This window comes from Ixodes scapularis, unplaced genomic scaffold, assembly GCF_016920785.2.
Source record: "Ixodes scapularis isolate PalLabHiFi unplaced genomic scaffold, ASM1692078v2 ptg001158l_1___fragment_1__unscaffolded, whole genome shotgun sequence".
In the NCBI taxonomy this organism is placed as follows: domain Eukaryota; kingdom Metazoa; phylum Arthropoda; class Arachnida; order Ixodida; family Ixodidae; genus Ixodes; species Ixodes scapularis.
This window is the reverse complement of record NW_024610106.1, coordinates 1,022,069-1,094,157: the sequence shown is the minus strand read 5'-3', so window position 1 is coordinate 1,094,157 and position 72,089 is coordinate 1,022,069. Positions and strand designations below refer to the sequence as shown.

At 46.6% G+C, this 72,089-nt stretch overlaps 1 protein-coding gene across 4 annotated transcripts; it reads left to right on the top strand.

Annotated features, from left to right (window-relative positions):
- Window positions 1-35,681: 35,681 nt before the first annotated feature.
- LOC120848304 lies at window positions 35,682-57,076 on the top strand. 4 transcript variants are annotated; one of them, XM_042288103.1, is made up of 5 exons: window positions 35,682-35,738; window positions 44,319-44,590; window positions 45,403-45,454; window positions 47,750-47,855; window positions 56,659-57,076. In XM_042288103.1, exons 2-5 carry the CDS (start codon window positions 44,381-44,383, stop codon window positions 56,735-56,737), a joined length of 447 nt encoding a protein of 148 aa, XP_042144037.1. In that variant the 5' UTR covers window positions 35,682-35,738; window positions 44,319-44,380; the 3' UTR covers window positions 56,738-57,076. The 4 variants fall into 4 exon arrangements, 3 of the variants coding, with proteins under 3 accessions (XP_042144037.1, XP_042144036.1, XP_042144035.1); XM_042288102.1 differs by lacking the exon at window positions 35,682-35,738 and adding an exon at window positions 36,011-36,209; XM_042288101.1 differs by lacking the exon at window positions 35,682-35,738 and adding an exon at window positions 43,497-43,644.
- The last annotated feature ends 15,013 nt before the right edge of the window (window positions 57,077-72,089 follow it).

Here is a 72,089-nt window from a genome sequence, read left to right as displayed (position 1 = left end):
ACGGTATCGCCAGAACCTAGACAGGCCGATCGCACGCTATTTAAAATAGTGAACGTCTTATTTTCTTCCGCTGTGCCCAAAATGACGACAGTGGATGCGATTGAAAGACCAGCGGATAGGCGGGCTACCACTCTTGCCTTCGAATCGTTCGGGAGTCGGGCACCTGCATTTGCACCATGATTGAAGAAACAAAAAGAAGCGACGTCAAATCACATCGACACAGAATCACTCCAAGCTTCCTTGCTTGTGCCCTTCAGCTTTGTGCGCCGTCAGCCGTATCAACGCTAATCAAAATTAACAACGCCTGCCGCGCGCGAGTTGGTCGTGGCTCATACAAACAACAAACAATCAGAGTACTTTGCCGCAGAAAGTTACTTCCGCCAGTTTTAGCGGAATGCGGAGCTCAACCCCTGCTGAACCGACGTTATTCAAGGTATTGAATTTGGCGTAAGGGCAGTGTGTTTGGGGTATGCGAAAAAGACTACGGTATTGACTATGGCGTACGCCGAAATGACTACGGTATTGATTTTGGCGTACGCCATAACCACTACCGTAGTCGAAGCGGAGGGGTAGTGAGATCGGCGTCCTACACCGGGCGAGTCCCGCAATCCGGAGACAGCCATGGACAGCCATCCCCCAGTGTACGTGGCGCTGCTGGCACTGCTCCGGAACTTCGCTGTTTCTAGCGGCTTCGTTTGCTCGTTTGATAAAATTAGTGATAAAAATGTCAATGCAACCGAAATGTTCTGCACGTTAAGACTAGAAGACGGAATTACAGGCGGCCCTCGCTGCCGCTGAAGCTCAATCAACTCAACGGCTCTTTATTAAACAACGTGCGCGGCCTGCTCGAAAAACGAAACCGAAAGAAGATGAGTCGGGAGGGCGAAAGCTTTCTCCCGTCTGCCTGGAGAAGGAGAAAAACGCTTCGTTCCTCTCTTTCTCGTGTCCGCTTGGGGGCGCGTCAGTAGAAGGGAGGAAGACGCTCCGTTGCTACTTTTTTCCTCCATTTTTTCTTAGAGTGTATAGACCTATTGCACTGACAAGCTGCATAGGAAAGTGCATGGAGCGAATAATCTTAGCACGGTTGGAATGGTTTCTAGAATCAAATTCAATATACCCAGATACAATGACCGGCTTTAGACAGGGCCGAGGTTCCATTGACAATGTTATGAATCTAACTAGCCACGTTGAGGATCACAAACTACGTGGCAAACTGACCACAACCGTTTTTCTTGATGTAAGGGGAGCCTTCGATAACGTGAGTCATTCAGCAGTTTTGCAAGGTCTTCGATCAATTGGCGTAAAAGGACGTCTCTATAACTGGATTGCTAATTACCTACATAACAGAACGATTTTCATGCACACGAACGAAGGAGATACAAGCCAACGTTTTATAAAGAAGGGAGTACCGCAAGGTGGGGTCTGTAGTCCCGTTTTATTTAACATTTCCCTCATTGGTATTACTGAGGTTGTATCAATATCTATCCACATTACTTTATACGCCGATGATATATGCCTATGGACATCCGCAATTTCCCTTAAGTGTATACCGACTCGTCTGCTTTGTGCGCTCACAAGCGTGTCTGAGTTTCTAACAAAGAGTGGGCTTGAGCTGTCACCTGAAAAATCTGCCGCTCTTGCCTTTACGCGGATGAAGACAGACCGATACCCGTTAAAAATTAACGGTACTGCAATTCCCTATGTATCCTCCCACAAATTTCTTGGGATTTTTATCGATCGTGGGCTGACTTGGAACGCCCAGTTGGCTCATATTCACGTCAAATTGTCATCATTTGTTAACCTTGGACGGTTTTAAGAGGCACGACCTGGGAAGCTACAACAAGTGCACTTCTCTGCCTCTATAGCAGCTTGTTTTTTGTCATTCTTCGTTACTGCCTTCCCGTACTACATGGCCTCAGTCCGACTAACATAAAAAAGCTCCAGTCACTTCAAGCACAGGCACTTAGAGTATGTATCGGCGTTCCAAAATGCACATCCATCAAAAAAAAAAAAAAAATAGCAGAATCCCACAGTTTTTCCATAATATCTCTTCGCACCCAGGAGACGCTCCGGAATCATATGCGACATCTGGCACGGCATAAGACCCACCATCTAGCGAACATCTCCGAAAGATGCTTCTACAACCGTATTGCCCAAGTGATCGTTGATCACAAGCACGTTCTCCCAACATCTTTTCAATGTCATAAGTTACTCGACATTCCCCCATGGACACTACCTCAAATCAAAATCTACGGTACTATTCCGGGAATCGACAAGAAATCTGTGCTCCCCGCTGTCGTCCTGCGGCAACTGTCCTTATCATACATACATTATGAGCACCGCTCTACGTGTCACATATACACCGACGCGTCCACAACATTTAACCAGTCCTCCATTGGTATTGTAATCCCCGCATTTTCACTTAAAATTGGTCGTAAACTTTCTCATAGGATGCCCTCGACAGCTGCTGAGCTAGTAGCTATTCGCGAGGCGTTAAGATACATTCAGGAAATTCCCCCTTGTTCCTCGACAATAGTCACTGACTCTAGATCATCCCTTCAATCCCTCAAGTTCCAAGGCGTGAAGAGCCCAAATAGGCAACTCTTATTGGACATCCTCAAATTGCACTGGGACGCAATACGCAACGGTCATTCAGTATGCCTCCAGTGCCAGATGTCGCATATGCCTTGGAGGCATTCAGTATGCCTCCAAGTCATTGCGGCGTCCCAGTAAAGAATCAGCCGACGCTGTAGCAGCAGATGCCCGTAACTCCGTCAATGAAGTACAAGCCCGATATACAAGATCAGATATAAAAGCAACAGTGAACATACTGGGGAAGAGCATAAACAAACGTCTGTGGGACGATCCCACCGATCAAGGAACACGGCTACGCACTATCGACCCGCGCCTAATGTTTGATGTACCTCGAGGTCTCACCCAACGGCGTCTAGCTGTGATACATCGAATACGCCTAAACGTTGCATACACAAATAAGTACTTGTTTATCACAGGACGACTTAATTCGCCAAACTGCGCGAACTGCAAAACTCCGGAAGATTTGATACACATTATGCTGGATTGTCCCGACTATGAAACTGAACGGACACAACTAAGAACATATATTAAGTTATCTCCTCAAGAAGACCTTACCCTCGACAAGATACTGGGACCGTGGAGAAACGAAGCCACCGCCACACTTGCGAGAAAGTCCCTTTTGCGATTCCTGAACACGACTGGCCTCATCAAGAAACTTTAATGTAAAATAAGTTTATGCTGCTTTTTTTTTTGCTTTTTGTGTGTATGTGTGCTTTTAGCTTTCTTCACATCTTTTTACCTCTCATCCCCACCCTTACCAGAGCCAGTCAGGAGATACCTCCCGGCTAATTTCTCAGGCTTCCTTTTACCCCATCAATGAAAAACCTACTGGCATGAATGAAAACTGCACCACCAGCACTACCTATGACCAAAATCAGTATCATCAGCACCACCCGAGCTTCGCCCCAAACCCCAATCAACATCATTCACCACGTGGAGATGCGCTAATTTCTTTTATTTCGTGTGTGTTTCTTCGCCCCGCTGAACTTTGTTTCTCGGGTGCGGTTTCGCTGAAAGTCTTCTTTTTTTTTAATGTTTCTTACTAACTGTTTGTTAGCATTGTTTACTTGTTGGGTTTACTTCGTCATGGCGTAGCGCCCGGACGGTGCTGTAGGGACCGTGTTCGCACGCCTTTGGTTGTGTCCCGTTTAGGGAATGCCCAGAGGAGTTGTTCTTTGTTCTTGCCATGTGCGGCTGAGTTTTTGCGTCTTGATTTTTTATTTTTTTTTACCTTTACGTGTCGTTGACTTCTTTGTCTGACTCTCCACCAGGCGTTGACCATAGGCGTGGACCTACCGCCTTGCCACCGCTGGAACCTAAATCTTTTATATTTTTTTAACGCAATTTTCGTTAAAATCGGAGTTGGGCAATTTTATTCTTATTTATTTATTCTTATTTCCTACCCCTCTCCGTTACAATCTCTCCGTGTGTTCCGGACCGTTTCTGTGTCTTCACTTTTGTGTATTACGCAGGTGAAAGGTCTGGTGATCGATCTCATAGAGTTATTACAATAAATGCTAAAGGCTCAGCTGGCGCTAGTGTGCTGTTGCATTTTAAAGCAGACAGCAAGCAGTCAGAAATTGGCTTCCGGTAATGCATTTCTATGGGAAAAAGCGAGTGCATTTTCTCTCTGCGCTCGATTATGAGAGCAAATATCACGAATAATTTGTACGAGCTAGGCACGTGCACATTGTAACATTTCTCAGTCACGCAGACGAAATAATCGGTCAGTTACAGCATTTGTATTTGAAATTCGTGGCATGAAAAACGGTGTTAAAACCGCTTCGTACGTGTATGTATGTGCACTGTCGGACACTCTTAGCGCGAACATTTGGAAAACAAAGGGAGACGGCAAGAACTACGCAGTAACACTGGATAAGTAACTCCTTGTGCACGCAGACGATGAAAATAAATTTAAAGCCACGTAATATAGTCAGATTTGCAATAAATAAGTCCTGCTTTATTCTTTCTGCGAAGATGCTTGTTCTGGGTTCAAATCATCACCCGCACGCTCCAAATCTTTGCAAATAGGGGGAGCCAGAGAGCAGGTGCCCGATAAAAACTGCCCGACATAGGAAATAATAAAAAGACACACCTTTCGTAACTCACATGTTTTATTTTTTTTTTTTTTTTTGCGTTGGAATGTTTTTTTATCCTATCGTAATAGTGCACGACGGAGTCACTTTCATGCAATGACAGGACGGGCATATTAGCAATCTATAAGCACCACCGAAATGCTAGCAAACCTTGTACACACACTACATTCCTTTCGATCGTTAGTTTGCTTAGAATCGTCGCTCGTTTTCACATACCTTCCTTGAAACAGAGGTTTGGGCCTGAAATAGAGCGAAGTTTAACATCGTTCAGTGGTAAAGAAAAATGCGGTAACTAAAACAATTACACTTTCACAATACCAATAAAGGTACATACTATCCGGTACAACCGAAATGACAAAAGTCATTCATGTTATTTTCCGCCGAAGAGAGAAAATTCACGCCCGTTTTCCCATAGGAATACACAGGGAGGCTGGAAATGTCGACTGCATGCTGTTTGCTTCAAGTCCCGTAGACACTAGCGCCAGCTGAGCCTCTAGCGTTTCTATGATCGATCTGTGCGGTGAACGAACCCTAGCGTTTGGCTTCGAAAATAATTGTATACAATAGATCAATGATGTGGTGACTTTGTATGTCTTGGTAATAGGACAGCTAATAGCTAGTCATGATAGTTTACAGTGAAAGTTTTATAAATGACTTGTTCCAAAACCGACGCGCCCCATCGCGGCGAAATAGCACGCAGTGCACTCTGGGAACTAGTTGGCCACTCAGTTTCGGTTTCGAGTGAGCAGCAGTTTCATCTCATGCTATCACGCCGCGACCGAACGCGCTGATTGCGTTTTCGATTATCTGACTTTTTACAAATGTACAATACACTCATTCTCGAGCGATATAAAACGAAGACCAGGGGCACTTTCCTTGGTTCCCGAAACACCCGATAATGTGCGTGCGTATGCAAACGTAGTATAACGTGTTTAGTCACTTCACCCCACGAGTGCATCTCTGAGCTCAATGTCAGTAATCTCGTCTACTACCAGTGAACTACAACTGAAATTTGGTCACTTGAGCCCTACACGTATTTTGTTTGCCAAACTTCCGCTTCTTGTTACTTCATTGGGCGAAAAGCAAGCCGCATCTTCACAGTATTACCAAAGTTGAGCCCAGCGTTGGCGCATGAACTTTTAATAAATTCGACCTCACTACTGCACAAAAGTTACTATGATGTCTTCCTCGTGTCATCACATATCTCACACTCAAATTTTATGCTGATAGAAGATTGACTTTTCGCAAACACTGAGATCGGCTTGCTACGACGGAGGCCCTAACAAGCGTCCCCCACTCCTCGGTAAGCCTTTTTCGACGAGCTTTTCCTGACGCCCAAGATCTGTGCCTGAACGGTGTGTCTGAAATTATCTCGGCATACTCAGTCAGAAAGAAAGCAAACACATAACAAATATTATAGCCATTAGCAACCGTCAAATGCGCTTTGAATAATTTCGTTCGTTTGGCGCACCACATAGGGGTTCATGCCCGTCCGGCGCACTTCCGGCGAACGGTGCGAGCGACATCCTTTTCACAAGTGCTCGACTTTTGCTTTCTTAAAGGGCAACTCCGCTTCACTTTTGATATTTAGGAAACTATGTAGCCCTCTTCAGTATCATATAGGAAGACCCCATGTCAAACATTACGATATAATTCCGTTTATATATTTATTAACCTGGCCAGCAAACCCTCAAGCGAGCCAAGTCGCCGAAATCTAATGAGGAAATTAGCGCAAATACAAGGAAGGAAGAACGTTGGGACAGGAAAGAGCGCTACTTACAACTGGCTTTAATTGTGAAAAAAGAAAAAGAAAAAGAAAACAAACCCGGAGAGGGGAACAAAGTACTGACAAAAAAGAAGTGATACAGAGAGCGAAAATAATTAAGGTGAAAATACAAATTAAAATAATAAAATAATAAAATAGAATAAAATAAAATAAAGGCAGATCTGCAGAATCGCATCGGCAAATGCGCAGGCAGCAGCACTAGCAGCACACACACGAGACACCGGCAAACCCTTTGCGAGCATGAAGAGGCGAACTGTTGCCGGTGACCATCCCGCAGATCTATTGGTCACACATGAGTCCCTTGCAGTAGCCGCACACACACACACACGCGGGACACCGGCAAATTCTTCCAGCATGAAGTGGCGACACTGTTGCCGGTACCCAAGCAGCAGGACGCAATTATCAGGGGCACGTGTCGAGGTATCTCAGCTCTTTCTCTGAAAGGAAGACTGACGGGGCACTAACACATTTGCTTTCTTCTTTCTTGATCTTGTACGCTTCATAGATTTCTCTAGCTCTTTTGTCATTGAGATGTTTTAACACCTTCGTCTGATTAAACAAAGGGGTACAATGACAGTCACGAACATGCACCGTAAGATGTCCAGATGGAGAGGCTTTCAGTGAGAGGTCATGCTCTCTCAATCTAACATTGATGCGGCGACCCGACTGCCCCACATAGGCCTTTCCACAGGAAAAAGGTACTTCATAAACGACATGACTCTTACAGTCCACGTACTTATGTTGGTGTCTTGTTTGGCATTGAACATTTTCTTCTTTTTTGTTGTTTATTCTTGGGCAAAGTTTTTTGAGCTTGTCCGGTGCTGAAAGTGCTACCTGTACATCATACTTGGAGGCTACTCTCTTGAGATTGTGTGCCAAGCAATGGATATAGGGAACAATAGCAGGACGCCGTGTCTTTTCTGATTTTCGTTGTCTTTTCTGTGACGTGAGCAGACGTTCTGCAACATCAAATAAGATTGAGTCAGGAAAACCTGAACACCTCAGTCGGTGAAGTTGAGCGTCAAAGCTCTCCCCCGCTGAATACGGGGGAGAGCTTTGACGCTATTATATTTGCGCTAATTTCCTCATTATGTTTAGCCAACTAGCCCACCAGATGATTTTAATCGCCGAAATCTGCCGACTCTAGCGTGCGGCGCGAGGCGCAATCATCAGCGCAGTCAATAGGGAGTTTTCGTAGATCGTTTTCGCCGTCCCGCAAGGCCCTCCGCAACCCGCTACGATAGCGGGAACTCCACAGTCAAGGCTATCGGCGCGCAGGCGCAGTAGCAACTTCTTCGCTGCGTAACGCTTAGCGGAGGGGGCAACGCGGTCTACGAAAACTCCCTAATGCCACGGAGTTGGAGCGGCCAACGTTGAACCACTACGACAGAGGCATGTCTACGTCATTCTCACGTTTTGTTTGTTTTTAGTTCTCAGAGCGAAAATGAATGATGACGTCATGAGTTTCTCTTCCCGGTGTTGGCTTACCGGGCGTTCACGTGATCACCATAACACGGATGCGCTAGTTTGCGCTGCCCTGCGCGCTTATCGGTCTGTTTCTCCGCTCCCCTTCTCCTCTTTCGTCTTCTGCGTTGCTTCTGCCCTTCCTCCTCTCCCCCGGGCCATCACCGTCCACGCCATGCAAAGCGACCTGCCCGCGTCAAAAGAAAAAAGAAGACCTGCCCGCGTCGCGTGTTCTGTTTCTCGCTCCCTCCCGAACGTCACAAGACCACGTGGTTCGACGTGACGTGGCCATGACCAGGGTTGCCAGGTGTTTGAACTCCAACCCGCCAAACGTCTACGAGATATAGCCCAAAAATAGCCAAATGTCGATCCAGAAAAATAGCCCAAAAATAGCCAAAAAAAATCTTATCATTTAAAACGTTTATTTTGAGCAGAAAAGACACATAATACATTTTTATCCATCAAATGCCCCAGAAATGGCGTCCCTTGCACGTTCGGCGAACTTCCTGAAACGCTTGTACAAGAGCATGACAACATACCTTCCACTGTATTGGGACGACGTCACGGACGACGTCAGAAAGACAACCTAAAGAATGCGCAGAACAGGTGCTGTCACTTGTTGAGATGGAGGAATAACAGCACATGCTTCCATTCGGAGGTAAACAATTGCACAAGGCGCGCAAAAAGAAGACGAATTTGTTTGCTGTCGCAAACTTATCAGGGTTAAGGGTCTGAAGCGCCAAATGTTCACGTAAATTACTGTAAAAACACATTCGAACCTATAAACCCAAGTGCTTTCAGACATTTTGGTTCCAGCACAGGTCAGAAATTGCCCAATGCACAGCTCAGAAATAGCCCAATGCACAGGTAAGAAATAGCCCAATACTAGCCAAATCGCCAACTACCATTTTTTCCCGCCAACTGCAAATGAAACTAGCCCAATTTGGCTATTTATAGCCCAACCTGGCAACACTGGCCATGACTCTGACGACCCGAGACCAATGTTGCCTGACGCAACTGAAGTTTCGGTTTCGGTATCTGCTGATGTTTTAATTAGGATTATACAAATAATATTCCACATTTCGCAAATCCGAAGACGTAGAGTTATTTAGTAGTGCCTTGTGAATGTGAATCACATGGAAGCCTAAAATTTTCGGAATTGAGCGGAGTTGCCCTTTAAAACGGCTTGTATGTGCGAATATGCGCATACGCGATGTTGAGTGGACTTCCTGCAGTGTTGAGCACTGCAGGAAGTTGAACTTCAACTTCCTGCAGTGCTGCGGGGTTCGAGTAATAACGGTGACAGTGTGCAGCTCTGGAGGTCATGGGTGGCTCGCCGTCGACTAGTGCACTGTCACACAAGGGCAACGTGTGGAAATGTCAGCACGAATCGCTAGAAAACGTGCATGTCTGTGAAAGAAAGACACCTCGATATCCTACAGCGCTTTGTCTTGTGCTCTTTTTGTCTCTTTGTGTCCTCGTCTTAGTCGCGCTGTTTTTCAACATGAACTCTCACCAACTCGCCCAGTTATCTATCCTTATCCTACTGACTTTTTATCCTGTTTTCAAAGGTTAGCAAATGCTTCAAAGGCGATTTCAGGCACCGCGTTGTTGCGCATGCACTTTTAGGCAGACATTATCAAGTTTTGCTAACTTTTTCCTCTTCGCGCAAGTTCATACAGTTTTCAGTTAAGGCCCGTTCACACTCTTGCAACCGAGTGCGACCGAGAGAGACCAAACCGGTTTTTAAGCCTTTTGCGATCTCTTAGGACCAGCTCCGCTCAGTGCATCCGGTCCCAAGAAGTCTTTCTCGGTCGTACTCGGTTGCAAGAGTGTGAACGCGCCTTTAGGCTTTCGTTGCCTAGAGAGTAAACCACTCTCCCCCTCCCCCTCATACAGCATTTTGTCATGCCCCCCCCCCCCCCCCCCCTCCGAAACAAAATCCTGGCTACGTGCCTGGCCTTTACTACTGGCACTTCTATGTTTTCGAAAACAAACGGACGTTCCAAACTTCGTAAATGATATGAAGTGAAACTGTCACCTGCGCGTGATTTCACTTTTATGCAATGTTCGCGTCTTCCTTAAGAAGGAGCGCTCCTCGATTTTCATCTCCGATAGGAACTTTTCAAGAATCCAGATGGCGCGCGCGTCGAAGGCGTGAAAAGGCGCTCTCCCTCCGAGGCGAATGAGTGCGTAACGTATCTGGGTCTAGCAGCGAAATGAGAGCTCATGTCCCTTAAGACTCCTCGGGAAAGAACGTAAACCACATTTTTGTTCGTTACAGTTGCATTTCCTTCAGTGTAGTCGAAACGCAACCAAAACGCCGCTAGTGACAGCCTTCACAGTGCTTCCGTGCCCCGAGAAACTTGCGGACGGCGCTTCACGTCTCCTTCGGTAGGGTGACGTAAATGACACGTGATGACGTCGCATTCGATGCTCGCAGCGGATTCGCGGGTTTGTGAGGCTCGTGCCGAGTCGCCCACGGCAGCGGCGGCGGCGGGCCGCGGCCGGCAGTTGCCCCGAGGGGCTAGAGGGGTGCGGAGTGGCGCGTGCGGTAGGTAAATGTTCGCGGGGAGTGACTTCTCCGGAGGATTCGGAGAACTCTGAACGCCGATATGTTGTCCGTCCGGCGGTGACGGCTGTTCGCGCACGACCGCTCTGTTGTGGTCGTTATTGGTTTAGAAGGCCTAGACTTTTCAGTCGCGATATGTCAGTCGGCTGGCCTTCCCTAAGAAAACCGAAATCAAGAGGTCAGAACTTTTTTTATGACGTCCCCATTCAGTTATGATTTCTGTCGCAAGTGATGTACATTTTCCCTTTATCAGAATGGTGCGATTGCCACGATCGATTGAGAATCACTTTGTGTACTTCAGGCTGGTGCGAACCACACACTGAATAAACGTATAGCTTCTATTGTAAACAGATTGCTTCCAGATTCGGATGTGTTCGAGGGACGAAGTACGTCGCTATCATTACCTAGTTTGAAATTTTCATGAAAGCTCGCAATTGTTACTTGGTGTCCTGCATTGAACATAATTATTGACTCTGCTTTTAACCAATCTGCTATTTATACGTTCTAGCGCAAGACTTGGTCGGCTCGGCAAACAGTCTTATCGACTCCAGTTTGGGACCGCCTCCAGTCCTTCAACTTGGGCGGACCCGTGCCTGAAGACTGCGCTAATCTGCAATCAAGGGACATGATGTTATCATTCTATGAGCAGGCCTTTGAAACATTAACTCGTCATCGTCTTCACTGTATTGGGGTTGTGGAGGAAGAACGAAGTCCCGCTACAGTATTCTGAGTGAGGAAAGGAACAAAATGCGTTCTTTCAATTGAGAACGTTTCCACTTGCGTCTGTTTTCCAAATTTAGACGAATTTCATAATTGCAATATTAAAATGCGACCACGCAATGTGAATAAAATCTCCTGGGTGCTTGTTTTGCACTTGACTGACCACCAGTTTTCGTTTCTACATTTCTTGTCGTGTCTCTATAGTCGTTCCTAAGTTTGGTTACTTCTCCTCCACTACTACCTCTTTTGTACTCGAAAAAGTAAATCTACAAAAATATGTTACGTGAAGGGTCCGATTTTCCTCTACCCACTAAAAGAAAGCATTAAAATGTGATGTTGCAAGCGTATTCTACATAAATAAAACGTAAAGAGGCCACCTAGCTTACTGATATTTGTGCGTCAAATATACATGCAGTTCTGTTATGTTATGCCGCGGCAGTTTTCTCTAGGACGACTCTGTCTTCAGATAAGAACGGCCGACCGTGTCCGGTGACAGTTTTTAATTTTGACCAGAAAAATGCATCTTGCTGCCTCAATGCCCAGAAAAACGGAACCGGTCTTTGTTTTAGGGAAAAAAAAAAAAAAAAAGTTACCTTCAAGAAAACAAGTCAGAAACACCTGCTCAATCTGAAGCGTTATCTGTGGATTTAGCAAAATTGGCATTTCAGGCAGCTCTCCCCGAAAATGTGTTGTGGCTGCTGGCCCGTATCGGAATGGTTGACCCAAATTATTTATCACTACGTATCGACGTCGTTATTTTGAAATAAAAAAATCGCACAGACGACGGCACATTGAGCAAAACTGCCAAAGTTTTAACTTCTTTTTTTGTCCGCATTTATTCAAGCCCGTTTTCAAACTTTGCCAGCGTGTTGTCCTCTATTTTGCTATAAATATTGTCGTCCTGATTAGCAGGAAAAGTTGACGAGAAACGCTCAAATCGAGGCATTTTACTAAATATGCATACTTTTGCAAATCAATTAAAAAAAATGCTATCTTCGATATTTTAACTCTTCCAAAATAACGCCAATAGTGTCTATGAGCATGATGTGCAAAAATATTATTGCATTGTTTCTGTGTCTTATACATACCCGTAGTTGACAAGTTCATAATTTTTACAGCCCGTAAGAGTGCTCCGGGGTGGTCAGATTGGCAACGCAGGGGTGGGCGATAGTTTCTAAGTGATAATGTTTAGCAAGTTATTTTTTCTTCGTACGAGATTTAAAAAAAAAAGTACGCATGAGCCGGAGCAATCGAGAGACGCTAGCCTGTCGCACGCTTCGCAGGGTACGTTTTCGGTAGTCGGCGTGTAGCGTCTCTGTGTACGCCAAGCAAAGGAATCAACAGAAGTGGTTCCGATAGCAGATGTTTATTTCAGCGTGTAAGAGAATGGGGGCTGCCGAGAACAATGATCTTCGGCACGTAATCACAAAAGAAATATTATTGTGCTACAATAAATAGGACGTGAACGGGAAGGAATACACGAAGTTTCGGGCGGACGCCCATCTTCGTGTAAGAAACAAAAAATCGGTGAGTATAGCCCCCTTTTCTTGTGACGTATACGACCCTTTCTTTGTTTCTCGCCGTGTTTCGTATCTATCACTTGAAGAAGGACGTTCGCCCGAAACGTCGTATTTTCCTTCCCGTTCACGTTTTAGGCAGTGTAGCTGCATCTTTCGTGTTTTTGATTAATTGGTCACCCGGAGGATTACGTCACAAGAAAGGGTGCGTTGATTGAAGGAAAAGGAGGGGAGGCGAAACCATTAGAGGGCACAACCTCTTCGGTTGCCATATATTATTAGAGAAGATATTCACATGCGACGTCATGCATAGTGACAACCAAAAAAAGGGACTTGTAGCTGCGCTCCAATCAGTGATGACACCAGCCACGATTCCGCCCGCGCATACTATGGCCTTGGGAACATTCACGAGTGGCTTGGGGAGGTTGCTCCTTTCTACGCACATTTTATGTGGGTCAGTGACGGCGGAGCAAGCTACTTCAGGAATAGGCACCAACTTCATGAGCTCGCTAAGACCGAGTACCTGTCGGCCAAGTGGCTAGTTTCCGCTACTGGGCATACCAAGAACGCCTGCGATGGGATTGGAGGCCTCGTCAAGCACCATGATGCAACTGTTTACAACCTTCGAGGGCCGGCTACATCAGATATGAAATGTGCGTCAGATATGGTGGACGTCCTCAGCACCAAATTACCCAACGTGGCATTGATTAGCAAGGGCTGACTTTTAGGAGTTCAGTTGAAATGAAAACAACAGCCTGGGATTCCCTCCATCCCGTGCCTGGAATTCAATCCTGGCACTGCTGACAGTGTATAGATGCGTCAACTCACTGCGACACGAATTGCTCGTAGCACGAACGATAGCGTCTACAAGCAAGCCACTCGGACAATAAAGGCTCGATTCCACCCAGGCCTGCTGGCAGGCTAGTGCGAAGCGGCTACAATGCGTCTAAGACAAAAATGTGATGAAAAGGGAGCATAAAAAGTCTCAAACAAACGAACTGTCCAGCTCGCTTGCACCTTTGCATTTAATTGCATTATAAACAAACGAAAATCTTTCTTCCTCTTTTTTTTTTTTTTTTGCGGTGTGCGGTTCACCACGGCCGAGGCTCTATTGCCGCGCGAAGGTGCCCCCGTTGTGCGGCGCCCTATCCTCAATATCGTGTTAGAGCCCTATATCCTGTTACCTAAACGCCTGTTATCGGAGCCGCACCGATCGTTTCCCCTACGTGGCGTGCGCAGAGACGCTACACGCCCGCCATAGAAAGCGGGCCCTGCGAAGCGTGCGACAGGCTAGCGTCTCGCGATTGCTCCAGCTTCTGCGCATTTTTTTGACTCTTGTACTAATAGTAAGGACAAAAAAAATGAAGGCCGCTTACAACTCCCTGTAACGCCGAATTAGAGCGCAGCTCTTGAGGAGGAGGAGGGAAGGGCACTGGGGGGGGGGGTTAAACTAACCAGGGGGGGGGTCACGTTACCTTGGGGGTCACGTGACCCCCAATGCCGATGATGTCATCACTGACGTCACTGATGACGTCATCAGTGACGATGACGATGCGGGTACCGATGACGTCATTAGTGACGTCACTGATGACTTCACCAGTGATGATGACGATGACGATGCGAATGTCGGTGACGTCATCAGTGACGTCGCTGATGACGTCATCAGTGATGATGACGATGACGATGCGGATGCCGGTGACGACATCAGTGACGTCACTGATGACGTCATCAGTGATGATGACGATGACAATGCGGATGTCGGTGACGTCATCAGTGATGATGACGATGACGATGTGGATGCCGGTGACGTCATCAGTGATGATGACGATGACGATGTGGATGCCGGTGACGTCATCAGTGATGATGACGATGACGATGTGGATGCCGGTGACGTCATCAGTGATGATGACGATGACGATGCGGATGCCGGTGACGTCATCAGTGATGATGACGATGACGATGTGGATGCCGGTGACGTCATCAGTGATGATGACGATGACGATGTGGATGCCGGTGACGTCATCAGTGATGATGACGATGACGATGCGGATGCCGGTGACGTCATCAGTGATGACGATGACGATGTGGATGCCGGTGACGTCATCAGTGATGATGACGATGACGATGTGGATGCCGGTGACGTCATCAGTGATGATGACGATGACGATGTGGATGCCGGTGACGTCATCAGTGACGATGACGTCATCGGGGGGTCACGCGACATCGGCGGGGGTCACGTGACCTCGAGGAGGGGGCCACGTGACCTCAGGGGAGTCACGTGACTTCGGGGGTCACGTGACCCCCCACGAGGTCACGTGACCTTGGTGGGGGGCTCGCGCGGTGCATTATGGGACATTTCCCATGATGCACCGCGCGGTTACGCCGACGCCGACGGCGACGGCGACGCCGACGCCGACGGCGACGCCGCTCAAGCCGGAAACGGGCCCCTGAGAGCTGCGCTCTAAAAAAGACGTATCAAGAATCATCACTTCAAAAGTACCCTCCACCTCTGTGCTGTCAATCTGACCACCCGGGAGAAGTTTTACGCTGTGTAAAAATAATGAAATTGTCAAATAGGCGTCCGCACAGGCCTCATTCATGGCAACCGCGGTAGCCTCCATTTGGCCAGATTTTCTTGCTTTGTAACTTTAAAGACACAAATAATGCAACATATTTTTGCACATCCTGTTAGTACATATCACTGGCGCTAATTTGAAAGAGTTTGAAAAAATCGAAGATGGCCTTTCTTTTTAAATTGATTTTCAAAATTATGCACATTTACGGAAATGCCTTTATTTGAGCGTTTTTCGTGAACTTTTCCCGCTAACAAGGACAACAATACTTGTCACGAAGATTAGCCAAATAGAGGATAACACGCTGACAAAGTTTGAAAATCCTGGCTGGAATAAATGCGGAGAAAAAAAGATAAAACTTGAGCTGTACGGCTTATTGTGCAGTCGTCTGTGCGATTTTTTATTTCAAAATAACGACGTCGATACTTCGTGATAAATAATTTGGGTCAATCATTCCCATACTTACTTTGTCGGTAAATATTTCTGGACCAGTAGTCACAACACATTTTGGGGGAAAGTTGCTTGAAATGCCAATGTTGCGAAATCCGCAAACAACGCTTCAGATTGACCAGGTGTTTCTGACTTATTTTTCTTGGAGGCAACCCCGCCCCCCCCCCCCCCCCCCCTAAAGAAAAAAAAAAAGAAAACAACAACAACAACGACCGGTTCCGTTTTCCTGGGCATTGTGGCAGCAAGATACATTTTTCTAGTCAGAATTAAAAATGGTCACCGGATATTGTCGACCGTTCTTATCTGAAACACCAGATGCACCTTCCGAATTGTGCAAAGTATATCAAAGCGCGTAGATTAAACAAAATAAATAATGTCTTCGTTGTTTGCTATAATTGTTCACGAGGCCTATTATTGCACTTTTTTTTTTTTAATGTGTAGCAATGCGTTCGAAGAAAGTGTGTTTTTGTTTTTGTTGGTGAATGTGATTTGTGCTGACATACATGATGATAAGCTACGATATTGAACTGCGGAAATGAAAAAATAATTCTTCTTATTGCACAAAAACTCCCTTCGCGAGATTATGAATTTCCCGAACAAATTACACATGGGGAATTAAATCCCCATGTATCGATTTAAGTTACCTGTGGACAAACGAGTTTTTTTTTTTTTTTTTTTTTTTTTTATTTAGCACGACATACTTCTATCTAATTTTCCGGCATTTATACGTTCGGCATTAGTCATTTGATTACTTGGTGTTTTGAAGTTCACGCCTCTGTATTGTTCCAAACTAACATCCGCAAGGTAGCTCGTAAAGTAAAAAAAATATAGCAAAACACACCTAAAATGCCTTCCGAAGTCATTATCTTGTGTAAGTACAAGGACGTTTTGTAAATTTTGGGGGTAAACCTAGGGAGATACTGGTTATCAGTTTGACATAATGTCAGTGTTAGTGTTATCCGATTACCTCATCTTGCGAGACGTTTACTTTTAGAATCTCAATAATTGGCATACTTTTCTAGCAACACACGCAGGACACGCACACCTCAAAAGAGCGAAAGCAAATGTAAAAAAAAAAAAAAAAAAAAAAAAAAAAAAAAAACGCGGCACGGGTTATCTGCACTGTGTCGCCCGTTGGCGAAGACAAAACGCCAACAGTCCAAATGGACTCAGATGTGCGTATTTCGATGCCGCTCTTACCTCCGCGGATTCCCGTTTTGTCCCGGAGGCATGCGGTTTAGAAAAGCTCCTTTTAGGGAACGCCGTTTTATCGATATCAGTTTATCCAATCGCAGTTTAGAGAAAATGACGGCAGCCGGGGTGCCGTTTCCGATACCCCCCTGGTTCATTAGCCTAGATTGCCGAACCCTTGGCGGTGAACTATTGGTAGTGCACGCTCAAGCTTGAGGTTATAATAAATTTTCCCCCAGCGACAGTGAGGGGCGACCGCGCCAAGCGCGGTCTGATTGGAAGCCTAGCTTGTAGTGGTCCAAAAATATCGATAGTACTATCGATAGTATCGATAGTCGCCAGAAATTTGACCATCGATAGTAAAAGAAACTATCGATAGTACTATCGATAGTCGTCTATCGAAAAACTATCGATAGTCGACTATCGAAAATCTATGGATAGTACTATCGATACTCGACGATCGGAAAATTGTTGTTAAGCGACTATCAGAAAACTATCGATAGTCGACTATCGTAAACCTATCGATAGTACTGTCGACAGTTTACTATCGATAGCTATGCGACATTAGTAGTGTGCGTCGCTCCCTCGTCTCTTTTTCTCGCTTTATTTTTTATTTTATTTTTTTTTTTTCAAATGGGACACCAACTAGCCCAAGCAATTACCGTCTCAACTTCGGTTCAGCTTTCAGTGATGACGAAGACGGGAGTTTGGCCGAAGAGAGGAGGAAGGGGAAGCGAGAAGCGGTGCGGCAACTGTGTTCGCTCTAGTAGTGCAAAACAATCGATAGTACTATCGATAGTCACCAGAAAACTGAGTATCGATAGTAAAAAAGGAATCGATAGTACTATCGAAAAACTCTCGATAGTTGACTGTCGAAAAACTATCGAGAGTACTATCGACAGTCGACTATCGAAAAACTGTCGATAGTACTACCGATAGTCTACTATCGATAGTTCTGCGACACTATCGATAGTTTTGGAAAAACTATCGATAGTATCGATAGTCAATTTATCGATAGTTTTGCATTACTACTAGCTTGCCGCCGCCTAGAAACAGCAGTTCTCATACGGAGGCCTCGATAAAACGTGCACCTCTCGCTAAACCGTGCTTCGATAAACCGTACCCCTTTCGCTAAGATGAGCCTCGATATAACGGCGTTCGATCCGCCGTAGCAAAGACGCTTTGTCGCTGTTAGTACAAAACCTACCGCTTTCGCGTAGCAGAATATTTTATTTCACTTTTTTTTTCTGTCAACTGGTTTACTTGATCGGTTCATTGAGTGTGAAGTCTTGCGAGTCTGTAAGTTGCCAAGCCCATTCATTTGCGGGTGCAAATGCCGCCGCCGCGATCGGCAGGTTACGCGAATTTGGTTTCGCCTGCCTCCCCTCCAACTTGGGGTGAACTCGTCCGTCCGGGGCCCGCTCTTCGACAGAGACGTCTGCGCTCAAGTTCAACCAGTTCAACTTCAAAGCCTGCTGCCTCCTTTTTCTCGGTTGGAGACGCGCGCGTCTGTCTCCTTTTCTTTCCCTTCACTTTCAGTGCCCGCAAAGTCCGTCTGGACGAAGCTGGCGGCACCGGGCAGCGTTGGGCCGCGTGCACAAAGTAAAAACGAAAGGAAAGACCTCGCTCGCAGTTTGCACGGGTTCTGGCTCTTTCGTTTGTTTTGGGTTAGTTTTCGTTTGGTGTTAGTTTTCACGGTGGCACTCTGCAGCATTGTTGAATGCTAGATATCAAAACAAGTAAAACACGTACAAATAAGCGCTCCGCCACAATTTTCTTCTCCGGTGAAGACCATCTGCACGTTCCGTAAAAATGACTTTAGGAGCTACTTTTCGGTAGTCTAGTTTCGGTAGCCTGCACTTCAAACACGGACTGCATGTTTGAGGCAAAAATAAGTCTAGCTAGCTGTTTCTCACTCAGCCGATCCTGGGTCTTTATTCAGTTCCTTGTGTGCGCTTGTGGTGTATTGCTTTCAAAAAACGTGCTCTAGCGTTCGACCTTGGTATACAAAGAAGTGAGATTTAGAAGATTTCACTGAGGTCCGGACGAAGTTGAAAGGCGCAATCTTCGGGAGCAGCCCAGTGAAATGGCTTTGCCGCGCTTTTTAGATGAGTGCATACAAGTGTGCAGCTTTAGCTTCTCGGGAGCGACGGTGCAGGCTCTCAAGGAGAACATTGACGGGTTGCCTCTCAAGAAGTTCAATTTTGCGGTAGTCTACGCAGGCGGAAACAACCTGCAAAATGGCGACAGGGGGCCAGCCTCGGTCAAAGAAGAAGAGCTTACAACACCCCAGCATGGTTGTAAGCTATGGAGAAAAATGTGCTGATTTTCGGAGAAGTGGGGTTTAGGGAAGCTCGTTTTAGCGAACACCGTTTTCGCGACAACAGCAGATCGGATCGCCGTTTAGAGAAAATGGCGACCGCCCGCATGCTAACCAACCTTTGGCGATCCACGCTCGAACTTATATTAAACTTTTCCCGAGCGACAGCGAGGGGTGCCCGCACAAAGCGCGGTCTGTTTGGAAGCCTAGCTTGCCGCCGCCTACAAACAGCATTTCTCAAACGGAGGCCTCGATAAAATGTATCCATTTTCGCTAAACCGTGCTTCGATATACCGCACCCCTTTCGTTGAAACGAACCTGGATAAAACCGCGTTCGATAACCGTAATAAACCCGTCTTTTTTTTCTTTTTTACACCTTCAATAGTCGTTTGAAGCAAACATCAAAGTTTGTTGTGCAACACGAAAATCATGCAACTATCTCAAGGTCTTGTTATTTTAGTTTTATACTAGATCCCAAAGAAAAACATGACGTATCTACATCTTTTGGCTAAATTTTATATTTTCGTGTTCTTTCTACCGAGAAATGCTATCACATATTTTCCGATGATTCAATAAGTGTGCGCGTTTTTGCAAAGCACAGCTAGCATCTGGACTTTGCTTTTCGGGACCTGCTCCTATGGCTCAGGCAAAGAGTACATTTTGTGTTCTGTTACAAGCTCATACCGCAACTCCGAAAGAAGGCAGTTGAGCCCGAAGTACGGTTATTCAACAAGGCACTGCCACGTGCAATAGAGTGCACAAAGGAGCGGATCTTGGTCGTCTTGAATGTGGACGTAAGTTTGTATCTTTCTGAGTTGCCCTTTCCCATAAAATCGCTCGTCTCTTGCAAACGCAAGGTCCTTAGATGTTCTAAGAAGCTAATTAGAAGAGGACAACTATCATATGGCATACTAACTCTATCATATGACCTACCATAACACTATTGAGAGGAGTTTACGCGTAATTTTGTTCAGTCTAACGAAATTACTCCTACTTTTTGACGCATTACATTCTAGAGCATAGCGGCATTGATTTTCGCAAATGGGAAAGTACATTTGCACGAGCCAGGAGAAGCAGGAAAAATATTTTGATAATCTTAGTGACTTATTTGGGTCCTCAACATTCGTATTATTACAGCGCTGAAAATAAAAGCCACGAACACAAGAACTTTCGTTCTGCCTCGGACAGCGCGCACCTCGATAGAAATTTAATGGGACCCGGAATAGGGGTAGTCACACATCGTTCTGCCTTTCTATTTTTCCTTTATTAGACCTAATACAGATGTTTTTTAACAACAGCAACAAACAAGTATGTTATGCCGGTCTACCTGCCGGCTACCATGAAAGTGTCCTCTCCTCACTCGCTTATCCCCCAATGTACTGCCTTTTATTTCGCCTATTGTAGGGACAAAGGCTGGCGCGTGCGCTAAAACCGGAAGCCGTGACTAATTTGCTTCCACGCGGTTTAAAGTTCCGTTGCAGCAATTTTAAGTTCGAATTTCGGGCACTTTGCACAACCATACTGACACAAGTGTCACGCAAGTATCTCATGCGCAACGCCATGAGCTACAAGTTTAATTGTCGCTGCGTAATTACGTGACCCCACGCAACAAGGTCACGTGATCATGCGACCACCATAGGCGCGCTATTCGCAGTTTGGTCACGTGGTGGGCGGGATCCAACTGACCATGTTCACATGACCCCCACGGGACATGGTCACGTGGTCATGTGACCACCAGAGGTGCGTTTTTTCCAGCGTGGTCACGTGGTGCACAGGACCCCACGGACAATTGCCCACCGATCACTTATTAGAGCACGACGAGCACGAATACGCAAGGTCTGTGGAGGGTTGCCACACGCTTTCCGCCCATAATGAACTTCAAGTATTCATTCAGAAAGTATTCGGTGAAAGTAGCAAAATCGTTGCATGGCCCCTCTAATGAAACAGCATTAACCATGATCATAATAAGCCGTTCAATCTTGCGGTACTCTGAGTTGAATAGGCCTGCTCTGTCCAAATACATCCACTACGTGTCTCTTCGTTTTCAGCACAAATTTCTCGACCCAGGGCCGGCCTTAGAGCAGCAAGCGCCCTGGGCAAACTGCAGGCGTGGCGCCCCCCCCCCCCCCCCTTACACACACGTATACTATTCTCGCACCAAACATCATGTTGTAAGCAAACATGCCACAGTGACCCAGCGCGAATGGTCGCGATTTTGTCGTTGTCAGTCGAAAACCGCGTCCTAAAAACGAACGACGTCCTCGAGCATTGTGAGCTTTGTCGGCACCGTGTTCAAAGTTCAAGAATCATTTATTTCTTAGATTAACCAAACTTCAGCTGTGGGTCTCCCATAGCAAGCTAACGTCTAAGGGACAGAGAAAACAAAAGCACAAGTTAACCATGTCAAATGCCGTAGAAGGCAACCTTCCGAACCTTCAACAACGCAAATTGGGCTACGTCTTGCGACATATCCAGGCTAGACGCTATCTTGTTTTCAATGGACGAAATTGCCAATGACGATATCCTGTCATCTGCCATGGTTGATCTTAGGTATGTCTTAATAAGCTTTAATTTTAGAAACTCCTCTCAGCGGTGGCCATTGACATTGGCAAAGGGAGGAGGATTCTCAATGACACCCACGTATGAGGGAATTTGTCACATAGATGGTTGTCCAGAATGAACTGGAGGACGTCCTGGCGAGCACTGCATCCAGTGGGCAGCAGGCTGCATAGTTAGATCAGCTCCTCGCAGAGATCTGTACCGTCGACGTCTGCACTTTCTAGGTGTCTCAGACTCTGAGTGCATGCATGGTCAAGGCATTGGCAAAGTTTAAGACATTCCGCTTTGTCGGGAAGTCCGGTGAGGCCGTAAAGGAACCCCCAGAAGCTCACGTGCTGCTCCATCCGCGTGAAGCGTTCTTCAATCGACATCTCACGGTGTGAATCATCTCGTAGAAGAACTCTCGCTTGAATTTTGTCTCGACATCATCAACCTCGTCCTGGCACTCATAACAGAACTGGCGCTTTTTCCGCCGCAGTCGAGGGGCCGGTTTCGTCGCACTGTCAATACCCATGCTCTCGGGAAGACCGTTCGCAGTTGCCAGTTGCAGTACCCGACATCGCGATAATTGTCGATGCAATCGCTGCATGCTTTCATCAGCTGGGTGGTTGCTACGATGTCCTTCGTTTTGCATTGCATGTTCTCGCTTACAACATTAACTTGTAAAAATAATGTCGTACCACACAACAATGTAAACGAGAAACTGAACTGCAAGAGTTTGAGCTTCATGTCGGACACCAGGTTTGCCTGCAGTGATGCGGCCATTCTTGCGCAACATTATAAATTTATATGTTTTTCGCAGTTTTCGGGATTTTTGTGGCGAGTTTCTGAATTTTGAAATGGCAACACTGATCGGCATTGGAAGTCCGTAGTCGTCGCTGGTCGCTTACACACAAAAAAAGAAAGAGCTGCGGATCCAAAGTTCTTTACACATATTATTTTCAGTTAGGTTGAAGCCTCTGGGCACAGAGACTCACCGGATGCTGAGGGGGCATTGGTTCGTTCAGCTTACTGCAAGAGACTCCACAGCAAGCATTGCCCAAAGCGCAGCTCGAATGTCGGGAGGATTCGGGTTCATTTTACCCCCGGTCAGACCTACTGAGCGAAGTCATTCTTCGGCTCAGAATAACTTGGCAAAGGGTGAAGCCTACGTTTTCTGCGAGTCAATCAGAGACTCTGAGCGAAGCACGTGATAACTAAGAGCAAAACTCCGTGACTCGCTCCGACACACTGATTTGCTCGCCGATGGGTTTGGCGCCACCGTTTAGTAAGTTGCGCTAAGAGTGCGGCATGCTGGCTCCATCGCTTTTTGCCAGTCAGGTTTTGCTCCGCTCGTAATTTGAGAGCTGTGCGGAGGTGACCGCTTGCCCAGTCGTTCATGACTCATTCAATGACGCTTTGATTCTCACCGGGGGGAGAGGTTCTCTATAGTAAAACAACATTCACAGGTGGCTGCGGGTTGATGGACGCCAATTATAACAAGAACTTAGTCGTTGGTTTTGCGGCCGAAATGCCAAACGGCGATGCGGTCGTTTTTTGTTTTTGATTTTATCCCCTCGAGGTTTGAGCCCTGCATGACCTGGCGGCCCTTTCGGCGCCCCTCTATGAATGGCGCCCGGTGCAACTGCATAGGTCGCCCACTCCAAATGCCGGCCCTGCCTCGACCGAGAGAAAAAAGACGAAAAAAGGCCTGCTGGCGGCGGACAAGTATCACGTATCGGGCGGCCCGGGTACAGCGACCTTGGCTGGTATCCCCTGGTGGGCGCCGTGAACGTCGCTTTTGGGCTATGGATGACGAAGCGGCCTGGCGTTGATTGACGCCCACGGATTCACAGTTGCAAAAGTTACGGGGCTAAAGCCACACAACTGGAGTTTGCCGAAATTTCCGAAAATGAAAATGCAGGCCTCAGTGAAGTCTGCTGGCTGGTCGAGATTTTTAATTTTTAAGTATTGTTCAGGTTCTTTTTATATTTTTCCGGCACACGCAATCACAAATATTCGCCACTCGCTACCTTTTTTCTTTCCTCGCACAACTTCCTGCGCGTCTACTTTTCCTAGAGTAGAGGATCAATCTCTGTAATCTGCGGGGGAAGCTCGGCGAATGGCGAATCCGAATTATTGTTTCGCTCTAAAAACGATGTCTTTATGACGGACAGACAACAGTCGTGTCATGCCTCTGAGTGTCCTCTCGGCGACTATTTTTCAGTCTAGACACATCAATGGCTTCGCCATTCGCCGAGCATCCTCCGTAGCTTACAGAACTGGCTCTCGAATTGCTTTGGGGAAACACAGACACACGGGAACTTTTTTTACCGAGGTATACATTTTGGACTGGTGTCGCCCACTGTTTATTTGTTTTACCTTTATCTTTAAAATATTGAAAAGTGTCGACCAGTGCGTTTCCTCAACAGTTGTGCACCAGCTTTCTGTATATGTACATACGCATGTCAGTAAAGATTTATGTAAATATTTCGTAATTATACTGCGTATTTTATGGTATGTTGAACAAGAGGGCGGGTAAACCACTTTTCTCCTGTGTCGCCAGCAATATGACGGCAGGAGGCTCGCTTGAAACAAGCAAATAGCAAGGCTTCTACGTATCTCAAATACTCTACTCAAGATACTGTAATTAAGATACTTTTGTCGGTATTTTGGTATCTTGAAGATACATTCGATTGAGAGTAAATAGCACTCTATCTTAACTACATTGCTTAGTATCTTCTACTCAGTATCTCAAATACCTTTTCCGGCGTACGAAGAAGTTTGTCCCCAAAGGGGAAGTACTAAGACTAAATGTTCTTTCTTTCTCCTTTGCACGTGTCTAGGGGGACAAATGAGGTGTACACTAGGAGGTCATCGAACGATATGCGTTTCAGCTAAGTTAATATAATCAAGATGCCCCCATTTTTTTATTTAGTTGTAATAACTTCAGCTCGTCGCGCGCTTATAAAGTATCTTCAAAAGTAATTCAATTATTTTTCAAAGTATTTGCACTTTACTCAAAATAGTTTGGCGCAAAAGTAACTTGAATACTACTCTAAATACTGTCTCACTTGGGTATTTAGTATCTTGTCTTAAATACTTTTGTCGAGTACCTTGAACAACACTGCAAATCGTTGACACCTGCACCATTTGAAGTATAGATAAAATAATCGGTTCAGATCGCCTAGACGCTGCAAACGAAAACCGCCTTGGTGTCGAAGCGCGAGGCAGTTGATCGGATTTGGTCGGACACAGTGGGTCTAACGAATACTGGCAAGTGGGTTCCTAGCGGGTTCCGGGAGGGTTGATGAGGTGATGATTTCAGCAATCCACCAGCCGGAGTTCGGTGCCACACGAATCATGACATGATAGTCAGCTCTATGTACGCGAAATCATTAAAGCATCCACCAAGCAAAACGTACAGTACATTTCATTCACATCCTTCAGTCTTATCAACGAGAAGAATTTAGCACTATGATTGCGTCTCGTCCTGCGATGGTCGTCAGCCGACGCCACGGCCCGTTAGGTTCAATCGGGAGCCAGTCACGTAATGCATTACTTCGACGCGCGTATAAGAAAAGCACGCTAATGCACACGTGCCTATAACTGGTCTGTGATTGGACCTGGTGGGCCCTAACCTAGGTTGTAGATAGGGACTTTAACTTTCGGACAAATGCTATAAACTCCGTGAAACACTCGCCGGTGAAACTATCGCGAATTCGGATTTATCCGAACAACTCCGAATTCGACGGCTGTCAGTTGTAAAATCTTGAGCGGTTTTGACCTTTTCCAGGGATCCGAGGACAAGTTTTGCAACCGTTTTTCTTTTTTTTTTTTCTTTTTTGTTTTTGTAAGCGTCAAAAAAAGCGTCTTTCTCTGCACATATTCCTTTGTTATCCTCGTGGGCAACAGGAATTCAATAATCAGTCAGACTTTCGAAGTATCCGCACGGAAAAGGCAGGACTCTGCCAAGGAATACAGATATTTTGAAGTAACTGACAGAGACACTGTATTGCCTTTGAGGCTTTATCATACAACTTGAAAGTTTAATGAAAGAAAGAAAAGAAAAAGAACAAAAAAGAACACCCGGTTTATAAATTAACTTCTGGAGGGAATTTGGTATCAAAAGGCTAGTTCGTTTCACCTTATGGGCGAGCGAAGCCAACGCTACAAGCGCGAGCATGCTGCTTGTAACAGCGCCTGTGGTGCACGTACGCACGTGCGAAGCCGGCACGCTCGGAGCCTTGGGCTCGCGCTTCTAGCTTTGACTTCGCTCGCACATGACGTGAAACGAAGTATATACACCGACACGCGGCTCCGACGCCGTCCCTCTGCGGTGGCGCTGCCTTGAGTACGGCGCACCACGCAGAGGCGGCTTCTCTTCAAAAACGAGACGCTGCGATTCCGCAGTGCCCACACCCGGTGTGGGCAAAGCAAAAACCGTGTTTGTAAACAGGGCGGTCTTCGCGCGCTCGTCTATAGACCTTTTCTGCAAGTGCGCCGCCATCTTGAATTGACATCACTTCCAATATGGGCGAAAACATTGTTTTGCCGTCGCCACGCCAATAGAAGGCATTTAGGATATAAGCGTAACCGTCACCCATTCTCGTTTTGCCTCCCCTTTATTTTTTTACTATTTGCAGGTTGAAACGTTGGATTATTTTTTCGTCGCCCATACCGGATACGCCTATTAGGTGGCTGGAGACGAGAGTACACAGAAAAAGTCTATAGCCAAAATTGCGGGCTCGCACCGAGAGATGCCAAAGCACGTATACTCTGCATAAACAAAAAAATAAAATAAATAAATAAAAAAAAAAGGTCGGGCAGTGAAATCGCCGAGATGTCGCCACTCCGCACAAGCGAATGTGTACGAAGGCACCCTATTCACGGTGGCGAGACAAAAAAAAAAAAGAAAAAACGCCTGCTCCCCGCAAAATCAACCCGCAAAAGCCTGCCGGGTAAACGCGGGCGCAGACACCTGCAGGTCTTCCACGCGCGCGGACGGGTCTCCCCCTCTTTTAAAAGAAAAACACGTTCCAGTTAAGGAAAAACAACACTGTATATTAGGTACTTTAAAAATAAATACATAATCGAATACATATATGACAAACTACCGGCATATACCTTCGTTACTTCATCACAACTAGCCACCAGCACTGCACAACAAAGTATTTTTATACAATTTTTCACGACACTGATTGTTTCTTATAGTATTTCATAGACAATTTGTAATGATTGGCGACCGGGCAGTTTTTCATGACTTGAGAACATATCTTCCAATAGTCCTGATCCCCACACGTTCTGCTCCTCGGAAGACTTCGTAGAAGGTTGAGCACTTTCGTGTAGTTCGTTCCACACTGCAGCAGAATCGTTCAATCTAAAAAATAAAAACAGAGAAAAACACCATGAACGGTTATAGGGTCTAGTCACGTGCTGAGTCATCGCCCACAAACATGACCACCAAACGATAAAGCAAAACTGATTCGGGAGAGTTGTGAAAATTGAAAGACAAAGCAAACTCGCCAATGGGATAACTGCTTTTGCCTTCGGTGGCCATACTTCTGTGTTGTGACTCGGCATCAAAAGGCAGTCTGACGTCATATAAATACTTGTAACCTCCTTGCCTACTAGCCCCGAGAACGAACGCAAGCGTCGCTGTTGTTCGAGGCGTTCGAGATCGTTTCATAGGTCACAAGGAAAGGGTACAGAGAGTTTAATCGCAAAAGATTACAATAGCACGAATAGAAATATAAAAAATGGCGCTAAACATAAAGCAAAAAGTTACGGTGAAGTTATCAGCGGCCAATCACCAACCGTCCGCAACGTGAGTACTAAAGGTGTCGCGAACCAGCCGACGTTCGAGTTCGACCAGGTTCGAGCTTCTCGAACCTTTCCCGCAAAGTCCGACAACGTGCGTACTTGGGCACACGTACGCCCAAGTATGCATGCGCCCACTCAAACACGCACGAATTAGGCACTCATACGCATGCGCGAACACAGATACGCGGATGCACGCGGAGGCACGGATGCAAATTCACGTACACACGCACAAGCACACCCGCGCACACGTACGCACGAATTACACACGCACGTGCACGCGAGCACTTGCACAGGCACGCGCACTTATGAGCAGGCAAACGCCCACGCGTGCAAACACGCACGCAGACGCACGTATAAAAAGGCTAGCCCACATGGCGCGTTTTTCAGTGCGTCTAGACGCGCGTCTCGGCTTGGCGCGCGCGCTAAGCAGGACGCGTGCACCCAGTCAAACCACACGCAGCGCTACCGTGCAGCGCTTCGCGTCTGCGTTATGGTGTACTAGAACTGGGCAGTGTGTCGTCCGCGCCGAGAAGCAACGGAGGGAGGAGGTCGGCGCAGCGATGACAGCGAGCAAGGACGCCAGGGGGCGCTGCGGGTAACAGGCGTGCTCCTCCCCGCTCGGATTGCCGTGTGGTCGTACTGCATGTGATCGCCTGGTTCGCGTCGTCGCCCTGTTTTGCTGCAGTTCCTTTTTTTTTTTTTTTTTATGGTTGAGTTAAATGGATTGTGATCGGTGCCGTTCAGTGGGATGTAGACAACGCGTACAATGACGGAAAAACGGCGGGACAAGAGAGACGGGCCGTGTTTTGTGTCGAGGCAGTGATTTCCCTACACCCCTCTACGGGGGTGCACTCCCCCCTTGTCTTTCGAAAAGCACCCGTATAATTCGCAACGACTCTTATATTCTCAATGCCCCCCGAAACCCCCCCTTTCTAACCTCAATTCCTGGGGCCCGTGCCGGGTTGCAACAGTGGCTACCGGTCCTCCAAAAAAGCCCGTTCCCTTTTTCGTGCCCCTCTCGAGTTCGAACGGCGTAAGTCGTGATCCCGCAACAATAAAAGGAGTGACAGGGAGACTCTGCTTCATGTGATGCACGCAGTCATGACAGTCTTCCTCTACATTTTTTTTGTGGACTTTTTGCACTTTAAAGTATCTGCTAAATCGGTCTAATAGACACTGGTTTCGACACACCGAAGGGTCCTGTGTACGCTGACTGCTTTAGAAAGGCTTGGAGAAGTGACTGTGAAAATGTGACGTTAACGGTTATGGCCTCACATGAGCAAATTATTATTATTTTTTTTTCTTAACGGCTTTAAAAAGATGAGGGTTGGCCCAGCACTCCGTCTCTTCAATGAAAAGGTGCTAAGAGGCCTCTTTTTACCGCAAGAAAATTGAAGGGTCTAATGGCCCAGCGGAAGATACTGAGTCATTTATCCTGAAGATGTCGAAGCTCATCAAGATCATGACCTCACGTCGGAGAATGCAGAGGTACAAAACGCCATAGGCGCCGACTACGGGGGAGCTCGGGAGCCTCCCTCTCCCGAGCTCTTGGGAAAAGCAAGTACCATCGCCTCCGGAATCCTTGGGTGCACCTCATTAATCTCATCTGTGCGCTGGCGCCCAGTGTATCATTAAAAATTTATCTGTCTGCCCTGTTACCCACATATCAATATAGCTGGTGCTCAGTGGATAAATAAGAATTTATCTACTGTGGTTACTACCAGAGCTGGTGAGTGGATACATTTTTCTAACTATTCGCACAGTCCTGTTTGTTGAGCCTACGAAGTAACAGCAACTACGATAAAGGCTAGTGATGGAAATTCCTTCGAAAGCCCGTGGAAGTAATTGCGAGAGTCGACAGTGGCACCTCCATGCAGCCTACGGAAGTAGACGATATAATCCGTTTTGTAAGCCCCATTTTGTTTTCCCAAACATTGAAACAATTCATTAGGGTAGTGCGCTTCAACCACGGAATTCATTTATCACAACTACAGTGACAGCGAAATTATAGGGGAGGCACTCACTTGATCGAATGACGTTTTAGCGAACGCCCACGTTTCACCGAATGACACTTTAGCGAATAGTCGGACGCCGCGAAGCGGCGTTTTCGGGTGGGCCAAATGGGTTCACATTTTTGTAATGAGCCGCCGCAGACTGTCGCCGCGAAGCCGCGTAAAGCGCAGCGCGGCGGATGGGTTAACGCGCGCCCCCGTTATTCGCTAAAACGTCCATTCGCTCAAATGTCGCTGTTCGCTAAAATGTCATTCGCTCATGTGATATGGACCAAATTATAGAGTCACAATTAAAAGCAGACATTTGTTTAGGTATCATGCCATCAGCATGCTTATCCTACGTTATTCAGGGGATGACACACGTTTGCGACGTCTCTTTCAAGATACTTCCCGAACGTTTTTCTGGGGGATGGATTTCCCGCCTATTCAGAACGCAACATTGTTAGCGCGAAAGAGCGATCGCCGTTTTTTTTGTTTTTTTTTTGTGAGAAACCAAAGAAACTCAGCAAAGTTCTACTTGCTGGGGAAAAAGCTCATTCGGGTCTATAACGCAGGTGATAAAAGTTCGCCCTCACTAATACTCTTTCGAAATAAATGCGAGAAAGCGCCAATGTCTTGTTCGCGCTAGCAGTGCCGCGATGTGTACTGTGGCGTCCTGTCCGAAGATGCACGTCTCGGGTAAAGCATTTGGCAACGAATTAGTGCGATAAATATTATGTGAAACAGCAGAAATAAAGAATACCGTAAAGAGTTAGCCAAACAATACGAAACAATCGAACCCGTGCGGAACGCCAAGCCAGCCAAGCGCTACCGCTGCCTGCGCTCCGCACTCCGGCAGCACGCCTACTACACGTTGCGCCCTCTCGCGGCCACCGATCCGGTCATCGCTGAAAGAGCCCCCCCTCCGCCGGCGCTCGCTACACTGCCCAGTCTTCTAGTACACCATATCTGCGTTTCCGAAGCGTCTGCCCAACGTAGCCAGACGCGCTTAAGAAACAAAAGCAAACATTAAATAGAAATCGCGCGGTAAATGATGGCTACATGCCGTAATATTTAATTTTAGTAATAGTAATCACTCATTTTTAATTACAACAATCGCAATGAAGCTCAATTTCACTAATTTTCATTCTTTTTAGTGCGTACGCCTCATCCACGTTTCGATACGCCATTGGCATCCCCATCGCCCGCGCCAAAACATTTACAGCTGGCCGCTGGCCGCTACAGTGGTTACGTTGTAGCGGTTGTTGCCGGTAGTATTAGTTTTGTACCTTTGTCTCTCGGTGTCCTTGTATTCTTTACATTTGGCCTGCCAGAGTGCAGGACGCTTTTGTACTTCGCTAGGTCCTCTCTGTTCCGCTGAAGCAGCGTCAGCCTCTCCCGCGGAGCAGAGAGGATTCCCTGGACTTGTGTAAAAGGTATGATAAACTGATATCCGCGGGGGGAAGGACGTAACTACCCATGTTCGCCCTGCTGCTAGCGTTGGCAGGGCCTAAAAGCCGTTTTTATTGAAGGCCGCGAGCGTGCAAATTTTGTAAACTCCGCGCGCGCGGGTATGTGTGTGTGCGTGCGCGCGTGCGCTTTGATGGCACAGGGCTGCTACCCGTATTTGTGTGTATCTTTCTGTTTTGAGTGTTTTTATTTATTTTCCTTTCCCGTATCCCTTTCCCTACTTGGCGGCGGGCTAGCAGGCCCACCTGCGTAAGGGTCTCGACCTTTTTGCCTAGCCACGCACGCTGCCGAGTGGGTATCGCAATATGTGCAAATAAAAAGTATTATTATTATAATTATTATCGCCTTCGTCGCGAGGTCTGTGGCGAAAACTACAATCCTACAGTGGAGAAAATTCAAACGCTCCTTGCAACTAGTGAACACGGCGGTTCATTGGTTGTTGCCTTCTGGACGCAGCGCGAGACGCGACGCGTGGACGCAAAATATCTGGCTCTTCCAGATACGCCGGGATGCGCCAAAAAACGCTGCGTTTCGTCCCGGCGCCGGAAGTGACGTCAAAGCGCAGGCGCAGACGCGACGCAGACGCGGAGAAAAGCGCACCATGTGGGCTAGCCTTAACACGCACACAGATACGCGGGTATATATACTCACGCGTAGGCATGAAAACACGCATGTGCACGGGGGGCACGCACATAAGCATCCTCGCTCATGCAGGCGCACACGCAAGCAGACACGGACGCGCAATTACGTTCGCAAGCGCGAGCACGCACATAATAGAAAAACTAGACGAAACGTCACAAGGTGTATCGATGAAACGAACGCCGGCTATTTCCGATGGAACGATTTATCCTTGAAAAGGTGCAGCTTCGAAGAAACGAGCTGTCTAAAACGTCGTCTGACGAACTGACTGCATGGCACCGCGTATATTCGGAATGTATAGTACATAAAACAGCGGTCACTAAAACAGGCACACAAAAAGCATAACTGTTTCCAGTGCTTCGTGAGAAATCGTCACCCCAGTTGCCGAAACAAATTTTGCATTCACAGAGATACACATACAACAGAGAGGGATTCTAACCACGGTCATCTCACCATAAAAATAAACTACGCATTGCCAAATGCTCAGCGTCCGCCCAAATGTAGCCTAGCGACAGAGACTAATGTATTTTCGTGGCGAGAAAAACATGCTTCGGATTTCTTTCGAACGCACTCTAAAGAAATGTATATTATATCTACGATCAAAATTGGCGCCCCTTTTAGAGGAAGAAATGTAGTACTTACCGTACCAGAAGGAGCGTCGTTCTACGATCGCTTTGATCACGCACAGTCTGCAACGACGGTAACAAGCGGATAGCCTTCGGCATCGATCTCGCCAGATTCCTTCGTGCGCCTCGCTTCTTCCACTCCGGCCTGTTGCATGGCTTCCCAAGCGGCATCTTCAACACCCCGAGTCAATTCGTTCTCGCAGCACTACGACACGATGACTCAACCTCACCATCCGTAGTTTCAGCAGAGGGTCGCTTACGTGCAAACTCTATTTGCGACTTCGAGACCTTTCGCTTGCCATATTTATACCTCTTTGGACCCATAGCTGCGAGGACGGCCTTTCTAGTTATGAAAACACGCACAGCTATCCACCCGACACCCCGCCCCGAGAAACAAAACCACTCTGTCTGGACGGGTCTTGCCGCCTCTGGACCACCACAAGCGCGTTACTGAAGAGCGCATGCGCGCGGAGTAATACAAAATCAGAGCAGCGTGCGTGGCGAAATGGTGGCGCCCTCACGCGGCGCTCGTCGAACTAGTCTTGACCGTCCAAACGAGGAAAACAAGCCACAACACCTTGGTTCAGTTTTTTCGATGTAGTTAAAGAACGGATGTACTTACAGCTATAATTTTATTATAATTGAATTCCGTGTTAAATTCCGCAGATATCCCACAAGACACATTTGTAGTTAAAAATTCACAGGTTTTTAAAAACGCGTTCTAACGTAAACATGTCAAAACAGCCAATTCCGACCGATTTCACGATTTAATATAAAATATAATAAATTTTTTTATGAAAAATATGCTCTGTGGGATAGTTGGACGAAGAATCAATCTTTTTATAGCAAAAAAGTGTGAAAAAATCGGTGTAACGGTTATTAAATGAGAATTTTCGTAAAATGGCAGAAAATCGCGTGTATTCTCTATGGGGCTTGGAGGAGCGCTCCCTCTTAATTTCTAATTTCTTCTTAATATTTTCCTTTTCTAGTTGAGATATAAGTACCATCAAGCTCCGTCCCAGGTTCTATTGAACATACCGGGCAAGAACATGCTGTTGTACGTTGCAGTGTCATGCCAATATGTTGATCTGCGCCTGCTCAGTTTGCTGTACGCTATTCGCCTCGAGATCGACCTAGAGGTGGCGCTACGGTCGCGCTATCATCATCATCAAAGCGGGGATAGGAGAACGGCCGCCCCATAGGCTCTCCACGTCGGCGCGCGAGACGGCGTAGATTCTTCCGTTTATTTTGTCGCATACTATCGGTGGGAAAACAATTCTAGCGGAAAAAGATGCAGTACTGTTCGGTGCTTCAGTGAAGATCGAATCGTGTTACCAGCGTGCGGCCCAAATTTATATAATCGCTTCTGTGGGTGCGTCGTCTGCTCTAGGCAGACTTTGGAGAGCATGGATCACCACGACTGATGCCTGTCTCCGGCTGAACTGGAATATTTATGTTAAATATTTGTTTCTTTTAAAATGGATGTATCGGTTCATCAACGTGGAAATAAAAAAAAATAAAAATAAAGTCCGACCCAGTTAACATAATACTGGTACTGTGGGCTGTGAAATCGCAGCTTCTATGCTTTTTTTAACGTCAAGCTTTTGCAGTAATATAAATATTCAGAATGAAGATAAGCTAGCGTTGTATTAGAAATTACCATGCTATTGAGTTCCTCTGCCCTTTTACTGTGCCATAGTGTGGGTAAATTTTTTGCAGTCTGAACAAATCTACTGCGTTGCGATGAGGAGTGAGTGTCTCTTCTAGTTAAAATCTGCAAACTGCACGGTTGGAGTCTGAACAAATCTACTGCGTTGCGATGAGGAGTGAGTGTCTCTTCTAGTTAAAATCTGCAAACTGCACGGTTGGCAGGACAACTGAAACAAGTGAAACAAACTGTTCTAATATATCTGCCGTGACTGTAATAAACGAGTGTAACCGAGCAACGCAACAATGTTCCTGCTATTAAATGCTTTTCTCGGTAGTGTGGGTTCACCCCCTTCAATTTTCTTGGTGAGGGCCGCGGATGTCAAGAGGCTAATACTATACATTTCTGGCTAAATAATCTTGTATTCAAACACAGTAGACTCTGAAACCCCAACAAACGACGCGCACCACGACACAGACAGCATCGGCCGCAGTGATACTCTTTTACTGATGAGGGCTAGCGACCTTCACGAGATTTTCCGATCTCCCTCCGCCCTCACCTAACCTATATCGGGACTGGGCAGTTCATCGATTAACTTTTAGATTATTCAAGTAATGCTTTAATTTTTTTTTTCCATTCAATTGGAGTCTAGTACTGGAGAAAGTCAGCAAGCAGCAAAATATGCCGGCTTCAATATTTTTGACGTCTTTATTTCTTTTGTGACACTAGCTTGCACGGTAAACCACTTCAGCGTGCTTGTCATTTCGCCGAGGGTGATTATACTGTTTAAATAATAACTTAAGAAATACTTTATTTTAAAAGGCTTCCCGTGATCATATTTATGTAGGACTCACAGCGTGAAGTCTAGAATGGGAATGCAATATGCCATTTGTGACATAGTAAAACCAGTACAAAATATGTAGTTTTAACGTCTTTCACGCAATATGACCGGGAAAAAATCAACGTACGGATTAATTGATTAGTCTATTTTAAGGATAGCGATTAGTCGGGTTAATTTTCTAATCAAACCACAAACCCACTCAACATTCAATGCTTTATGAAAGCCACGGTTTGTGCGAGATAACAAAAATACGTGGGACCAGCGATTGTATAAAAAACAACACACTAAGATTATGGAAGCTTAATAATAATAATAATAATCGCTTTGCTGAATTTCTACGCATGGCAAACGATACAACACAACCTTTAGTAAGAAGAAACGGCAACAAAAACATAAAGAATTTAATAAGGAATATCAAGCTCAGCCGGAAACGGGCTTGCGTCGTCGAGGTCCATGCTTCTGAGCGTGCGCCCGTAGCAGACGACGCACGGCGGTATCCCCGCTTTCGCGCGTTTCCAATTTCGGCCGCACAGTGGCGGCACGGTTCGATCTCGAGGCGAATAGCTCAACATCACAATTTGCATTTTCATTCCAACCATTAAGAACTCAAGAAACAAAATGAAAGTTTTGCACATGGTTCATGCAAGACATTTGTGCATGGCATTAGGAGATAGATATTTGAATACTCACAGCTCTCCTAGGTTTCTCATATGTTGGGTCAAGCACGCACGTAACATTTGTTTATTTTAATAATTGCAGGAACGCTGTTTTGTGAAACTCTCGCAGCTCCTGTCAGGATGCCAGCCAGCCCCTTGGTTGGGGCACCTGACCCGCTGCCAAGTCACAAGAGTCATGGTGATGTAGACGGCCTGCTCTGCGTATGAACTCTTGTCAACCTGTCAATCGAAACCGAAACCATGCCACAATCTTCCCTGGCTAACTAGTTCCATGGGTGCGAAATGCGGACTGCTGCATGCTGGAATTTTATAAAAGTAGTGTATTTTTTTTTAGACGTTTATGTTCTACGTCGAATTTTTGAACGATGGTGTATTCGCCCTTAGCAACACCCCTAGCAACGGTTTGTTGTGAAACACCAGACTTGCGGCTTTCAATCCAATCCAGTGTCGTAGCTGTCTGGCTGTCTTTCGTCGTGCCCGCGGCAATCGACGCTTCGCACCATGCTTCGCATTTCGCGGTCGCAGTTATTTTGTATTGTTCCTGCGTAGTCGTGCGACGTTCTACTCGCACAGTTCATAGGCCTTCTAGTTCCACGTCGTAGACACCAGCTTTACGACACACCCCGACTCCGAGACAAGACTGGCCGAAGGGCGACACTTTCACATCACAAGGTAGGCACCGAAAAACTGGCTCCCCCAGCCATTGGGCCGAAATTCTTTGTCGTGACATCCTGACAGCGTGTGCTGTATGCCGTAAATAGCCGCTGTATTTCGTTTCATCTTGCACAAGGGCGACTTCCACTATTGTGCTCCCATAGGTTTTAAACACGGCGTCAGCTGTTTTGTGGCACAGCCTCCAGATTTTCCAACGATATCGCGCGAACGTCGATTGTCCCGTGGATCAGCGCTTTATCGCGGCGTGAAACAGCAGGTCAGTGGGTCTACTCACGTGTGGCAGAAGGCACATGCTAGCCTCGCTGACCTGCTGTTTCACGCCGTGATAAGGCGCTGATCTACCGGACAATCGACGTTAGCGTGGCTTCCGCAGCACTCAAACCACGCACTTGCCGCGAGAAGAATGTCTTGCGTTTCATTCGCACTCGGTTTCGTGCGAAGCCAAACGAAGCCACGAGCAGCCGCGCTTCGGAGAGCCGGCCTCTTCCGTTCGTGCGACCTTGGTAGCGCTGTCGTCGAGACTTTGGTCAATAGGAGAAGCGGGCAGAGCCAGGGCGTGTACGAGACGCAGATAGAAGGCTTGACACGCCAACCAGAAGCCGCAAATAATCGCCTAGCAGTGTTAGCGCGAAAAATTTTAACCTGTGCCAAAGAGTTTAATAGAGTAACTGTTTATGGCTGAAAATATAGTCTACGTGATGCTTCGATTATGATCGTGCAAAAAGGTGTAAGAATCGAATGTCCCGCTCGAACTCCGTTTTGCTCGGACAGAGTCTGACCGCTCGGACGTGGCTCAGACGCCTGGCATACAGATCATGTCGACCGTTCTCCTAGATATTGATTTTGTATGACCGTGATAGTACAATCACATGCATCATGTTTTCATTCGCCAAGGGTTAGTCCGACGCACTTATTAATTTTGTTTCTCGCGACCACTGCCAGGGTATTATTTGCGGCTTCTGGCTGGCCACATTCAAATCTGTGAAGACGCCCTGGGACACGCCCAGCCCGCTTTCGGCCAATGGCGCCTCTTCATTTGCTTCCTATACTTTCCAATGAATGGCCAAACTCTTTCTATGTATACACCTTTCCAAAAAACGCTCCTAGGCCACTGCCATGTTGCTGATGCTGATGCGGCTGGTGCGACTCTCGCGCCCTCTATCAGCTAGAAATTTTCTGCCACCCTCTGGGACTGTGAAGACCCGCTCGGCGTGGTTCTCTACCTATGTTTTTGCGGTTTTGCATTCAATGTTTTCTCGCCCCTCTTGAAAGTTTCCACTTAATTTTTTTTATGCGTGCTGCGTACCGTTTTTGTGTTATCTTCCACTGTGATAAATAAGGCTGGTAAGTACCTGCCATTCAAGCTTTTCTGCTCGACATTCACGGGAAAGGAAGGAGGTGAAGGACGTCGAACGACCCTCGACGCGATTTTGCAAACATTGTTCTTCCCCCTCCCAGAGATAATCCGCGTAGAATCCTCAGTCGTCTCCAAATATAGCTGTCCGGGTTGGGGTGAGAAACGGGTCAGTCGCGTTTGTTTCTTTGCTTTGGTGCGGTTATGAGAAAAGGTAGCTCTTCCCAAAACGGGCCCCGAGACGAAGTCATCTCTGATTCCGTCCGATCATCAAGATGTGACTGTCGTCGACTGTGACTGTGTTATTTGAGATCTTTCTCAAATAAATTCTTTTCGGATAACGCTGCATCGTGTGGTACGTACGATATATTGTTTGAATGTTACCACTTCCTCAATTGTATGTCCGTGTCCTGTCCATCGGTAAACACGTTATTTGTGAGCTTGAAAAATGCATGCCTTGCGGCCCTCTTCTGTTGCAATTTATTTTTGACAGCAAAGCGCTTTGTCGTTTCACATGCGGTGAATCCTGCGGCGCCGTCAAAGCTTATCGTAAGAAATAAACACAAACAACTAGAACTATACATTCCAATCGAACTCGTTCTGTCGCGCGCGTACCCAACAAAAATAGTTTAGTTTTTTTTTTTTTTTTTAATGTGGGACAATTCTTTCTCAATGTCCTCGGGAAAATACATGTAGCATGAAACACAAAATATAGCGGGAAACGACGATAATTTATACGCCAGCAGTGTTTGAAACTGCGCCTACACAGGCTGCGCCTATTGACATCACAGTCCACTTGGTTAGGGTTAGGAGGGACGCTGGTGAGAGTCTAGCCTCAAACTCAGTGACTGGGCTCGAAAACAGTTTGTTGCCCCTGGGGTTGAGTGTTTTTTGGAAAGGTGTATAAGGATGGCTAGTTGGGCTAGTTGGTTTTGCATCATGATGTAAAACACCAAAACAACAGAGACGAAAAAGAAGGGAGAACTGGACAGGACGTGGCGTATTACACCATGGTTTCTACGTATAGCTCTGCCCGCTTGGTCTGGAGGTCGATGACACGAAAACTTTATCACGGGTGACGTCAGAACTGTGCAGTGTGCAACCACGTCCTTTCTTATCTGCTGGCCTGCTTTCTTCAAAGCGACGTGCTCCTGTCTGATCGTAACGGCTGTACATGCCGCTTCGGCAGCCCTGATTCCACAATCTTCGCTCATCACTCTGGACAGCTGCCGAGCTCACGTGCTCTGCGGCACGAGCAGTTCACGCAACTCGCTCGCGCGACTTGTCGAAGTGTTAAAAACAGTTGTGTGCAATTCCGCAACTCCGCCTCGGAGGTTGCGACGGGGAGGGCTGCACATTTGCCTCTACCGGACTCTGAGCCACGGGCATTTGCTTCTTGCGCATCCAACATTGTCATGTGGCAGGAACCCTAAACGTTTCTTCAACTGCTGCCATAGTTCTACGGAAATTTGTGCAGCTGAGTAAACCTACGCATAGACCAATTTTCTTGAAGCGTGGACCAACCACTGGTCTCTATTGTAGTAGGCTGGATTCAAATCGGAAGTCTGTCGGTGGCGCCACCGGCAGCCATTGCTTGGCACCAAGCAATACGTGCCTTGCACGGGACGTCATATGGCTCCATACCATTCCTGTGCCCGTACCCTCTGGAACATACATTTTGGCAGCATCGAATCTGTTCTTCTCCGCAAAGTTCTCCGAGAGGAAGAAATTCATTGGTCCTAAATGAGTGCTCCGGAAGGTACGGGCACTGGAGCATGGTCCGCAGCAATGGTGGCTGATGTGACGTCAATGCAAGTCGTGTATACACGCAAGTCTATGGGAGAAACACACAAAAGAAGGAAATTAAAGCTTCTACACAGTGTTCGAAGGCATGTATTTTACGATGTGCTGCAATAATTTTATATTGTGTTTGGAGGTTGAATTGCAATTTCTCAAGCATTCGAATGCCCATTAAAATATTGTGCTATAGCACCCATGGCTGATCTGGCAAGCTTGCTCTCGTGGTGGAGTGAACAAATAAACTTGCTGTCAATAATGCCGTCGTGGGGGAGCCCAGAAGTTGCTGAACGTCAACAAAGTTCCATATTGGCAGCGTCTTTCCGGGAGTGAGCGAAATCATAGCAGAGCCTTCAAGCTTGTCACCTGCTAAACCCGACTCATTGAAACCGCCACCAACTCCGAGGTACCTCTAGGTAACTCTCTTCTCAGTGAGCTGCTCTACATTTTTTGCCCAGTAGAGTCACTCTCGACAACAAAACATTTCTATATAACAACCGCGAGGGTTGTCAGATTTAATGTTTGTGCACTAGCTATTTGACAGGCTTCCCGACAGCAGCCAAAAGATTCAGTGACGACAACAGTTTACGAGCGGGGGAACGTCACTTTTCTTTGTCTTTCCCATAGAGTTTTATGCATTAGCCAATGTCAAGTGATGGGCGCTGGTGGCACCACTCCTCCCTATTAAGACGAGCCTCGATCCGTGATCCAGCTTACTACAACAGAGATCAGTGGCACCAACTAGCCCAGGTACTGATGTCGCTGGCTTTCTGGCGCAATATAATAAATAACATGCTGAAAAGAGCAGGGCCATGACATGACGTGGTGAGGCTAGCCTCTGTGATGCAGCTTCTTCGGTAGGTGCATCCCCTCTGACCTCATCGCCCGTCTGTCTATGCTGAAAGAAGCAGTGGTGAATCTCCTTCGTGGGATTGCCAATGGGAGCAGCTTCATCTCCATCTTTGGCAAACTCCACCGGCGAACCAACTCCATTGTGACGTCGGTCAACACGCACGACTGAGTTGAAACTCTATCGGGATTTTTCCCTTAAAGTGTCCCCACTAAGAATCTCAAAACACCGCGGTGAGTATAACAGTAAAAATATTATTTTTAAGTTGGCAAAATGAATAGCATGAGACAAAATTAAAAAAATATATTCCTGAAATCTGGTTGCATGAATTAGTACCTAATGTACTGAAATAATGAATACTGTCACGGGTGGTGACCAAAAGAAAACAGAAAATGAACAAGAAGAAATAAACGTTTAATGTGGCGAACTTGTGCCAAAAATAAAAGGGTACAAAAGAAAACAGCAGAGCGTCGCGGGCGTCGATATCGGCGAAACCGCAGGATCGAGCGCAGAGGCGAGACTGACTCGACAAGGTCGCGAGCGGCGTCTTATCTAGAGTGAGTCACTATCTCGAAGATTCGGCGGAGAAGGTTCGAGCGTAGCGCGCTCGCGGCGAGAATGTACACGCACTTTCTAGAACAACATAAGCAGGGATAAACGACAGAAGTTAGGTCCGGAGCAAGAATAAACGAGAAAGTACTAGAAGTCCGTGACCCTGCGCGCGGCATTATCCCCCCCTTTAAAAGCGCATCGTCCCGATGCAGCACAAAACAAAAAAACAAAAAAAAAACAAAAAAACACAAATCCTTAACAAAACGGTAGCAAAATCGCGAGCCACAGTTCACAGTTCTCAGTTCACTCGTCGACAAGAGTAGAAAGTTCTATCGTTCGTAATACGGCTTCAGCCGGACGACGTGCACCACCTCGGGTCGCGGCTGACGTCTTGCAGATGGGCGCGTTCCGAGGTGGTGCACGTCGTCCGGCTGAAGCCGTATTACGAACGATAGAACTTTCTACTCTTGTCGACAAGTGAACTGAGAACTGTGAACTGTGGCTCGCGATTTTGCTACCGTTTTGTTAAGGATTTGTGTTTTTTTGTTTTTTTTTGTTTTTTTGTTTTGTGCTGCATCGGGACGATGCGCTTTTAAAGGGGGGGATAATGCCGCGCGCAGGGTCACGGACTTCTAGTACTTTCTCGTTTATTCTTGCTCCGGACCTAACTTCTGTCGTTTATCCCTGCTTATGTTGTTCTAGAAAGTGCGTGTACATTCTCGCCGCGAGCGCGCTACGCTCGAACCTTCTCCGCCGAATCTTCGAGATAGTGACTCACTCTAGATAAGACGCCGCTCGCGACCTTGTCGAGTCAGTCTCGCCTCTGTGCTCGATCCTGCGGTTTCGCCGATATCGACGCCCGCGACGCTCTGCTGTTTTCTTTTGTACCCTTTTATTTTTGGCACAAGTTCGCCACATTAAAAGGGTACAAAAGAAAACAGCAGAGCGTCGCGGGCGTCGATATCGGCGAAACCGCAGGATCGAGCGCAGAGGCGAGACTGACTCGACAAGGTCGCGAGCGGCGTCTTATCTAGAGTGAGTCACTATCTCGAAGATTCGGCGGAGAAGGTTCGAGCGTAGCGCGCTCGCGGCGAGAATGTACACGCACTTTCTAGAACAACATAAGCAGGGATAAACGACAGAAGTTAGGTCCGGAGCAAGAATAAACGAGAAAGTACTAGAAGTCCGTGACCCTGCGCGCGGCATTATGTACACGCACTTTCTAGAACAACATAAGCAGGGATAAACGACAGAAGTTAGGTCCGGAGCAAGAATAAACGAGAAAGTACTAGAAGTCCGTGACCCTGCGCGCGGCATTATCTCCGGGCTGGAAGTGAACGTCCCTACGACGAAGGTTGTAGCGGCCGGCGTCGACGCGTTGCTGGTCTTGAATCATGAGTCGGGCGAGCTGGCGGACTTCTTCGGCGCGTTGAGCAACCGCCTGGGCGTCGTCGCTCTCGTTGTCAGATGGCTCATGGGGCAGCATGGCGTCCAGCATGGTCGTTACCTTCCGACCATGCGTTCTTCTTGTTCATTTTCTGTTTTCTTTTGGTCACCACCCGTGACATTTTGGTGGAGGTGCGGGGTAACCGCATGCCCGTGCAGCGCTCCCCCCCCCGAGTTCTTGCAGTGCAAGTCCGAACACAAGCCCCCAAGAACCCAACGAAGACCAGACCGAGATCCGACTATGTCGCCGGAACCTTGGCCTACCCCCGGAATCAGGACCCTTGCTACCCAGCACCTCCACCAAAATGTCACGGGTGGTGACCAAAAGAAAACAGAAAATGAACAAGAAGAAATAAACGTTTAATGTGGCGAACTTGTGCCAAAAATAAAAGGGTACAAAAGAAAACAGCAGAGCGTCGCGGGCGTCGATATCGGCGAAACCGCAGGATCGAGCGCAGAGGCGAGACTGACTCGACAAGGTCGCGAGCGGCGTCTTATCTAGAGTGAGTCACTATCTCGAAGATTCGGCGGAGAAGGTTCGAGCGTAGCGCGCTCGCGGCGAGAATGTACACGCACTTTCTAGAACAACATAAGCAGGGATAAACGACAGAAGTTAGGTCCGGAGCAAGAATAAACGAGAAAGTACTAGAAGTCCGTGACCCTGCGCGCGGCAATACAATCAACGTTAACTACAACCCTTTACGTTGCGAAGACAGTTGTGGCCGACAACGCTAAGAAGCGCAAGCTAGGTCGCTACGTCTCGGCACGACAGTTTGCGCTTCTCCTGAACTTTCTCGGTGAAAGTCGAGTTTTCTCGGGGACTGCTACAGAGAGCTTTGTTACCAAGGAGGAGCGAGATACACTATGGGGCGTAATAGTTTGAGAGTTAAATGCCCTTCGGCCATAAAGAATAACTTTCTGGAACTCACGTGCATGCCAGACGTGGGCTTGCGACCTGAGAGTCTCGTGTCCCTAACAAAAGACCGGTGCAAACCTGCCAACTCTTCCGAATTTTTTGTAAAATGTATGAATTGGGACTAATTCTACGATTTTACGAATCTTGCTTCAAATTTTACGAAAAAAAGATACTTTTTTCATTTCTATTTTTTTTAACATTTTTTTCGTAAAACCGTTGCTGGCGGTACCTCACACTGCCACAAGAGGGCGACAGGTGCCGTCCACGGCAGCGTTGTGGTTTTAACTATCCGTCTATCCGGGGGCCACATATCCAAAATCAATCCAAAGCCCAAAGCCTTTGTTTGTGTGTTTGGCGGCGCATGTTGGTTTGGCGTGTTCAGACGTGGTTGGGCCTCTGTTTCGGCCAGTTTCGAGGCGAGAAGTGCAGCGTCTGTGTTTGTTACACGTGTAATCATAGCATTCCTCTGGTTGCGGTGGCTTCGCGGTGCAATGGCAAATTCCAAACCTAAAAAGAGGTACTTTCAGGTGTTCTTGAAGTCCTACACGTCGGAATTCCAGTGCTTTGTGCCGTCCAAAAAGGAGAGAAGTTTGGATTCTGTAGCACGTGCACGTGTAACGTAAGCGTTTTGCACGGTGACAAGGCTGACATTAAGCCTTGCCACCTTGCGAAACAGCCCCCCCCCCCCCCCCCCCCCCCGCAATTGCGTGAGTTTTACGAATTTTAATGTCCACAGGTTGGCAGGTATGCCGGTGGAGGCGCGAGTGATGGGCCGTCCCTAAACGCGGAGCAAGAAAAATTATTATTTTTTGTGGGGACGGATTTCTCTCGAGGGGGCGGGCGTGCGCCCCCGACAGTGGACGCGCCGCTGTGGGACTTCACGGCTGCAGCAGCAGCTTCGATAAGTACCGTGAATCTCTTGGATCATGAGCAGACACCATGTTGCTTTTTACCTTATTGAACACTAATGTACAAAACAATGTGGTGCGAATGTATTGCCTCGTGGTGTTTTCCACGAAAGCTTGGATATCGGGGCTGCAGCACATATCTAGACCCACTCGGAGACAATAAATCCGTGACATTCGAAAAAAAAATAATATTGAGTTTAGGGTGCACACTATTAGACACAGGTATAACTAGAAGGGCTGTATAGCGTTGTGGCGTGTTACATAGTTGAATTATATTATGCAGGGGTCTGTGGCTGAAGGCGACATGGCAAAGGGAGGAGAGGAGGAACGTCCTGCGCAAGTGGCATGCCCCCTACCACCGAATGGTACGAACGGTCTGGAGTTGATACGGCACGGGATCTGCTGTCCATTCGGCAGGACCAGCTGGCTGTCCAGCGAGAACTGCTGGCCACACAGCAGGGTCTGCTGGCCACCCAGCAGCAGCAGCTGGCAGTTCAGCAGGAAATGCTGCTCGTGCAGAGAGAGGCAGTCGATGCACTCCGTCGACTTGCAAGCGTAGGTGTTAAGAGAACTGTAGTGTAGTGCACTCCCAATTATTGTTGTTAGGCTGATTTTGGTCAACCCTACTTTAGCCAGTTAAGTTAGAAGGCAGTGTTCTTAGACTCAAACTGAAACCAGATATGATTTGTATGTGTATTTGAAGTGTCCAACAGCGAAGGCTTTATTTTGTTTATTTCAATGAAACCTTCCAGTGCCATAATGCTAATGAAAATTGGCAAGCCTTGAGACAAAATTTTTTCAACTTATTGAAAATTACCATACTGTGCTCGACAATCCAAACTACTACGTCTAAACCGTGGTTCAATAATCCACTTCATCGTTTATCTCATAAAAAGAAAAGATGTTTCAGGAGCGCTAAAAAAGGAAATACTTGGCCTAAGCTTGCCACTTGCTCTTCCGAATAAAAAACTATGTTAAAGGGGTGTTAGCACACATTCTTTCTGATAACTCTAAGCAGACATTCTTTCTGCAAACTCTACCTAATATGTTAATAAACAACCCTCGCAAATTTTGGAGATTTGTACTCTGAAATTAATCTAGTGAATAGCTCTTCTAATAACATATTGAATAGTGAATGTGTGAATATTTAAATAGTGCGTTTTCTGATGCTTTCACTATTTCTACACCCATTACTGGAATTTCTCCTGTTATAGAGAATGATTTTCCAATGGATTCAATTGTTATAAACATTCAGGGTGTTTTCAGCGGTATAGAAACCCTCAAAATATCTCCATCATGTGGCATAGAGGAAATCATTACGAAGGCTCTCACTAACACTAAATTTTCATCCGGTCTTTACCTCAAAGATATTTGAGCAGTCCGTGGACACAGGGGTGTTGCCCTCTGACCGGAAAATTAGTAAGTAGGCCAATATCACTCACCTGCCTCTACAAGATCCTCGAGCATGTCATTTACAGGCACCTGATTAACTTCCTGGATTCCTGCAATTTCTTCACCAATGTGCAGCATGGCCTCTGGAAACGCCTTTCTATTGGGACCCAACTACTTATTCTAACTAACGATTTGTTTAAAAATCTTGACACCGGCTTTCCTACTGACGCTGTTTTGCTTAATTTCGCCAAAGTTTTTGCTAAAGTCCCGGACAATCGCATTCTTCTTAAACTTTCTTTCCTAAAACTAGATCCTCATGTTCCTAAGTGGATTGAATCATTCCTTATTCATCGCTCTCAATTCGTTTTCACTAACAGCACATCCTCCTCTTTCTCTCCCGTTTCTTCCGGTGTTCCACAGGAAATTGTGCTTGGGCCTTTGCTCTTTTTAATCTACATTAATGATCTCCCTCTTCACATCTCATCCTCTGTTCATCTTTTCACTGATGACCTGTGCTGTTTATAGACTAATAAAAAACCCATATGACCATGTTGCACTCCAGAACGGCATTTAAGGGGAGACACTGCTCTTTGAAGCAAAATTTTACTAAGAAAACACATTTTTAAAAATGTGTTTTTTGAAGTTTGGCAAGCACTTATCATCTTGTCCTGAAGGATTTTCGACATATTGAATGAGGGCTACAAATATATTAAATAGGCTGTCAGGCTTTTTGTGGGTGCCTTTTAGGCATCCGGCAAAAAATGATTTTGAAACTGGAAGGTTCAAAAGTGTCATAAGTAATTTATAAATCATCCTAGAGCTTTCATTTATACCTTATTGGATTGCACATACCTCTCAGTTCACTGATCTATGTTTATTTTCTGAGCCAGTATTTTAATTTGCGTTAATCCTTTCCATAATCATTGCAAATTAAATTTTTAATATTAATAAATCTAATTAGGTTACCTCAAAACAAAGTACACATTTGTAGTCCGATTGTAATGCCAAATAAGCCATGTAAATTTCATTTTATTTGAATCGCAAGTTATATAAAAAAGCTCTTGAAGCAGTGTGTCACACATGGCAGATGTGTCTCAACATTAGCAAATGCACACACCTTTGCTTTACACATTCTTGCTTCCAGCCCTTAAACTCGTTAACATTCAATGGCACTACCATTCTGACTGCTACACAGTAAAAATATCTAGGCGTTCGTTTAACCACTAATATATCCAGGAATGTTCATGTCGACGAGACAATATCATCCTCAAACCGCTCACTCGGTTTTGTTTGTCGCAATTTCAACTCTGCCTTTTCTATCCTTAAACGTCTCCTTTACGCCATGCTTGTTCGCCCTAAACTAGAGTATGCTTCAGCTATCTGGCACCCACATCAGTCTTTTTTTAACTAACGCAAATCGAATCTGTCCAGAATCGTGCTGCTCGATTTATTTTTTCTAATTAGTCTCGCTTTTCTTGTGTCACTGCAATGAAATGTCAATTAGCTCTTCCTGATCTTTCCGTTCGTCGCAGAATTTCCCGTCTTTGCCTTTCCATAAAATGTACTATTCGGAACCATTACGACAGTCTCTCCTCAGCCAGCCCAGCTATATCTCTGCAAGACTCGATCATTCGTGCAAGATTACCCTTCCCAAGACCATTTCAACATTCCCTTCTACCAGAAGCTATTGTAGACTGGAATGGCCTTCCAGATGATATTGTCACCATCACCGATAACGCTAAAATCAGAACTGTACTAACCATGCACTCCCCTCTGTAATGCCCTTCGGGGCCTTGAGGGTAATTCTAAGTAACTAAAGAAACAAATAAATAATATTCCGCCACCAGCGTGTGTTCGTGTAATTATAGGAAACTGGCCTCGTTACTGAAGGACTTGTCACGCGGCAACTCTGCCGTCAGTGTAACTAAAATGCATCATTCGCAAGCGCAGGCAAGGACGCCACCAAGGCAGCTCCAAAGGGGAAAGAGAACAGAGTAAGGGTGGATTTACTCGCCCCACATACGCCTTTGATCAGACTTCTCGACTTCTTTCGTTAACACAGCCATTCTCTTTTCTTCTGTGCTTTAGGAGCACCTAAAATGCCAGTAACTCGTTGTCTACGAGTAATCTAATAAGGTGAATGGTGAAAACTGCTCTGCAACATGACTGCAAAGAGCTTACCAAGGTGAAAAGTTGTTTGGCAAAAGTTTCCTATTGTATTGCTTGCAACGCGTCTCAAAACCTCTGGCGTGCTTTTAACTTTACTAATGTGTTGCGTAACAGTTTGCATTTTGTGCATAATGCGCTCCCCTTTTCCTGCAGGCTGTAGAGGGACAAGCAGCAGCAAGTGCGCACCAGTCGTCCGCACTGACTTCGCTAGTGCTTCAGCTCGTCGGTGTGCAGAATCTCCATCCGCCAGCCGAATAAAGTGGGTCTCTATGCTCCATTTCATTTTTGGCACGGGTTACACCACCGTTACTTGAACATCTCAGTTGAAAAACTGCCATAGGTGTCCGCTTTGCAGAATTGTTAAAAGCGAGCAGTCGCAGTCCCGCTGTTCTTGCTGCAGCGGCCATTTTGTAAACTGTGGCTAGACCAAACAACATCTGTGCCTCGATGGGCTTCTCAAGCGTGGCACTGCTCCCCATTGTAGTTTGCTGTGGCTCGCGTGTGGTGTCCGCATTTGAAGACCAACTTTCCTTAACTGGTATGTCGTAGTAATCTTAGATTACGCCACAAGTGAACTTGACATGCAGAAAGAAGGAATTTTTATCAATGTAGACTGCTTTGTAACATCTTCCAACTATTCATATTTGTTTATTCAAAGTGTTCAATAATGGCCGAAGTGTCTCACTTGGTGCACTTGTTAGTAACAGGAATACAAAGGATTTCCAGCAAGGAAGCCTAAGGAAGCTCGAGCACTTCTTAAAGGACACATGCAAAGGACTAATAAAGTTTTTTAAAACAGCCTGGTTGGGAAAAGGAAGTCATAAAAGGAATTCACAAAGAAAATAAAAATTTTAAGAGCTATATTCACGGCGCTATACGAATTTGTAGTTGGCGCCGGCGGGCGCTGCGGAAAAGTGGCTGCTAGTTGTCACGTGACTGGTCGCTATTTGTCACGTGGTGCTTCCGCTCTATCGGAAGCTTCCTATGGTCTCTAAAAGTTAGTTATTCATCTTTATTTCAAGTGCAACAAAACACAAAGATTAATCGGTAACTTTTCGAACCCAAAGAAAGCTCCTGAAAAAGCGGAAGCAGACGTGATAGACCTGTGTGCCGGTCAGATGACGGCGGCAGCGCTGCGGGGTAGACAAACTTGCGCGGCGGTGGCGGTGTGGAGAAATGAGTTGACGGCGGCGCACCACGCTCAGCGTGCAGCGGCGGCGTGACTGTGAGTCGACTTTGAGACGGCGCACAGGTCTATCACATGACTTGCGGCGGCTCCCACGGGCGCAACTACAAAATCATTTTGTGCCGTCAATATAGCTCTAAAATTTTTTTTTCTTCGTTCTAATTTTATTTTATAACATTCTTTTTCCATCTGGTCTGTTTACAAAAAAAATGTTTTTTTACTTCGCATGTGTCCTCAAACTTTTAGTACTTTATCGTTAGAAGTTGGAACCGCGTTCCCGCAAGATAAATCGTGATTTGATAGAACTGAAACGTGATCCGATCCGAAACCTTGCCGGCCAGCAGCTTTCACGCGATCGGTAGATCTGTTTGGTGTACTTTAACCTTGCACCTGCTTGTCACTTCGAATACGATAACTTCGTTAATCGTAGTCTGCTGCTTCGATATTCAGTTGCACAATAGGATAAACTCGAAATTTGGTGCCCTGTTCCTCCGCGCAACTCCGCGTCCGTTGCTTACGCACGTCACGTGGTTCGCACATATAAGTACTATGTCGAGCACGTGTGGGTTGTGTGATAAGCAGAGCTGGTTTGCATTTTGAGCAGCTGAAAGCCACTAAGAAAATAATCAGACTTGTACCCGTCACTGAAAAAGTAACCGATGACAGTTACAATCACTTTGCTGTATAAAGTACCCGACTACAATTACAATTACAGCCTCAAAGAAGTAATCGAAAAATTACTCTAAAGTAAGCAATTACTTCCCACGTTACTTTTCATTCAAACTTTTTTTATGATAGCATAATCCGTGGAATCTCGCGCTCAGTTGTTAAAGAAAAAAAAAAAAAAAGCCTCGACTGTTTTTGCTTAAAGCGCGAAACACACGTACAACCAAACCGTCCGATCCGACGTCTGACCGCGCAATACGACGGTCGGAGGCAAGGGTTTTCAACGCTCTCCGATGCTGCGGAACCCCCTCGCCCCCCAAGGTCATTCCGGCAGTCCGCACGTCGGATCGGACGGTTTGGTTGTACGTGTGTTTCGCGCTTAAAGCTGAGTGAGTGATGGCACACACCTAATCCCTCACAAGAGGCTAGATAAAGTCATTTTTCATACCCATAAGTAGTCTCCGGTGTAGAAATAAAAATGTACCCACGAAAAAGAAGCATAGTAAAGTGGCCTACTAATCCTCACAGCCTCGTGCTTAATAATTTCGAAAAAAAAAAAGCCCGTTGCCCGGAGCTGAATAACTCCAACTCCCTCCCCCCCCCCCCCCCCCCAAAAAAAAAAAAAAAAAGAAATGAGGAAGATTGTAATGGGGGGTAATTTTGTAATCGATTACAGCAAAAAATTAGTTCAACTAAAAAGATCATTACCCCTTAAAGGAAGTAATCGAAGCGTCACAAAATTGCAGTAAAAATAATCAATTACAAGTAATCTTGTAACACGTTACGTACGAGTCTGGAAAGTATAGAGGCTCACAAAGTTTCAAGTTTTCACACCTTTTACACTGTTATCCCATCTACCTAGGTCCCTAACCACTCATGTTCATCTGTGCTGCTCAGCGCTATTGAAATTGCTCCCGTGCGTGTCTAAGACACAAGCTGAAGTGCAATGAAAACTGATCTGAGCTGCTCCTAGCCTGCTCCAGAACATAGTTTTAGCTGCTCCCAACCTGCTCCTAAACAGCTGTTTCAGTTGCTCCCGTGGCTGTTCCCAAGGACATTTCGTGAGTTCCACCCCTGCACTAACTACGTCACCGGACCTTGTCAAGTCCATTCAATACTGCGACGGGCTCCGTGATTATAGGTTACAACATGTCGACTTGCCACTCCGTTCTCGTCAAACATTCTATTTCCAAGATCATTCGCGATTATAATGAGGCTGATTATAGATGAATAGATCATGGGTTGACAATCTTTTTTGACCATTACATTTAAATTGTCCTCTTCCATCAGTAGAGGAAACCGGCATTATTTAAAGCTAAAATGAACAGTCTTATAAATATGTTTGTTCCGACAGCCTGAGTATGCACTGATTCAAATAACCCATGGTTCACCAAAATGCTGCTCTTTTTGCATAACAAGAAAAGGCTATTTGCAAAGGCTAAACGTGTTAACACCTCAAGCTTTGGGTGCTTATAACTTTGCCCTTAAAAACTACAATAAAAAGTTGAAATTGGCTAAGTTTTGTTTTTATGACTCGCTGTTTATTTTGAATGGTAACCCAAGGAAGTTTTGGAACATGGTGTCACCAAAAAGCAATAACTCTGCCATCAAACCAAGCCGCGACAATGGCGATCCCATACAAGAAAGCGACTGCTCTGCAAATTACGACCCCAGCCAAAATATTACGTCCGTGGGACGCCGCATTCTCAACTAATGCCGATAATAAAAATGCGACCCGCCGCAAGCCGCTGCTCCTTAGCGGGCGGCAAGCGGTTTGTCGATCGCCAAAGCAACATTGGGCCGTGACGTCAGTATCCTTCTCTTTTTTTCCTCTGGTCCAGGAGTTGCGCGTAGTGCGCTTCTTTGAGCCACTACCACAGCTACTTCGGCTTGCGATTGGCGTGTTTAGCCGTTGCTTTTATCTGTAGCCCGTGTAGCTTCGGTATAGATTTTTGTTTATTTGCTTGTGAGGACTTCAAGACTCGTTTTAGCGAGCAACTCGGTGCGCCCAAGACTGCCCAGCTGTTCCTCGAAAGATGCCGAGCGCAACTTGTAGCGCTGTGGGCTGCTCAAACAACCCGCTGTGCAACCCGGAGGTGCTTCTTCACAAGTTTCGAACGGACCGGAAATTGAAGAAAGTGTGGGTGAACGCTGTTCGATGAGTGGACTTTGGACTTCGGCTTTTATGCGCCCGAGGAAAAAAGAACGAAAAAACAGAGGCGTACAGCCCAGCACTCGTGTGTTCGGACGCCGCAGCTCGCGCCGTAGAGCCTCAAAGCTTCGTGTCTGGGACTGACCCGCAGCGCGAAAGTGAGAGGGCCCCCAGTACTGTACGTCACTGGCAGCACAGCGTAGAGCAACGCCGCTCCATCCACAGAGCCCCGATGACAATTTAGGTCTAGCGACGAGTACGGAAGACCACACACACGGCGACAGCCGCAGAGTACGGCACCGAACGAGTTCACTTGTTGTCCAGTCGCTAGCTTTTGGGTATACAAGCGACGAGTACGGCATAGCGCAGGCATGGCGGCGGCCGCCGAGTACGGAATCGTACGAGTTCACGGGTTTTCCAGTCGCTAGCTTTTGGGTATATGCACTAGCCCTTGCTACATATGCTGGATAACTACCACGTATACAGAATTAAAACAAAATCAGCTTACCTCCTATCTTTAGACGGCTAGCGCAACAGAGGTAGGTGCCGCTCGGCGTGCGTGCTCGTTGAACGAGAACGATCCTGACGTCACGTTCACATAGCGGTTGATTTCGAGCGTTGCCGGAGCCTCGAGCGGCTAGTTTCGGGTTTGTTGGCCGCGCCCCAAACAAAACTTTGAGGGGTCCATATCTGTAGAACTACGCACAATAACGAGAAAAAAATTGCACCTTGCAGTTCAGGGACGCTGACTGGACTAAAAACAGTCATAATCCCAAAACCGAAAGTATGGACCGGAGTTGCCCTTTAACGTTTGCTCGGCTGAAGTGGAAAAGGGTGGGAGGAGCTTCCACTTCGTTCTTGACCTGTCACCGACTCTAGGTGCATCTTTTTAGCCACACCTGCACTGGTGAAGAAAATTGTAGGGCAATGTATTTACGGTTCTATCTCGATACACATGCCAGAAGTACACCACCTTGCACTTTCTTACACATGCCAGAAGTACACCACATTGCACTTTTTCACACCGGTGCAGGTAGTGCAACTAAAAAAATGCACCCACTCAAAAAAAAAAAAAATTTGTATCGGCCCACCAAAGCTCTGTCAAAACCTCTTTGAACACAGTGTTTTATCAGCCAAATTTTATGAAAATGTGTACCAAAAGAAACCCTGACAGAGACATTTACGACAGCAAACAAGTGGACTACATTGACTGCTTAGGCTTATAAAGAGAAACAAAAAAAGTAAAAAAGGAAGAAAAAAAATATCTGCATTACGATTTAAGAGCATGTCATTGCAACGAACTGGTGAGCATAGAATGTGTGAAGTTCTGCGAGCACATGATGTATGTGGATGCAAAAACATGCCTTCACCCCAACCCAATAAGTGATTTCCCACATCAGAAGCCGCCTCGGTGGCTCTGAGGCGAGAGCACCGGCCTACAGGTCCTCAGGTGGCGGGTTCGAATCCCGACCGAGGTGCCCGCAATATGACGGAGGCTTATTGCAGAGAAGGCACTGTGTAACCGAGCTCCGCAGGTGGTCCAAATTAATCCTCAGTCCTCCGCTGGGGCGTGCCAGATGCCCGTCATAGGTGCCAGATGCCCGTCATAGGTTGGGCACGTAAAACCCCCAAATTTGACTTTCCCACATCAGAGCTAAAATTTGTGCAGCCACCCACATTACATGGATGTAGAACTGTACACCTTCTGTGCTTCCCAGTCTTTGATGAGATATGATTAAGCTTGCACAGCGCGACTCCAGTGAGCTGAATGATTACGGCAAGCATGCCAAAACCGCAGAGCATGACAAGCTCGATGAGAGAGGGCGTCCACCTTCCTGACTTTCCGACGCTGCATTGCTAGTGTTCTTTCTTTGAGGCTCCTAGTGCCAGTGTCGCTGTTGGTGTCGCTACTGTCATCATTGTACCCGCAGTCAGACTCTTCCTACACAAAGGGGTCTGGGGCAGACTCCGGAACGGAGCTGTGTAAGCAAACATTGTGCAGAATAGCACATCCTGTTGCTAAATTACGTGCTCTTTCTGGGTCGTAGTGCAGAGCGTGGTACTTCTGCAGGCACCGGAACTGGTTTTTCAGTTTACCAATGCATTGCTCAACAACAGCGTGTTGAGCGGTGTTGGCCGAGGCCAGACTCGACAAGACGCACCGCTCAACACGCTGTTGTTGAGTGCTGCCTCTTGCTGGGGTTGCCAGAAATAGGGGTGAGTAGCCAGGGCTCCAGAGGTAGCATCTGTCACCTGCAGACAAAAATGGAACCGTATTTGCCATGAATGTTCTCGCATAACATTTCCAGGAGTTGTCTGAAAGTGCACTTGTACTAAAATGGGGCTACTGGTATGGTTTTATGACTTTCGAGAGGACCTGCTGATTGAAAGTCAAACTGGCAGGAAAAAATGTTATGTCGGTAATTTAATTGGCTTGCTCAACCATGTAAATAATGTCTTGCAAACCTGCATCGCCCATTGTTGTTTACCTCAATCTTGGGTAGAGGCTACAAGGAACAGCCACCAGATCTTTTGTTTCGTAAGTATATCTGACCTAGCAATGTCAGTTGTGCTGCTCTGACCATTGGCCACTGAGATTGGTCGTTTAAAGTTATCTAGAAGCACCATTTTTTCCTGCTACACAAAGAAATTTGAGCTATCAAACATTTTCATCCCTGAACCAGTGCTGGTAGCTTGTAATCGGAGACTTGGGTGGGCAGATTACGTACTACGAGATGAACACTTGATGGGTCCAGTGACAGCGTTACAAATATTACAGTTATACCCAGGTTCTACATTTAAAATAAAAGATACGTCGAATAAGAGTACATTCATTAGTGGGAAGAATGGTACAGATCTTGGGGCTTTAACGGAGACAGAATAATCTCATTGGCTCGGGCCAGACTCTCTCGGGCCACAATTATTTGGCTCCTGGGTTAGCATGCTATGAATTTTGGTGTAAGTAGGAAATAGCCTAATGCAGGACGCCAATCAACTGCTCTTCGCTGCAAAACCGAACTGTCGGCGCATGTCAACCGAAGCACGTTTTTGGGGCTGAGAAACGTAAGCGGAGATGATCGAGCAAGAAGAAAAGTATGCCAGTCATTCCAGAGTATCATGCCTGGTCTGTGAGCATCATGGGAGAGGTACGATTACAAGAACCAGAGGCACCTTGTCTCCGGCTTAGCGAGAGACCTAACGGCCATCGACTCATCTGTCTCCCGGACCTGGTTTCCTCTGTGAATCTTTACGTTTGGCCCTGCGTTTCGGGGTTAAAGGCCGACGACCAGACTCGAGATTCTGCAAGGCAGAATTTCCTCCTCACCATGGGAGAGGAGGAAGCGAGGGAATAGTGGAAAGCGCAAACTGGGCGTCGGTTTTTAAGGAGCAGACGTATGCAATCCTGGAAGTAACAAACAGCCTGTCGTGGGAAAACCAAGGTTCGGCACGTAGGGGCAAAAAAGCCTGCACACGAAATATAGGCAGCATGCCCGGCTGCCTCCTTGATACCGAAGCAAGCCCTTAAACAATCAGCAAAAGCAGAGCTCTGTGTCATAAGTGTGCCGGGACTCCTCCAACTAGACCCTGAACCCGGAAAACGCGACACTTGGTCTCCAAAAACTGAGAAAAAACAGGGTGACCAGATTCTGACAAAGACTGTATTTCGACTGACTAAAACAGGTTATCTACAATCAAACAGCAAAACGTGTGAAGGGGGAAATGGTGAAAACTAAGAGCTGAAGTGGAGAGGAGCAACGTCCTTTCCACAACGGGTTGTTTCGTGCGTGCCCGTTTTCTCTTCGCTGGGGCCGCGCCACTACGGGAAGGGACTGGGGAATGTCTCCTATATTTCTAAAACTTGTCGCGCAACCCGTTGCAAAATGGCCGAGTGGCTTCCCCGACGGAATGTATCCTGAATGGTCGCATGATCTGACCTAGAGACCCGTTAAAATAATTTTTGATAGGGGCTGTAGTTTCACGAAAAGGATTGGGACAGACCTCACAGGTCTCTCAAAAAGCTATGATGGGTCTCTTACACCCCTCAGGAATTGTTAAAGGGTACTCAGGCCCCTTAGAGAACTTTGACGGTCATCTAAACTATACTCGCCGTCCACGATCAAGCCCTTGCAGCATGCTAGATGAGCGCTTAGTTTCGAGGCCTTCAAAAACAAATATCCCTTCCACCCCTCCGAGGGAAAGCAAGGTTCAACCTGTCGTGCTTCCTCCAGCAGCTGTCGATGCTCACACATCGTGGACATGGCAGGGTTAGAGATACTGTGCTTACGTTCATACTTCTTAGGCCATGCCCGTTGGCGCTGCTTCGGTTTAAAATGGTCAGTTTGGTCTACAGGGGAGATGCGAGGCACGGCACCACGAACGAGCTCCCATTTTCCTCTCGCTATTGTCGTTGCCTATTTTTTGTTTGTACACTGTTGGAACGTGCGCACTGTTAATGTGGAGACTGCACATGGTAATTTGCCGAGAAAGACTGGCGTGTGAGCAGTATCGCGAGGTCCCAAGGTGGTTTTTTCTGGATGTCTGCTGGTGGCTTAAATAAGTGATGTTTTTCTTTCTTGCTTTTGTAACAGTGTTGTTAGAGAATTTAGTATATTTTACCCCTCCATTCAATCGAAATTGTCACCGATGGTAAGGATGCAGATTTGTGGTAATGAACTGTCCTCTCATGTTAATATCTTTTCAGATATATCAGTGTTTAGAAGGGAGCTAATTTTTTATCTTTTCAATTCCTGATTGCATGTTAGTCTTTTCTTTTTTACAAATGGGGTACATTGTGTTAAGTCATGTACTACCATTTTATGTGCCACCACACATGACCTAGTGGTCGTTCTGGGGCATGATTCAAATAAAGCATTATTATTATTATTGTAAGGTATGCCAAAATGGTGCAACATCCAGAAAATTTACGTACAGTAGGCTGTGTCTTCATTTACATTTTAGCAGCACTTGTCATCTTAAGGTAGGATATTCTGGCATATGAAATGTGATTGTGTTAATGATACAAGCTCACGAGCATATTTTGTCTGGTGCATCCCGCAGAACTTGGCTTGATTCGAGCGGCAGCGTGTTCGCTGAACGGCATCTGCTGTCTCTGCAGTCTAGATCAGGAATGAGGTAAGACTGCAACGGAAGCGGCTACGTAGATGTCTGCAAGGTGAGTGATGCATGGAGCCATTTCTTTGTTTGATATTGCGTTTCAAGAGAAGATGAAGCTGCGGCATTGTCTAAAGGTCCTGGTTTCTGCTTCCGCCTGGTCAACATTGCTGCCCCATGAATCGTGTCTCATCGACTCTTATACTTTTTGCGAGCTGACGTTTGGGCTTGTTGCTTTGGATAGAATGCTATGGTGGGCTTGGCCTGGAGCCAGCTGAATGTCTTTGTCCATGAAGCCATAAACGAGGACATAATAATAATTTATTGCATATGAACAAAGCGAGGTTGAAGTCAGACCTGCCTAAGCCACATTGGGCTTGACTGGCAGCGTCTTGGATGCTTGACATGGATGCTGCTTTCCCATTTCGGGGTCGTGCTGTTTCGCCTTTTGCTCTAAGGGCTTGTTTGTACGTCTGCTTACCTGGTGTGCCCCGTGTGATAATTGCTTAGCGGAGGGAAATCTTTAACGCGGTGAGAATCTGTTTTATTTGTTTCGGCCTCCTCACGCTTCGTTGTTGTGCGGTTGTGTTGCAACCTTCCTTGCATCGTCGGATCCTTTGGTCTCTTCTGGAGACACGCATTTGCATTCTTCTTGGCTAGAAAGGTGTCACCCTGTGTCATTTTGCCTGATATGGCAGTTTGCGCAGTATGTCTCTCCTGAGTGCTTCTCTTCCGGGTGTGCTTTGCTGCACTCCTTGCGTCTTTCAGGTAAAGTTCATCTTGGTCTATATTTTTCATGATTTCTTGAATCGAAAACTGGGCTTGGACTTCTTGTAAAACTCCTTACTGCATCGTTTGGCGCAAGTCCGCAGACCTCCACTGTGTGCTCTGCTTTGCCAATCTTGGTTTGGGTTATGTGAAGTAATAGTTTCGCAACTTTAGATGGGATGCTCACTATTGCAGTGTTTTGGCTCTGGTTGATCTGCAGGCACCTGTTGGCTTGTTGCCCCATTGTGCTGGTGCCCTGAAGCTGGGCTAGAGCAGTGAGGACGCTTGGAGCCGGCCTACGTTGAGTCCGTTGCATGGTCGCAAAATTCGCTTAAACTCTTCCAGGGGAAAGGGTGTGGGCGTGGGAGCAGGTCTGCGGGTCGTAGCTCTTCTCAGCTGCCTCGGCGACGAAAGCGAAGGTGGCAGCGTGACTTGCTTTTGAGTTAGGTTTAGCTGTTGCCGAGCTCGTCGACGCTGTGCCTTCAAGACTACGTTGATCCAGAATTGCCTTGTTTTTTTCGTTCCCGACGATGGGTAATCCTGGTTATCTGCTGCACTTGCATCTTTTCGGTAGATGAAATTATTTTTATTTATATCCAAGCTGATTTCCGAGGCATACGTGACAGCCGTGCAGCCCGCATCGGTTCCACCGGGCGGGGCCTGATTCATCGCCGTATTATTAGCTAGGCCTACAACGCTAACAGAAGGCTTAGCCTTCCCGCTCGGGAAAGTCTTCCTAATTTCACCACAATTGCACTCACCGGCGAAAAACTGGTGTCTTCATGTGCCTTTTGCTTAATAGAATATGGTGGTAATCACTAATTTGTGCAGAATATGATTTTTCTGAACTTTTGGGTGTGCAACACAGAGCTCATCAGAAACACACTTTGCCTCTACGGCGGCCGTCGGTGTTCCCCCCCCTGTAACGGGATGAATTGATTCATTCGTTCTTGAACGATGCGAGCGAAATCGTGAACCTTTTGGGCAACGTCGGGAGCACGGAGTGATTGAGGACCAGTCGTAATTGGAGAAATGATTGTACAAACTAACGTAATCTCCAGCGGAAAGATTGTGTCTATTCACTTCAGGATGTCTCCGTGAATAACATCTCATGCCATGTCAGATAGGTATACTGATCTCCAGTGGGGCATGATGTCCGTCCGGGGGGGGGGGGAGGGAGGGAGGGAGGAAGGAGGGAGGGAGGAGGAGGAGGAGGAGGAGGAGGAGGAGGAGGAGGAGGAGGGGGAGGGGAGGAAAGGGAGGGAGGGAGGGAGGGGGGGAGAGAGAGAGGAGAGGAGCAAGGAAACCAAGCTTGACATACCCTCTGTTATATCTGTACAGTCTAGATTTGCGAAACATAGATCAAGCATGTTGCCCTGGGTGTTTGAGATACAGTTGTATTGTTTTAAATTTGTAAATGATGAAAAATTCAGCAAGAAATTAGATTTCTGAATAATATAGTAACTTCTAGAGGACACTGAGGCTGCTTTCCAGCATATGTTACAGACATTAAAATCTCCAAGAACTATAAATTTGAATTGATTCAGGGCCTTGGTTGTACACTCAATGCCCAGTAGACATTGGCGAAAACCATCTGGAGACGTGTCAGAGGGCAAGTAATAAGCGCCCAGGAGGATATGCTCGCCATTCGCACATGGCAGCTCTATCCACACTGACTCAAACAATGTCTCAAGATCCGGACGCCTAACACGTTGTAAGGACGCATCAATTTCTCTCAGCACTCCACCCAACGTCTTTTTCCTAGTAGAGAATACACGATCACGTCTAAGTACTGCAAAATTAGGTGGGAAGACATTGGATAAATAAATGTTAGAACAAGGCCAGGTCTCGTTTAGCGCAATAATAGACACATCAGTTAGGGTTACATTAGAAAAAAAGTTAGCTTTTGTGGGAAGACCTTGGACATTCTGATAGTAAATGTCTAGGTTACGTATCTGTTCCGGCATTATGGAAGAGAGGCGCTTCGAATACCGCTTGCTATGTGTGGCTCTCATTCAGCTGACCTGTCAACTCGTTGAAAAGGCTTCCCTCTGGCCAGAGAAGGGGATCAAAAAGTTTCTCTATTTCTTCATTTGCAGCCATCACTCGTAAGGACGAGTAGCTTTCATGCCGTGTCTTCAGTCGGGTGCACGCAAGCTCGCGAAGAGGGCCCTGCTTCCTAATGTGGGTTTAAAGGCTCGGAGGATCGCAAGATGGGCCGAAATGCGTCATGTGCACAGCGTGTTGGCGACGTGGTGGAGAGGGTGGCAGTGCCACAGGTGTACAGCTGGCTGACACACTTGCCCTCAACAACGGCCGTCTTGCCCTGGGGACCTTTGGCCCCTCCTTGCGGAACCCAGCCCCATTGAAGTTTGATGGAGCTTGATGGCATGGATGCCCTGAAGGTTGGACAGGGTCACCAAAGGAAGGGGATGGTGGCGGCTCATCGCCGCAGTTTAGGAAAAAGGCAGCTGTTTCCTGCCGGCCGGTTCCATTGGTTCCGAGTGTTACGCACAGCTCCGAGCTCAGTCCGCTAAGACAGTATGGCACTTGCGTGCAGCTGGGAGGTATACCTATACCCTTGGCAGAGCTGCGCGTTCTCGTCATGAAAGAGCAGCGACCTCGTGTGTGAGGAACGAGATCCCCTCGAGGGAGTTGAGGAGGAGGGCTTGTAAGGATTTCATGTCTGCATGAGGACCGCCTGGGGAAGAGGAAGGTTTCTCCGAACGAGTGGAAGCAGTGGGGGAGGGCGGTGCGGAGTGGTGGCTGAACGACGCTTCCGTCAAATCCGGCCTGGCTTCTGCTGTTAGGACTAGCAGCCCCGCTGATGTTTTGCAACTCTTGCAGATTAAGGAGCTTACCCCAGATTGCAGAAAGGTGGTCTTATTTTCCGTCCAGCAGGTATACTTGGTGTGGGCACATAGCTGGCACCCTGAACAGTGTAGAAACAGCAGTATTCCATAGAAGCAGCGGGAGCAGATTCAGCATGCGTCCTTTGCTGTGCGCAATAATAATAATAATAATAATAATCTTTTTATTCACACAACGCTTTCGGTATGTCAAATGACGGGTCCGTCTAAGCCGACAATTATTAATAATAATAATAAAAATAATAATAATAATAATAATAATAATAATAATAATAATAATAATAATAACAGCATCTGTCCTTGCTGGGAGCAATAATACTACTACTATTACTGATAATAAGATTACTACTACTGTTAGCGCGTCAGGAAATACAGCGCTTTGTAACTCGGGTTTTTTATAAGAGACGAGAAACGTGAATACATTGTTAGGGTACAGGTTACAGACGTCCGACCCTAGTCGGCGTGATGGCGTCGCGCTCGACAACAGTTGTTGCTTTGCCGGAAGAAGGCTGGCGGCTCTGGCCAGTGTTGCCGCTTCCGGCCGCAACACTTCCCCCACACTTGGTGGAATGGTGGAACTACAAGTCCAGCCGCTCGGGCGGTCGGTGTTGTTGCACTGGACGCTGCTCCTTGCTTGGCTCCACGGTGGCCCTTGAAGTCTCTGGAGCCACTGAGGATTGGCCCCATTCTAACGTTAAATCCTCATTGCGCTCACTGGGTTGGTGCAGAGGGTCAGGTGTGTTGACCTCAAGCCTCAGGCGTAGCTGGTCATGATGTCTGCGGATCATCCCACCAGGTGTTTGCACCAGCGCCATGCGGTTTCCAAGTTCTTACGTGATGGTTCCACTCAGCCAGCGGGGTTCATTACCAAAGTCCCTTGCACAAACAGCCTGACCTCGACTGTTTAGTTGCTGGCCATGCCAGTGGCTCCCTACTCGGTGGCATGGGAGCCGCCCGTTGGCACACTGTGCACCGGTGAAGCAACTCTTCCACCTCACGGTCAATGCCTGGCCACCACACCAGCGTGCGTGCCAGTGCCTTAGCTGCATTGACTCCCTTGTGAGTATCATGAAGCTCCAATAGAAATGCCCTCCGTGCACATTCTGGAATCACCACTCTTCCACCCATGCAGATGAGGGCCCCTTCCAGCGTGAGTGCATTACGATGATGCCAGTATGGCTGAAGGCAACTGTCCAAAAGTATTTTTGGTCAACCTCTGCTGATCGTGTCTTGTAGGCTTTGCATAATTGGGTCCTTCCCCGTCAGGTCTTCTAGCTGTCGTCTGGACACTGGGCTGGCGTCCAACATGTCCGCTGTGAAGACCCCCATATCTTGGGCTTCTTCGGTTTCTGCTCCATCTGGGGCAGTTGCCATCGGCAGACGACCGAGTGTCTGCGTTCAGGTTTTGTGACCCAGGCTTGTACTTGATCACATACTTACACGCTCCAAGCGTTAGTGCCCACCTCTAGATGCGTGCCGCAGCCATGCTTGGAATCGATTTGCTTTCTTTGAACAATCCCACCAAAGGTTGGTGGTCTGTCGTCTGTCTTTAGGGTGAAGCTCCTGCAGAGAAGGTAATCCCTAAACTTCGTTACCCCAAAAATGAGCGCAAGCGCTTCCTTCTCCAGCTGCTAATAGTTCTTCTCAGCCTTGGTAAGGGATTCTGACTGGAAGGCGATAGGCCTGTCGATGCCATTCACGCAGTGAGACAGCACTGCTCCTAGGCCTTCTGGTGACTCATCACACTCCAAAATGAGTTCCCTACTTGGGTCATAGTGCACAAGAAGGTTGGACTTCTGCAAGGTTGTTTTCGCCCCGTCGAATGCAGCCTGTTCTTCTGTTCCCCATTTCCATTTCACCTCACTCCTCAGCAGGTTGTGGAGCGGAGCCAGAAGTGTAGACATCCTAGGCAGGAAACTCCTTTAGTATGTGATGAGTCCTAAAAAGGACCGAATTTCTTGGAGGTTGCGAGGTGCAGGAGCCTTCACGATGGCGTCCACTTTCTTTTCTGATGGATGCAGCCCACGTCGGTCGATCCAATGTCCGAGGTAGGTAACCTTCACCAAACACACATTTCTCTTCCCGCAGTCGGATGCCATTTTTCCTGAATCTCTGCAGAACCTTCCGCAGCGTCTGCCCAAATTCGTCTTTGCCTTCTGCCACCAAGACATCATCCAAGAAAACCTGCGTTCCCAGAATGTCCTTCAACAACGCCTCCATTTTCCTTTGGAATATCGCTGGTGCTGAAGCGATGCCGTATGGCAGCCGGTTGTAGCAGAAGAGACCCTTGTGGGTGTTGAGCACTGCTGCCTGTCTGGATTTTTCATCTAAGGCCACGTGGCAGTAGGCTTCCCGAAGATCCAATTTCGAGAACCAATGGCCATCCTTCAGAGGTGCAAAGATGTCCTCCACTTTGGGAAGTGGGTATTGTTCGATGTCGCATGTCATGTTCAGGGTTACTTTAAAGTCCCCACAGATCCCGAGACCTCCATTGGCCTTGGTCACTGGCACTACTGGCGTTGCCCACTCACTGTGGAATACCAGAGACAATATCCCCTCTTTGCACATTCAGGCCAGTTCTTCTCCTACCCTGTCACGTAGGGCATAGGGAAGAGACCAGGCCTTGCAGAACTTGGGGTTTACCTCTTTCTTTAAGTTGATGTAGGCCACAGGTCCCTTCATCAACCCCGTCCCCGGCTAGAAGAGATCCTTGAAGTCTTCTTTCAGCTTCTTGACCGTGTCCTGCACTTGGTTGTCACTTGTTTGCATGCTCCCAATTAGATGCTCTTCCAGGAGGTTCAATGCTTAGATGACGTCTCGACCACACAAGGATAGACCCGTACAATCCACAATGTACAGTTGTCCTTGCACTTGTTTGTTTCCATACCTTACTGGCATCGCCAGGACTCCCAGCACTGGTAGTTTCCACAGGTAGCAGTGGAGCTCCTTGGTAGTTTCCTGTAGGGGTGGCCAGACCTTATCATTCTTGGAGTATGTGTCCCTAGAAATCATGCACACGGGGGAGCCAGTGTCAACCTGCATGGTCACTTCTACTGTTCCCCACTGGAGCACTTCGTTGACTGAATCAACCGTAGCTTTTGGAGTGTGCACTGTGAACAAGTGGAAAGCCTCCTCTGCCTGTCCTAGCTGTGCTTCTTCCGTGAGCAGGTTGGCCTGCTGCTTCTTTCGGTTGACCGCCGGTGTCGACTGAATGCGAAAGCACCGGCTCGCCAAATCTCCCTGCTTGTTACACGTGAAGCACGTCGTTTTCTTGTGTGGACAGTTTGGCTGGTCATGAGAGCTGTCTCCGCAACGAATGCAGGGCTGCGCAGTCTTCGTCCGAGACGTTTCCTGCTGACGTCCCTTGTGCTTCTTAAACCGCAAGGCATTCACGTCCCCTGCAGTAGTGCGTAGCGAACTTGAGCCAGGAAGCCGGTCGGCGTTCCGCATTGCTAACTCCGCAGCCAACGCTGTGTCCAGCGCCCCTTTGAGCGTAAGTTTCTTTGGTTTTGCCAGGAGGATCCTCTGCACCGTCTTCTCGCACCGTCCGATGACAAATCGGTCCCTTAGGTTGTTGTCTAGAGCGTCCCCAAAACCGCAGTGGTCTGCGATTCTCCGTAATTCGGCCAGTTAGTCCGCGACGCTTTCCCCCTCATTTTGCTTTAGTGACTGGAACCTGAACGTCTCATAGATCTCGGACGGTTCCGGACTGAGGTGCTGCGTAAGCGCTTTCATGATCGTGTCGAAGGTTTCGTCTCGCGGTTTGTTTGGCGCCACCAAGCTTCGCAGTCATGCATAACTTCCGGGCTAAAAGCGGATATTAGGATCGAACGTTTCCTACCGTTGTCCCTCACCCTGCTGGCGTCGAAGTATGCCTCCAGTCGCTCCACGTAGTTTGTCCGATTCTCCACCGCCGGGTCATACTGGATCGGCGCGGCGTAGAGGGCTTGAGCTTGCGCCATGGCGGCCACCGCTTCTCCTTTGTTCCCGGGCCCCACCGTCACACCGACTAACACCACTTAACGTTCATGTACTGGCGTTCGGTTGTCCTCTCCTTATCCCATCCTCGTCGTCATTGTTAGCGCGTCAGGAAACACAACGTTTTGTAACTCGGGTTCTTTATAGGTGACGAGAAACGTGAATACATTGTTAGAGTACAGGTTACTGACGTCCGACCCTAGTCGGCGTGATGGCGTTGCGCTCGACGATTGTTGTTGCTTTGCCGGAAGAAGGCTGGCGGCTCTGGCCAAGGTTCCCGCTTCCGGCCGCAATAACTACTAATAAATTCATTACCACAGACATCGGCTCTCTTTAAGAAAACGGGCACATCAAAGCAAATAAGGTGCTTGTGTGATGCCACCCTGCAGTTAAAAAGTCAAGCATAGCATAGCATAGCCACTCTAAACCTAAAAATAAACACATGCACATAAGAGTATTGAAAAAATATATGATACTTTTTATTTCCTCTCCAGGGAGCGGAGGGGCAAGGACAAAAAGCTGCATTCAGCTACTTGACGAGGTCCCTGCCCCCATTTGAAACGGCAGAGAGAGCAGTGATGACAATGTTTCCTAATCACTCATTTACAAACCAAATGAAATAACAAATACAAAACTACACACATACAATAAAATTGGAGCAGTAGTCAACAAAAGACGTGAGATTTTGTTAGTGAGTGTCAGTGAGCGTTATAAACAGGGATATCACGTGGGGCTTGGTGACAACCTCAAGTATGACGTGATATTGAATCAATTTGTTTAGTAAGTAAGCTAGATTGTGCCTTTTTGATTCATGTCCATATGTTGTTTGAGATGTCGGCACAAACCATGGTTCTGCATGTCGTGTATTATGGCTTGTGAGATGCTTGTTTAGATTAAAAAATTCAATTATGAAGGTGTTATTTGCGAGTAGGGCAGATCTGTAAAGGCACGTGAGTCTTAGTTTGTATAGGAAAGATATATTTAGGATGTTTAACTGCTGCAAATAATTAGCAGTGCTCTCATTCTATGCGAGATTTGCTATTATTCTAATTGACTTTTTCTGTGCACGAAGGAGGATATGTGTGTTATGTTTATTAGTTGTACCTCATATGGAGATTAGAATATGTTAGGTGAGGAACAAAATGAGCCATTGTATAACATTTTCTTAATATTGCATGGTAGGCTGTATCTATGTTTATTTACCAGCCCATTTTTTACCAGCCATTCGGCTTTGTTCGGCATTCGGCATTATTACCAGCCCATTTATTTACCAGCTATTCGGCTTTGTACGGATGTGATTAATGGTATGATAGTCCCATGCGAGGTGTTCTGTAAAATGAACACCCAAGGATTTCATTTCACTTACAACTTCTATTTTCTGGTTGTCTAAATGAAGATATGTTGGCCTACAAGTTAATTTGTTTCTGGGTCTATAGAAAATCGCTCTAGTTTTATAAGGGTTTATTTGCAGACAGTTTGCAATGATGTATCTTTGCAAATTTCTAAAAGAGCTATTTGCTTCTGAAGCTATATCAGTCGGGTCAGTACCAGTAAAAAGAAGTCATATCATCGGCATAGGCTATTATTTTTGCTGATGTCATTATGTTGATAATGTCAATGTAAAGCATGAAGAGAAGAGGGCCTAATGTGCTGCCCTGGGTCACACCTGTTGTAATAGTGTCAAGTGGAGATAAAGAAAAGTTTATACAAACAGATTGAGACCGAGGCTGTAAATAAGATTGAATTAATAATGCTGCGCTTCCTCTAATACCATAAGCGTGAAGCTTAAGGTGTAGTATATCATGATTTATGTCGTCAAACACCTTATTAAGGTCAATAAATATTCCAGGTATGAGTTCTTTCTTCTTAAATGCTTCAACAATTCATTCTTTTTGTGTTAATAGTGTGGTTTCTGTCGACCTGTGTTTACGAAAACCAAATTGTGAGTTAGATAGAATATTATGTTTGTTAACTCTTAAAAGCCCATAATGTTTCTATCAGTGATAGGAACATGAAACTCGCTAGAAATAATGTTTATTGCTGCACAAGCACAAATAATAAAAGGTATGAAAATACTAATTGAAAGCCATTAATTAGGGCATGGGAATATTCTTCCCTCTGGGCCTTCAGTGCCACACATACTCTTGGTGACACTTGGCAAAACAGGGCACCACACAAAGGTGTACTTTGCAAGTTGTGCATGTGATCTTTGATCTTTTGTCATTTTTGGCCGTGGAGCAGTACCTACACCTCTTGTAGGCTGCTTTGCCCTGTGGGTAATGTGGCCCGTTGGACAGGTGCACCTCATCTGGCACGCCAAGGTTTTTGTTGGTACTTGCTTGCTGCAAGACGCGTCGAAAAGCGGTCGTGGCTGACCTTTTCCTTCCATTATAGCCGTTGGCCAACTGGCGTGCAAGTATTAGGAGAAAACTCTGGTGGTTCGCCTCCCCCTCTGACAGCTGGTAAAGGATGAAGTTATTCACAAGAGCACAGTCCAGAAGAAAGTAGAAGATTCGCATCCACCATTTTCTTGACTTACGAGTAACGGTGTGATACTCTCGCAGCTGATCAAAGCGGTCTACTCCCCGCATGTGCTTCGTGTACTCAGGCGTGGAACGGCTGCGCCATTTGCGCCATTTTGCGCCAGACGCATGTGTCTGCGCCATCCTGCGCCATGTTGCAGAAACTGCGCCACAGCCAATACCTCGCGCCATTATGCGCCAAATCGCAAAACGTGCGCCAAAAAACTCTTTATTTCGTCTTAGTTTCGGTTTCTATCGACTCGATTGGCAACAATGAGGGAGATTAGCCTGGTCGGCCTTGTAATCCTTTGTTGTGTTTATTCCCCCTGTCTATCCCGAGTCGGAAGCGCGCGAAAAAAACTCGGATTCTAAGCGCTACACGACCTGCGACTGGATTGTTATTCTTCAACCATAAGCGGTAGGGCAAGTCGGCCGAGGTGAGGTCGAGTCGTTAAGCACCAGATTGCATGAGGCTCTGCGGCTCGGGATCCGGACGCCATCCAGTCGAAAGCAAATGAGCAAAAGATTCCTTTTAGTACTTCATCCTTAGGAGTTGGAACCGCATTCTCGTAAGATAAATCGTGATTCGATAGAACTGAAACGCGGTCTGATCCGAAACCTCTCCGGCCAGCAGCTCTTACCTTGCCGGCCAGCAGCTCTACTTATCTACTCGGCGTACTTTAACCTTGCTCCTGCTTATCGCTTCAAATACGATAACTTCGTTAATCGTAGCCTGCTGCTTCGATATCGAGTTGCACAATGGGATAAACTCGAAATTTGTTGCTCTGCTCCTCCGTGCAACTGCATGTCCGTTGTTTAAGCTCGTCACGTGGTTCGCACATATAATTACAATGTCAATCACGTGCGGGTTGTGCGATAAGTAGTGCTGGTTTGCATTTTGAGCAGCCGAAAGCCAGTAAGAAAATATTAAGGACGCTATCTTCAGAAACATCAGGTACTAGCTTTTTGATTCTCATTAAGGCTCACAAAGTTTCAAGTTTTCGCATCTATTACACTGTTATCCCATCTGCCTGGGTCCCTAACCACTGATGTTCATCTATGCTCCTCAGCAAAATTGAAATTGTTCCCGTGCTTATCTAAGACACAAGCTGAAGTGCAATGCAAACTGATCTGAGCTGCTCCTAGCGTTCTCCAGAATGTAGTTTTAGCTGCTCCCGTGGCTGCTCCCAAGTACATTTCATGAGTTCCACCCCCGTGTACTGCACAATTGCTAGTGGACACTTGATGCTTCTCTTTGACGCGTCCTTATTTTTCTTTTCCACTGTTACCGTCTCTGAAGGATCGTGGTCTGTTGCTACTACGTTGGCTAGCCGCTTGTCTTGCCACTGGATCGCAGCAACATTTCCCTTTACCTTGTAGTTGTGGTCGCCTTCATTGATTTTCTTTTTGTTCTTCACAACATCAGGAAGACCTTTTCTTTGTGCACGGACAGTTCCCACGGCATATATCCCGTGGTCAAACAGGTTTTGCATGAGTTCGGGTGAACTAAAAAAGTTGTCGAACACTACCAGACACTCCGTCCCGACAAGTTCCTCAGTGAATTTCTGGATTACCCTGTAGCCGAGCCCACCGCCATCGCCCTCTTTGCCCGTGTAGACTTCGAACTGGTTAATAGAGCCAGTTGTAGCATCAGCAAGCACCCATACTTTGAACCCACATTTGATAGGCTTCATTGGCATGTACTGTTTGAATGACTTCCTTCCTTTGAACAGAATCATACTCTCATCAATTGAGTGGTATGCAGATGGCTGGTAGCTAGCTCTGAATGTTTCGGAGAGCTCTGTGATAAGAGGTCGAAGTTTGCGCAAAGGGACATGGCCGACGTCTCCTTTTCTAGTCGCTGTCTTGTTGTCGTTGGCATGCAGTGATCGAAGAAGCTGAAAAAGTCGTGCTCTTGGCATCACTGGGCTAACTGATGCCACTCCGAGGTCGCTGTCCGTGGACCAGTAGTCCCGTCTGTTTTGAAGTTGAAGAATGCCCATTCTGATGAGAATATCTAGGAATCCTTTCATTTCTTCAGCTGCGGTATCCTGCCAAGCTTTCGTTTTGGTTTCTTTGGCGTATATGTTCGTTTGCTCAACGAGTATAGTCAAAGCACCTCCGAACAGGGCATCAAAGATCATTATTGGCGTGTGCGTTGGAGGAAGCTTAGGAGTTGCAGGTGTTTGGCAGCAATAATCGGGAATGTTGCTTCGGTGGGGAAGCGAACGTATTGTCCACTCACTTGCAGTCTCTTCATCATCACTGGCGTCATCACTTGAGTGCACATCATACGCACTCACCTGTGCTGCTCCTTGTGACGCTGTGCTACTCGGCTGGACTTCCGAACGGGTTACCGCACCCGACGGAACATCGTCGCCGTCTTCTTCTTCCTCGCTGTCACTTGACTGATTTGGGTCATCAGGCAGGGAGAAAAAGACATCCAGTGCCTCGTCCACTGACAAGAACTTCGACATATGTGGAGAAACAAGCGCAGGTATAATGTTCTGCTAAAGGCCCATAGGGAAATATATTCCCACCACCTATGGTCGGGAAAAACCATTACAGCATCTAATGAACGCAATGAACATGCTTATAAGTGGTTAAAATCGATGCACGAGATGCCGTAGAGACATTAATTAAATATATGCACCTTTAGAAGTTGTTTTTTGCCATCCTCAGGCTAAAGTTTCTTCGGCAAATTGTACGAGCACAAAGAGCCGAAGCCATGCCACCTTGCCGGGAAAAAACCATTCTCGCCGCCTAGTGGATGCACCGAAAACCTTCAAAATAATTTTGTGTAGTTTGTTAGGCATGTGGCTAGATGGCGCCACAATACAGAAAAAATAAAAAATTTGCATCAGTTGTTTATGGCGCCTTTTTCGAAGTGGGAAGCATATTCCCTTTGGGCTTTTAAGGGCTAAGCAAGTTGGTTAGTCTTGAATGAATTATTTTCTCAAGACCCTTAGACAGTATCGGTAAAATTGATATCGACCTATAGTTAGGTTGTTTTTGTCACCACCTTTGTGCAGCTCCGTTACTTCTGCCTTTTGCACTTTTGGAAAAACACTGGTTGTTAAAACGAGGTTAAAAATGTACGTGAGTGGAGGAGCAAATACATCAATGGCATATTTGATGGGTTTAATTTGCAATCCACTTATGTTCTGGGATCAGCAGTTTTTAAGATTTAGGAACATGCTAATCACTTCACTTATTGTAGTAGGAAAAAACGTAGATTCATTAGGAACATATCGCGATGTTACCGACGGATCTATGCTATAATTTGCTGGTTGTACCAAATTTACGAAGTAATCATTAAAAGTGGTAGCAACCTGTAAGTCGGGCAGTTTGCTTCCATCTAGTTCAACATTATAACGAGAACATTTTTCAACTGGTTTTATAAAATTTGAGTTTCCATAAAATATCTCCCTTTTGTCTTACGGTATTATTGAACAGATTGTTATACAGTCGAACCTCGATATAACAAACTTCAATGTAACGAAATCTTCGATTTAACGAAGTATTTTATTTTTCATAATTTCTTGCCCATAGACCCCATGTATTTTAGTCTCTATATAACGAAGTCTAAGTCAATAACGAAGTGCCATTGCCATAGAAGGCAATAAATAAATCAACTCTAAAAAACAACTTCGCAAAAAAATTGTGGTTAAAAAAAAAAATTATGCGCAAACGCGAGCGCTTGATAGGTTACTTAACGGGGACAGGCCTTCCAACGTTCCCAGGCTGCCCGAGGATGCGGCGCCGGTAGCACCGGCGAGGCATGCGGCAAAGCGGATTCCGCGAGGTTGGCCAGAAAATGCCGAGCAAAAAGTTAACACGGCATACCAGCATCACCACTGACATTCACTGATAACCATAGTCCACTCCACTGCACCGCGGGTAGCGCGGGAGCCAACTTCAGCGGGGGAGCGACGTGATGGCGCGACCGCACGGGCAGTGCCATCTAGGAGAAGACCGAAAAGACCGATTATCGTCTTGCGAGCGTGGGCGCAAGCGGCGCAAGCATCACTGTGGGCGCAAGGGTGGCAAGGGGGCAAGTAAACTGTGCGGTGAAGAGTGCTGTGTAGGTTGGAAACATTGGCACCGCCTAAACTGCCTAAACTAAACAGCTTTATTTTTTAACCGGGCGGTTCACTTACGTGCTTGCTGCCATAAGGAAACGTAAAGTTCTTTCTTTGGATGAGAAAGCAAACGTTTTGGACGCCATCCTGAAGAAACTGCCGAGATCACGAGCACTCGGGAAGTGCTCGACGCAATGGACGTACTGAGGAGGTACACGGCGTCGCATGGGCAGCAGGATGCCGTGCAAGCGCTCTGGGCGCTCGAACGCCGTATGACGCCGCTGCTACTGTCGGACAAGGCGCAAGCAAAACTCGCGGACTACTTCGCCCCTAAATAAATGTCATTTTCGGTGAGTTTTCATACCCGTAAAATGTTTCGGAATTTTTTTTCGCATGCTAAAATCAAATTTCGATTTAGCGAAATTTCAATGTAACGAATTAAATTGCGAATTTTACCGACTTCGTTACATCGAGGTTCAACTGTAGTAATTCAATTTAGCATGTTTCAGTACGGAATTCAGTTTGTTACGGAAAGATATATAATCACATAATTGACTTGGATCCCTGTTTTTAATAAATTTTTTAAAAATATTTTTTTTACGGTATGTTTATTTTACGAACTGGTTCAGGTGTGACCCATGGCGTTCTCGACTTTTTGCTTTTCCCTATTTGTTATATGAAAAACAATTTTCATGAATCCTAGTTAAAGAAGACAAGAAAATGTTATGAGCTTCATCTGCTGTTTCTTTATGTATACTAAGCTCCAGTCAGTATTACCTATGGCATTAAAAAACATGTCCAATCTTTGGGCATTCATTTTTTGAGCAAATATTGGTTCCTGTAGTGGTATTGATGTTTTACTGCGAAATTTTCTAATAAATGAAAAAAAAATGGTGAAAGGGTCGCTGACATCACTGAGTATTACGCCAGAATACCCATGTTCATTATCGTTATTTGTTATGAAGAGGTCAAATGTTAGACATTCGATTAAATTGTTAAAATCATTTGATTCGAGAATAGAGGTAAATAGAGTTTGCGAAGCAGATACAGTGGACAGGTCTATATTGAAGTCTCCACTCATTAACAATGTATATATTTGTTGACGCATACAAAATCAAGAAATTGCTCCAGAAACACATTTTCTTTGGCGCTGCACA

What these genes read in the sequence shown, in the direction of transcription:
- LOC120848304 (XM_042288103.1), top strand. Translation starts at nt 44,381, where the DNA reads ATGCCCCCTACCACCGAATGGTACGAACGGTCTGGAGTTGATACGGCA. An exon ending in GCCCTCTGACCGGAAAATTA is followed by an intron (nt 45,455 to 47,749) that starts GTAAGTAGGCCA and finishes CTTTTCCTGCAG; the next exon opens with GCTGTAGAGGGACAAGCAGC. An exon ending in CCATCCGCCAGCCGAATAAA is followed by an intron (nt 47,856 to 56,658) that starts GTGGGTCTCTAT and finishes TGCATCCCGCAG; the next exon opens with AACTTGGCTTGATTCGAGCG.